This window comes from Macadamia integrifolia, chromosome 3 (genome assembly GCF_013358625.1).
Source record: "Macadamia integrifolia cultivar HAES 741 chromosome 3, SCU_Mint_v3, whole genome shotgun sequence".
Taxonomy (NCBI): Eukaryota; Viridiplantae; Streptophyta; class Magnoliopsida; order Proteales; family Proteaceae; genus Macadamia; species Macadamia integrifolia.
Genome location: NC_056559.1, coordinates 36,957,538 through 37,009,794, shown reverse-complemented (window position 1 = coordinate 37,009,794; position 52,257 = coordinate 36,957,538). Strand labels below are relative to the sequence as shown.

General features: G+C 36.2%; 3 protein-coding genes across 6 annotated transcripts; 1 reads left to right on the top strand and 2 right to left on the bottom strand.

Annotated features, from left to right (window-relative positions):
- Positions 1-10,937: 10,937 nt before the first annotated feature.
- LOC122072812 (WD repeat-containing protein 44-like) lies at positions 10,938-16,369 on the bottom strand. 2 transcript variants are annotated; one of them, XM_042637225.1, is made up of 9 exons: positions 16,117-16,369; positions 14,712-14,832; positions 13,370-14,500; positions 13,103-13,193; positions 12,818-12,975; positions 12,648-12,699; positions 12,442-12,521; positions 12,238-12,331; positions 10,938-11,710 (listed from the first exon to the last, which is right to left on the bottom strand). In XM_042637225.1, exons 3-9 carry the CDS (start codon positions 14,318-14,320, stop codon positions 11,157-11,159), a joined length of 1,980 nt encoding a protein of 659 aa, XP_042493159.1. In that variant the 5' UTR covers positions 14,321-14,500; positions 14,712-14,832; positions 16,117-16,369; the 3' UTR covers positions 10,938-11,156. The 2 variants fall into 2 exon arrangements, with proteins under 2 accessions (XP_042493159.1, XP_042493158.1); XM_042637224.1 differs by lacking the exon at positions 16,117-16,369 and having other exon boundaries at positions 14,712-16,073.
- Positions 16,370-25,838: 9,469 nt separating this feature from the next.
- Positions 25,839-33,291, top strand: LOC122074022 (glycine-rich RNA-binding protein RZ1A-like). 3 transcript variants are annotated; one of them, XM_042638806.1, is made up of 4 exons: positions 25,839-26,010; positions 31,410-31,539; positions 32,356-32,906; positions 32,979-33,291. In XM_042638806.1, the coding sequence occupies exons 2-3, from the start codon at positions 31,429-31,431 to the stop codon at positions 32,878-32,880; spliced, it is 636 nt and encodes a 211-aa protein (XP_042494740.1). In that variant the 5' UTR covers positions 25,839-26,010; positions 31,410-31,428; the 3' UTR covers positions 32,881-32,906; positions 32,979-33,291. The 3 variants fall into 3 exon arrangements, with proteins under 3 accessions (XP_042494740.1, XP_042494741.1, XP_042494739.1); XM_042638807.1 differs by having other exon boundaries at positions 25,839-26,014; positions 31,413-31,539; positions 32,356-32,887; XM_042638805.1 differs by having other exon boundaries at positions 25,842-26,014; positions 31,413-31,539.
- A 17,101-nt stretch (positions 33,292-50,392) lies between these two features.
- Positions 50,393-51,106, bottom strand: LOC122074437. The gene has a single exon (XM_042639245.1). The coding sequence runs from the start codon at positions 51,104-51,106 to the stop codon at positions 50,393-50,395; it is 714 nt and encodes a 237-aa protein (XP_042495179.1).
- Between the last annotated feature and the right edge of the window lie 1,151 nt (positions 51,107-52,257).

Sequence of the window (52,257 nt, the reverse complement as noted above, 5' to 3'; positions counted from 1 at the left end):
AGGGATTCTTTAATCACCATGGCCATTGGTACTATTGGATTGCATTAGAGAAGGATAGTTTCGACTTTGTTAAGAGGAGTAGGAGAATGGTTTGAAAAATTGAATTGAATCAGTGATAGTGATCCGAATTCTCGCCAATCTGAAGTAGACTAATCCTATACTAAAACAAGGGGTTGGGTTTTTTTTTGTGATTTTCAATTATTCTGGATGATCGGGGGTTGTTTCAGATTCAGATTTTTATTTTTAAACCCTAAATAAGAATATAATGATGACATAAGAATCCAATCAAATGGTCACTTCACCCATGATTCTATTTTATTTCTCTACCCATGAGGAAAAACTTTGGCTTAAGAAGACATGGCCAAAAATGTGTTCTTCTTTCTCCTTTTGTTAAAAGTTTAAAAATATATTTTTATGTGTCCCATTATGTTTTAATAAGATAAAATAGTAGCTTTACAAGTTTTAATTCTTGGAGCAACATAATAAGATAAAGTCATAATTACACAATGAGTCTTTTTTTTTTCTATCTCTCTATAATTTTTTTTTTTCCCTTTTCTTTTCTTGATTGCCAAAACATTTTCATTTTTGTAGCATGCTTCATAAAAATACACCGCACTATGATTTTTTTTTTTTATGTGTCTATCTTTCTCCAAATTCAAAACTTTAAAATTTTTTTTATTCTTTATTTTCTTTTCCTTTCTTGGTTGCCAAACATTTTCATTTTTTGTAGTATCTGTCCTAAAAAAAGTATATTTTTGTGGATCCCACATGTTGGTGGCCAGCTCACCAATTTTAACATTTCTCTGTTTCAAATTTTGAATCTCCAACATCTAAACATTGAGATCTGTTTTCAAGATAAAGTCGTTATGAGTCTTATTACACATTTGACTTTTGAGCAGGATGCCAATAGGGTGACGTGATGAGATCTATAACGTTTAATTAAACGGCCGGTATGTCTCCTACGAAAAATAACGGCCGTTTGGAAAGCAACTACATAAGTGCGACGGTTAGACGGTGCGATTGCGACAAACAAAATGAAACTGTGTATGAAAAAGTAAATAAGTCAAATTTTTTACAGGCAAGTGGGACCACATAGGTACGATTAACGGTTAAACTTTTTTCCTTTTGATAAACAATTCAGGGTTAAACAACTCTATAATTCTCTATGTAGAGAGAGATCACAGAGAATAGTTTATAGAGATTTAATATTTTTGCTCTCTTATTATTTAGTTGTTACTTTGTATTTGAGTTTGAATAACACCATTTGCTTAATTTACACTCTAAAGTGAATTCTTGATCTTGTCTTTGCCTATTGATGTAGGCCAAAATCAGTATTATGTAAATTTTTATCTTGTTCTTGTGTGTTTTTCTGTTCATACCTTTTATAATATTCTCTCTTAATCTCGGAACCTTAAGTATTTATCTTGTCATAAGAAATTAGTATGATCAAATATGAATTCGATCAAAACTTGGGGTGAAGCTTTTTTGAAGAAATGAACAATACCTATAATAATAATAATAATAAAAAAAAAAAGATACCAACAAAAAACAAATTGGAGAAATTTTATAATAAAATCACTACGTTTCAATTTATGGTGTGTTTAGCTGCATGTTTTGTTGATTCAATTGGATTAACATAAGACACTTACAGGAAAGGACAAGTTGCCTACAACAAAATCTATAAAGGACAAAGACTACATTGACAAAAAGACATAATATGATTCACCATAATCTAAGTGACGAGGTGTTGTGCGAAGTTGTAGAGAAAGACACGAAGCCAAAACTATGGTTGAGACTCAAAAACTTGTACGTTACAAAGTCTCTTACCAACAAACTATTCCTGAAACAAAGTCTTTACACCGTCGAGATGAAAGAAGGTATGCATATTAAAGAAAATATTGATGAATTCAATAAAATTATTATGTATACAAAGAATATTGATATTACAATTAAAGGGGAGGACCATGCCCTTATTCTACTGTGTTATATTTGTTTTGTAAACTTTAAAGAATTAAGTAAAAGAGTATCTAAGAATAACAGAGATGAATAGACAGAAGGCCTAGTTCAGAGAGAGAGAGAGAGGAGTCCATGTGTCCAAATCAGGAGTGTATGAGAACCCGATCCTAACCCGTGTGAGTGGGAGGGGTTAATTTCAATAGCTAAGAATTGGGGAGGTCCTCTCGGATATGGGGTGTAATGGGGTGAGTGTATTTCTATTGCAACAACAAATGGGTGGGGAATTCTTTAGGGTGTGGGGTGTTATACATATATATATATATATATATTGTAGGGAAATTATGTGTCAGATTATTGAGAGAGTAAACCTCAGTGTCACTTTCTTATAGGAGAACTTTCAATATATCACCTGCATGGAATTATTATAGACCTGTAATAAAAATTGTTAGAAAATTGGTGTGCTGAATCGTGTCACTTGACAATATCCTTAAGACCGTAGATGCCCCCTATGGTGCAAGCGGGAATAATGCTAATCGGCCTCCAAGATAAAATAGCCAATGGCTCCCCCAGTAATCGTGCACTTTACTACTGAACCCCTTTGAATACTATAGGGCTGTGCTCAGACTAGAAAACAAAACCCTCACACAATAGACATGTTAAAATCCAATAAAACCTAAGAGAAGCAAAATTAAGAACACATTTGAATAACTCAAATGACTTGTTCCGTGTTACAAATGCTAAAGGCTCCCTCTATTTATAAGACAAATGAGATAAAGAATTAAGGGACTTCAAGAGGATGAATTAAGAAGATACTTTATTGTAAGAAGACTTTAAAATTAAAAGAAAATTGAAACTACGTAAATCTTTAGCAACTGAAGAGATAATAAGCCTCAAAGAAGATAATAAAATGTCTCCAAAACTGAATTGACAAATAAATTGTAGGGTATAAAACTTGTAAAAGTTATTTTGTATTTAAACAACTATCTAAAGCTATTTTGAATCTTCATTTGTTTTAAATACTTGTTTTAAAACCAACAATTCTCCCACAATATTCAAAATACTGGTAAAAATAATTAAGTACAAAAAGAAAAATATAGTCTGAGCACATTAGAATGGTAGGACACATCGTTGCAGATATCTTTAGCACTTGAATCTACACTAAGTCTGATAAGTCATGCTACAGAGTACGGGTGAAGTCAGACTTCTTGAACCTTTTCTCATTGGTGTAGCCGACTAATTTACCATCCAAATCCTACCACTCAACGCCATAGTCACTCTTTTTTTTTTTTATTGTGGATAATTTTGGCCTTTGTCACCATCTTGGAATCATAAATGTTTAGAGAATTTGCCCGTAAAATTCTCATCGGAAGTGGCCGCACCCCTTACATCCACTTAGGTCAGCCTATAGTATGCATCACAGTTAATATACCCCCATCTGACATGAGTATTAGTCAATTAATAGTTTTATAACTCATCCTCCTTGTCATTGTGATGAGTACTATCTTTCACATCTAAGCTGGAATAGGCACATGATAGTACTAATCAAGTCATCAAATGATTTTATTTTTACCATTTGAACCTAATTCCAGGAATCTCCTATCACATAGGTTGGGTGTCCATCACTTTGACTTATGACATAGGCCTTTAAGCCTATTCCTTTAGATGTCTTTTGAATAACTTTGATGAGCTGAGGCTTTGTAAGCACGTCTGCTTCATTCTTCATTGACTTTGAAAAGTCGATCTCAATGGTATGTACCATTATTTCATATTACCTCACCAAGTTATGTTTAAAAATATATGCCTTTACTTACCATTACAAATCTTACTTTTAGCCTTTTGTAATAACCGTCTGACTGTAGCAATGTAAATACATTGGAGGCACCAACATAGGTCATAATGGTATATCTGCTACTAGGTTCTTTAGCCATTTGGCTTAAGATCCAACTTTTTCAAGTTTCAAATTCAGCTTCTATGGTGGAACACATATCATAGGTTTATTTAACCGATTTTTAAGAAATCACCCACCATCTAAGATGAATATATATCCATTAGTAGTTAAAGTTTTCTGTGAATCAAACATCTAGTTAGTGTCACAAAATATTTCAAGACTAATTAAGTTACCAAAATAATATACACTATAATCTACAATACCTTTTAATTACCTTAACAAACTTGATTGAATGCATTCCAGTATCTCATTTCTGGATTCATAGTATGTTGGCTTAACTTTCTAATAGCATGAGCTATATCATGTGTTATACAATTCATTTAAAGGAATCAACACTAGCAATATGATAACATTTCTTTTATGAAACTTGTTCACCATTTTTCTTTCTTTATAAATAACCACCAATAACAAAAGTTGTCAACACGATGTATAGTCAAAATGACAATACATTTTTCATCATCACAATGGACTTGAAATTATCTCATATTATCTTCTAATGATTTTAATTTTTAAAATCATATCAACATCTCCCATGTTCTTAAACTATAGGAGGTTCTCTATTGTTTTTCACAACATATTATCTAGTTCCCATTATCAACATATAAAAAAACATTGTCATTGTAATACTCACTACAATCACATCTATCGACATCATTCAGATAAAACCATAGCACATTATCAAGTTTTATCTCACTGTGCAGATGTTAAATTTAAACCACAGAAAAAACTTCATAAATCTTCAAACATTGTGATTTTTATTCAAGAATAAATTAGCCTTCAGGTTGATATGTTTCCTTTTGTTTGAAGCTCTTGACTACTAGTCTGGCCTTAAATTTATCAAGTGATCTATCAAATTTTAATTTTAACTTAGATATCCATTAAGCATATTAACATTCACACTGGAAGATAGATCAACTAATTTCAATAATTATTGAGTTTAATTCTTCTAATTATTTTCTTCCATAGTATTAGGAGATGTTACATTATCTTAACAAATCAGAGGAACCTTATCAATAAAGATAAGTAACTAAGTCATCTCTCAAATTTCTTTCATTTATATTTATTTTCCTTCCTTGATCTTCATTTTTTAGAAACATCACCATTTGATATTATCAATTGTACTATGCTAGTATAACAATGCATATACCATGACAATTGAAGTCCCCCACAATTTCATGGTAACTCAAATGCTTAAAAAATATAGGATAAATCATATATGATAGATTCAAGAAATCCATATCATATATATCATGCATTTTTTTCATATACATATTAATTATTCTTAACACTACTTGTAACCCAATAGGCATTATATCATACAAATGTCCTTAGCTCAAATGGTCAATAAATTTAGTCACCTAACTTAATCCGGCAATACATTAGACTAAATAATTTTTTTTCAAATCTTATGGATTTAAAATCCAACTAGAAAGTAGACAAATAAAATAGAAAACCCCAAACACCTCATTGAACAAATCAATGAACATAATGCAACATGTATCAAACAAATTTCTAAAATGAGTTTGACTACAAAACTGTTGCATCACAAAAATAATGTTAAAAAAACTAAGGTTATCTTGCCTTACAATTGGTCTATTTGGGAAAAATAAAATACCGTTTGATTTGAAGTGTCATATGGTCCAATTTAGTCTTAACTAGGTCACTTGATCCAATGTTTAAATCAGATAATACAAATTAATCTGAACAACCAACTGAGACGACTCAATTTGGGTCTCCACTAGCATACTAATTTGAACTATTCAAATGAGCCATGGTGTGGTCTAAATGGACCGAGCGAAGCTTTAATCTTAATTATCTAATTAGATAATATTACTTAGATGTTAACATCAAATGTCGACTTTACACTATAGTGTTGGTAAATTCAAAATCATGACCTATAATGGACAATATTCAATATATATATATATATATATATATATAATTTTCACTTTGAAAATCAACTTGGTCATAAACTTTTACACCACAAATATTGACGAACAGGGTCATGTGAGTAATATTATTATCCATAAAATGGGCTGCAAATAAATTTACTGTCATAACACTTTTACTTATAAGATATATTCAATCATATGTCCTTGGTGTTACCCAAGTCTAGACAAGTTTTTCTTAAACATCCAAGGAGATTTGTCACATATGAATTTAAGAATAAATCAAACGGATAGAACATGAATTATATATAAAACTTGCAATGATGTTTGTCCAAGTTTTAATCAATATAACTAACACAATCATTTGAGTATCCTTGTCAAATTGATCACCGGTTATGATTCAAAGTAACCCCTCAGTCAGTCATATAAATTATTCAATTTTACTTCAAACTATGATGGGAAGCTTAAAAGAATATATGTTTAATTTTTCATCTAACGAATTCAATATAATTGAATCCACATTATTAGATCAGAAAATCTATTGGAAAACCTTTCAATAGGAACAAGGTATATGGGATAATAGTAAACCTGTTAAGTTTGTCTCAAATTCTTGACCCGTTTTGAATATTGACCCGATCCGACATATTTTGGTGGTGACCCGAATGAAAAATTTTATGAGATCTGTGATGGAAGTAGAGGGGTTGGGCCCGATTGACCGCGACCTGATGGGTTGACCCATGATTTAGAGTATATATAATGTACTGTTGCTTGTTGAGAAAGTCATTGTATTTTGGGGTTTTTGGAGCTAGGGTTTCAGGGTGAGTTTTTTCTCGTCGCTGTTAGGGTGTAATTTCTCTTATGCATAGTGAATCATCTTCTTCTTCGCCCGAGGAAGTAGCACACCACCCTGGTGTGTGAACCTCGTTAAATCTCTGTGTCGTATGGATCTATTGTCTTTTTATTATTCATGTTTCTTGGTGTTTGATCTTACAAACCCTTCCTCAAACAATAAATTTTCCATGCTCGACAACATAAAGATAATAAATATTTATATTATCTTGGACTGCTGAAAAATCTCAATCTATGGTCTATAGATATTAACTTTAAAACAAATACATAAAAATATTAATTTTCAATCTCAAATATTAATTTTCAATCTCATAATCATTTAAAACATTTGGACTTGAAAATCACACTTCCTACCCCTTTGTTTTAATACTTACACTTCTTAGGAAAAACATCTCTGGAATCATATAATTCAAATTCCATTGAATGAACTTATTGATAAGCAAGACAAATCTAAGAGAATTACGAGAAATGACTATCTCCTTAGAGATGGATGGATCCATCAAAACCCAAAATATTGGACAATTGTTATACGATAAATCATTTAAATATAAAATCCTAATATCAAAATATTATGATTTTGAAATCCATAATAAAATACTTTCCAACAAGTTAATGCATTAATGAATGGATATTAATTTTTAACCATGAACCATTAAATTAATTAATGGCAAGGTTAGGGATAATCCTTTAGATTCCCCATGGATCACGTATTTTATCAACCTTTTAATTTAAACTATCAAATGATTTTACTTTATCAAGGTTAGGGATAATCCTTTAGATTCTCCATCACCGACACAATCCTACTACTTATGTTAAAGATTTTGATCTCTCAATAAACTGACTATTTACAGTCTTAAGAATTGTAGAAAAATTATGTGTCAGATTATTGAGAGAGTAAACCTCAGTGTCACTTTCTTATAGGAGAACTTTCAATATATCATCTCCATGGAATTATTAAAGACTTGTAATAGAAATTGTTAGAAAATTGGTGGGCTAAGTCGTGTCACTTGACATTGTCCTTAAGATCGTAGATACCCCCTATGGTGCAATCTGGAATAATACAAATCGTCCTCCAAGATAAAACAGCCCAATGGCTCCCCCAGTAATTGTGCACTTGACTATTGGACACCTTCGAATACTATAGGGTTGTGCTCAGACTAGAAAACAAAACCCTCACACAATGGACATGTTAAAATCCAACAAAACCTAAGAGAAGCAAAATTAAGAACACACTTGAATAACTCAAAGGGCTTGTTCTGTGTTACAAATGCTAAAGGCTCCCTCTATTTACAAGACAAATGAGATAAATAATTAAGAGACTTTAAGAGGATGAATTAAGAAGATACTTTATTGTAAGGAGACTTTAAAATTAAAGGAAAACTGAGACTACGTAAATCTTTAGCGACTGAAGAGATAATAAAATGTCTCCAAAACTGAATTGACAAATAAATTGTGGGGTATAAAACTTATAAAAGTTATTTTGTATTTAAAAAAATATCTAAAGCTATTTTGAATCTTCATTTGTTTTAAATACTTGTTTTAAAACCAACATATATATATATATATATATAGAGAGAGAGAGAGAGAGAGAGAGAGAGAGAGAGAGAGAGAGAGATGATTGGGTTGGTTGGGTTTTGTGGGCTTTTATCTAGGACTTGGTCAAACAGTTTGGTTCAATGTCTATTGGTTTTTTTTTTTTGACAATTATCCAAGTGGTTACAAATAAAAGTCAAAGTGGAGGTTGTTGGGTTGATTCAGTGGTCTAGATGTGCTAATGAAGAAAGTGGTGAATTTTATTGGGTGATTGGGCCAAGTTAGGTTCAAACCTATGTGAAGTCTAGTGTTAGTGAGTTGACATCCACTACTTCTTCTTTAGTGGATTTTCTCTATGGAGAAAGAATTAATGGGTTTCTTTGAAAAGAGAGAGAGAGAGATAGTATGTTTTCTCTATCATAAACAAGGATTTAGTTATTGGTATCGATATCAGCATATTGATATGGATCGGTGCGAATTTATCACTTTTGCCCTCATTTTTCACAAAAAAAAATAGATTTTCTTTATGATTTTAGCCCTGAAACGATATAGATAATTGATCCGGATCGATCTAGTATCAATATTGGTCTCAATCAATATTGATGTGCAATGATCTATCTGATACTAATACTTGAAACCATGAGCTTGAAAAAAAGAATCAAAGTGAATGGAGGAAGTTAGAATCTTCCCAAAAGTAGTGTATCTTAAGCAAGTGGAAAATTAGAATGGCCAATTAAGAAGTGGCTTGTTGTTGAAACCTTTAAACTAGATAGAGTGGTCAACAAGGAAAAAAAATAGGAGAGAGAATTAGTGGGATTTCTCTAGAGAGAGAGAGAGAGAGAGAGAGAATTAATGGGTTTTCTCTATAATGGAGAGAAAAAACAAAGTGGATGAGTCTATGAAAAAAAGAGGTGTATACCATAAAAATAGTGATGACCAAATAAATAATCAAAGCGAAGAACCAAGATATAAGGATCATTGTGTTTAACCAAAAAAAAGAAGAAAAAAAGGATCATTGTGAGAGTCTCAAGAGGTACAATGTGGGTATGAACATGTGTGTAAGAAATAGGTAAATAGTCAAGGTGGGATGTAGAGTGATTGAGAGATGAAAGAAGGGTGTACATGAAGGTTCGGGTTTGGGCATCAAATGTCAAGAGCTATATTTCTTTTTTCATTCTATTGATTCTTAGTGGAACATGGATTTCACTCCGTAGACATAGACAATTTGATCGAACCATATAAATCTCTTACCTCTCATATATATGTAAGACCAACATCCTCTCCAATAAAGAGATCGCCCAATGAGCCCTGTTGGGGTAGTTTAGAGTGAGGGGAAGGACTTTTTTAACGCTAAAAAGGAGGGAAGACATGTGGCAGCTTTCGATAAGTTGTGCTTAAAAGGGTGGGTTTTTATTAGGTAAAAATAAAGCAAAAGCAATGGTTGTGATTGGTCACCAAAAAGGGCAGGCTATTTGGGTTATTTTATTATTATTATTAAATTTTTTTTTTATGGGAAAAGAAAATAACTTCATTACTTAAAGCATTTCAATGCATCAATGTCAGAACCTTCAACAGAAAACTAGTCTTCCGATGTATAACAGAGTAAGCAATTTGCTTGAACAGAAGCATCACCCCGTTGGGAGGAGTACAACAAAACTTGAATAAGGCTGGGTGAGGTGTATGAGCAAGGCAAGGCTGGGGTGAGGGGCATGGGGGCTTGGCTGTTTGCGGGTCTGTAGCCTGGCCATGGGCTTGAGTTTGGCCTGGGTTGTTTGCGGGTCTTTCAAAAATGGGAATTGCTAGAGAAGTCTTCGTCACAATTCACATTCTGATTGAAAATAATTTCACTTTTAATGGGAAATGGCCTAACCCCTTGTAGGATTAAGTTTTTTCCTTCACCAGTGGAGAAGGAATAACCCAAAATCTGTTGGTACTTTAGTGCTCCTTCATGAAGTTTCTTCCTGTGCTAGCAAAGTCCTTGTCACAATCACATTCTGGTTGGCAATAATTTACTTAATGGCAAATGGCCTAACCCTTTATAGGATTAAGTTTTCCTTTTCCCCCTTTGTGATATAATTTCCAGTTTGCTCTTTGTATAGAAAGTCCCTTTACACAAATAATAAGTAAGCTTTCTGATATTATAAGTTAGCCTATGACATTCCCAAATGGCCCAAGGTAACCATAGGCTAAGCCATATGACTTGATGGAGGCTCGGGCAGAGTTGACAATCAAATAAGTATTTTGTGCTCCTTTCCTTCAATTGGAAGAAAAATTGAAGTTCAGAAGATCTAGAACAAGTTTTTATGAATCTCTATGAAATCAATGCCTATCAAAGATTATCAAGAACAAGTTCCCTCAATCTTAAAACAACTCTCATTGGGTTATCCCTGTGTAGTCATAGAAGACTATTCACCATCTCAAAGATTCAACCTTCTCTTCTAGAGATATAAAAGGCCCTTCCCCTTCAACTTTCCTTGGGGTTGAATCTTTCAAATTTTGGTTTCTTGCCTCATCTTTTGCATAGTTCATTTCTTGCTTAATGCCATCCTCAGCAAGAGAAGGGCCGTTTGAAGTAGGTTAAGAAAAAGGAATGCCATTTCTAAATTCTCATGTAAGTAATGAATGACAAGAGAAAAGTTTACCGATTTGGAGTTTTCAACCTAATGATTTTTACTTGGGAAGGGAGTGAACACTGCTGGATGAAACTTGAGCTTATCAATCCCAAACTAGAGGATCCAAATTGAATAGAACATAGGAAGCAATGAATCAAACAGAGGTTCGCTCTGTAATTTTTGTATTCCTTTCATGTATCGAATAAATCAGCTCAAGTTTTTACTCACAAATATTTGCAAAAGGGGGAAAATTTTGCAGAACCAACTTCTCAAAGCTGGATTGTGTAAAGCTCGGTGGCATAAATAAAACAACCAAGCAATAGAGCCTACTTAATGAATTTACATTGGTTTTGCTAATAAAATGTTCGCTCATTGCCTGACTGGCAATCCGTAGTTATGGAAAGTCCTTATAACTCCATCCCAACCTGCCGTCACAATCACCTGACCCCATGTAGCTGACAAAGCTGTATGATTACCGAGATTATGATGCTGGCGCTGGTGCTGGTGCTGGTGCTGGTGATGATCATGGTCTACAACAGGTATATCCCAGGAAGGAAGTTTCTCCTCGGGCCATGTTGCTGAGCCCCTTGATAAACTATCCACGGAAAACCAACTGCCAAGAGAAAACCGATCAGAATTTCTGACCCGTGAGGTAGCTTCTGAGCGTTCTTGTGTTTGCAAGGAGCAACAGGGGCTAGCTAACTCCACATGCTCCATTTCCCCACCGGACCATGGTATTGCTACAGATACTCCCTGCGCAAAGAAATGCTCACATGAACGGACAGATTTTGGCTGCCTGGATGATGGAACAGAAGGGATATCGTAGTTCCAGACGTAAACACGAGAATCTTCCCCTACTGAGATGATATGTCTGCCATCTGAAGTGAATGAGGCGGACATCTGGCTCCCAGACTTACGGAGACCTGCTCAAAAGCAATAAAATAGATAAATATGGATGACATTTTACATTAGCAAAATAAAGGCATCCCAGCTTTGGAGGAAAAACGAAATCACTTGTCGAGCAACAAAACCCAAATCAACATTAAGCCCTTCTGTACTACTGAAATACCCAGATGAGTTGGATACAACAGGAATCAGGCTACTGAGACCTGGATAACCTCTATAATATCTGTAACATCTTTTAATGTAATTGGATTTGCAAATACAAGAAACTGAATACACTGCAAAAAAGTATTCAGATACAGGGTGGTACTCGAGTCTGTAGGAGCCTCTGGCTACTAACAGCCAGAACCTATTTATGATGCAACTAAGTTATCAGGTTCGGGTTAATGTGGGACATTTATACATTAGTATAAAGGTAATATTTAAGATATACACATTCACTGTAAACCCAGAGGAATTTGGAAAGCAACAGAGTCGGATTGGAAAACAACATTGCAAACCCAGAAACATATATGGGGAAAATCAATAGTTAAGTATGCTGCTATACCTCTGTATTTATGAATGACTTCAACTCCATAAAATATGCGAACTTTCGAGTCAGCTGATGTTATCATAACCCTTTGAAAATCATTGGCGGAAAACTGTTAAGGAGAAGAACAACGACGAGAATCAGATCAGAACTGAAAATGACATAATTGAAATAACTATATGAATATAAGATAGCAATAGAAAAATCTTAAAAAAGATTAACCTGAATGCCAGTAATCCTGTTCCCAGAGCACTTTTTTCTTCCCTGAACACAAATTTGTGCATCCAGCTGGAGTCGATTGCCTATAAAACAACATAAACAATTTCAATTTAGTAAGCATTTGAGGGTAATGAATGATAATTAAAAGTTTGATGCCACCAAATAAAACAAAACCATTAGCCGGCCTCCAACACGGCACAAGTACGTACCTGATGCATTATAGAAGCAGCAACTGCCTGTGATGGAACCAACAATGCATCCCTGCTTGGATAAAAGAGAAACAATAAGTTAGCCTTGATAGATGAATTTGCAACATTGAAATCTTAATAAAACCATTAAGGACACTTCAAGGTGAGACCAAATAGAGGAAGAAAAATACCTGTCCATCAGGTTGATAACATAAGGCAGTTATAATATCCCGAGAATCAGCCCAATCAACCACTCGTCCTTCTGAGACACCCCAAAGTCGAGCTTTGCCATCTATGGATCCACTGATGAAGTGTCCATCATCAACAGGATTGAATTGAATGCAGGTCACTGAAACAATACAAAGAGAGAATAAACACAATTATTTTTTATAAGTACAAGCATTTTCTAGAGATCAAAACAAGAAATAAAACAAGCATGACATGCTTTTAAGATTTTTGACTCTGCTCATACTAACCATAATTGTTGTGGCGGAAAACATTGAGACATTCATCCGAACCCACTTTCCATAGACGAACAGTTTTGTCTTTGGATGATGATAATAAAAACTGCAAACAGAACATATATTTTAGCTCAAGTTAGACAAGGGGACATGTATTTGGTCAACAATCTAAACTGAAACAGAGACACATAAGAAAACAAGACATAAATTAGCAGTGGGCACTTTTTTTTTTGCTGACTAGACTACTCATTTAGATTCAAACAAAATGTAAACACTACTCACATTAGATTTGGACCAGGAAAGATCCAGGACATCACTGACATGGCCATGAAACTCTTGAACTGGTGACTCTTCAATCTTGAAGACCTTCTTAGGAATGACAACAGAGGCAGGATTTGAATTTTTTCTCCCCATGGTGATCTTTCCACCATTCACTATGTCAAGAAATTTGGAAGACCAAGCATATGCTGATGTGACACGCCAAATGCGAACAATCCCATCTTCTCCACCACTTGCCAAGTAGCGGCCATCCGGACTGAATTTCATTGTCCAGATGAAGCCCTTGTGAGCTTGCATTTCTTGTCCCATGAAAAGCCCAGTGAACTCCATTAACCTCTTCCTGTTGCTTTGCACATGCAGTCTAATTGTCTTAGCGGTTCCCAAGCTTGATCCAGGTTTATCCGATTTTTCCATAGTCTCCCCTCCTTTTCTCTTAAATGTGAGGCTTTTCCACAAGCTCCTAATTTTGTTCACGCTTGTATCCTGCTGACGACCATTTTCTTCTATAGAAGATGTAACTTCTTTTGGGGCTGAGGAATCCAACTCATGAGAAGAGGTCAGAACAGATGACTTCCCTTCCGCCACTTCACGATCCACAGGCTCATTTCCGGCATCTGTCTCTCTTCCATCACAAACCAAATCTTCCGTCCTACCATCACCACAAGAAGCCCACGACCTTGAAACAGCCCCACTGCATTCTGTGATCCTTTCCAAGCCCCCAGACTCTGGTGAGCTACCACAAGAAGCACCCCCCGCAATCTCCTGTGAGCAACAACTTATAGAAGGAGCGAATTCATTGAAACCCATGCTGCCAAGAAATCTTTCCCGGCGTTCACGAACACTACTTGGCTGGTTCCTCCAAATTTCGTAGTCCGAAGATGCAGAGTCAAAAGATCGAATGCAATCCACCGAATCAAAGAATACGTCTTCCGTCTCCTTATTACAACTCGGCATGTCTTCTACTGAAACAGAGACCAAAATTCCACATCTAAAAACAGCTACTCCTTGCTTCACCAGCTTCGATTGACATCAAAAGCAATAACCTTTTAAATACCCCAAAACTTTGTAGAACCCTAATTCACGGAGCGAGTCTCCCGGTTGATGACGCCGCCCAATGGTGTCCACCGATTTAAACTGAAACAGATAAACAGATACAGAAATTCAAAACACAATGGCCGAGTACTAAGTACTGACCCCAATTGACTCCCTTAATCTTTCATTTTCATATTCTAAAGCTCCAATGGACAAACCCCACATACCCAATGCAAAATGAGGAACCGTAGACCCGGGAATCACGATTATTATCAAAATAATAAAAAGAACACGAGACGTGAAAAGTTCAAACCTCGATTTCGCTGCAACGCGACGCCACCATTCATAATCATCGCCGACCTCTGGATGCCCCCAGTGATCACTTTAAATGTTAAATTCACACGTTCATTGAAACAAAAACAAACCCAAATGCTCTGCACCATCAGGGGAAAAGAAAAACTCAAAACGAAGAAGGGGCATCCAGCTCTCGTTCGCAGAATGCAGCGAACGGGAGGGATTTGGGCGGGAGAAATCAGAAATGGCAATAGAGTGAGAGAGAAAGGAAGGTGCACACGAATTAAGCCGGCGCACACAACCCTTATAAATAGAATCATTTAACGCAGACCTCGAGATCTGGTTACAAAGATTGTAGGGCACGAGCGACAAACACGAGCGGCGCGGCCTGGCCCGGGAAACAAGACGCTATTTTCTGCAACTCTTACTCTGCCAAATCCCACCCACCGGTCTCTGCAAAGCTCGTTTTCCTTCGATCCATAAAAAGGAAAATGAAAGCTTTTTACTTTTTCCTTTTTTTTCCTCTCTCCCTCTCTCTCATTTAAAATTTCTAGAACAAACAAACAAACCCAATTAAGACCCTCAAACGTCAACTAATATAATAACACAAGTACTCAATCACTACCTAGAACGAAAAAGAACTCTTTTTCCCCCCCTCCGAAAATAAGATGGGAAGAGAGTGTATATCCATATAATTAGAAATTTTCCTTCAATAACAATATCCGCTATTCCGACTTTTCTGTGATACGCTTTTTAAGAGATTAAAGAGCTCTCCTCCCAACTTTCCAAGCTGCATTAATGGTCCCAATTTCGAAATGCAGAGGAGAACGAAGAAGACAGGCTGTGAACAAAGGAAGGGAGTGCGTAGGCTTAGCTGCTAAAGGCCTACCTATTGAAAGCGATCGCTCGTTATAGCCTGAGATCCGATTGATTTGGGCCATCGAAAACCGACAAATGTCTAGAAGGACTTCTCGACCTAGGCTTGTTCTCTTTTCTCAGATACACTCTGCTAATGGTCTCTGCCTCTCTTGGTAGTATAGAGCGAGCCTATGTTGTTCTCCAGCTAAAAAAATCTAGGGTTTCGCGTTCCTGTCGATTTCTGCAATTAAAGTTTAAACCCCGACCCCTGGCTTTCACTGCAGGCGTCCCGTTCCTTCCGGGATCTTGTTCCGGTCATTCCAAAACAGGAAAAAAGACAGAAAGCTCGAAGAAGCAAAATTTCATTTCAATTCTCAACTGTCCTTTCGCCATTTAGAGCTTGTTCCAGCTCCAGCAGCTCAAGAAGATTCACGCTTTGAAACAATTGAAGCTTAAACCACTTATCTCTGATAATGGATCACTGAAGAAACTAACTAAACTAACAAGAAATTCAAATTAAAATTCAAAATATGGGTATTAACCAGTTCTTCAGGTCCAAGTCTCACCAATAAGATAAAAGAATAAGTCAATAGTCAAATCCTTGATCGTTATCTTCAACACATCTTTGCGACTTCTCCATGATTGCTTCAACCTCAACCAACTCTCTTGTCCTTGAAAGTCCTACCTCAGACGCCTCCGTTTGACCCTAATCCTTCCTTTTGGTTTCTAGGGTTTGGGTTTCTAGCACAGTTATTTGTATGGGGAGGAGGAAACAAGGAAGTGTCTCCGCCGCCTGACCTTGCAGTTGCAGTGTGTCTTGGGCCGTGTGGTTTGGGTCGGAGATAACAGAGCCGGTCGGTCGAAGCTTATACAGTGTCAACTCACACATGTGTGATAACCATTTCATTCGTTAGATTGGTATCGCAAATGGGAAAAGCATCTAAGTCAAAGTCAAATGTTTTGTAAAGAAAGAGCTGAATTGGATCAGAAAGTGACAGTTGGCATTTTCTTAGGTCGCCATGTGGAAGTGATACAAAGAGAGGCCTTTCCCACCGACTGTTTGGTCAGAGTGATTGGTTCGTTAAACCAAACCGGACACGTAGAACCGGAATCTATGCCAGTGATGCCACGTGCACTTCATTATTCTTATTATTTTTAATAAGAGTACTAAATGAAGTATAGTTGTATTCTCTTATCTAATCAGGCATTGGTGGACAGATAATGTCTGAATCGTACAGACATGAAAGAAATAAAAAAAAGTATAAAATTAATTAAATTAATACACCCCGCAACTCCTGGAAGAGGGGCCCACCCATGGGACAAAATTGAACTTCTATGATTCTTTTAAATTTTTTTGGGTATCCCTTTGATTTGATGGATCGTTTCTCTATTTAACATTAAATTTATGAAAAAATGATTTCAATATTAAGATCTCGACATTTTATTCTTATTCTCTCTCTTTCTTGATATTCTTTTTCTTTCTTTTACATGTTCTCGTTGATTTGAGATGAGATTTCTTCCCCTAATATATGAAAGTGACTACCAGTGTGAAAGCCATGTGTGATGAGTCCAAATAATTTAAGTCTAAATCATTTAAGTGTGCTAATTCCATTTGTTCTTCCTACACCTCCTTGTTTGGGGCCGGGAGACTAGGAGTTGGAACTGACCTAATATTTTTTAGTCTTTCCTAATTTTTTTTTAATGTTATTTAACTTATGTATAATAAGCAGTGGGCTCAAAGCACAGGTATAATTAAAAAATAAAAAAATAAAAAAAATGAGAGAAAATCTAAGATGGGGGATCACTATATCATTGAGTAAGAAGACAATTAAATAGATAATGTGCTTGCCAGATATGTAAATGGAAAACCAGTTCCTAAGAAATCTCTATTTTTTCTAATCCAACTCTCATAAATGCCTAAGAGTAGAATAAGTACTCCAATTAATGGGTCTCTGCTTGTTAAATTGCTAAAGTCTTTGTGTGTTACCTTAATGGTCAATAAGATTAACATTAGAAAACACTAAACCTTTTGTCATCCAACCAGAGAAGAAGAAAACACTAAAATGATGGCTAACTATCTAAACTTAGGCTTTATTTGGTATATATTATCGGAATAAATTCTAAGCCTAGCCAAATGGTATCCTGAAAACCTAGTTCTTTTCTATTTTCTCTTTTTTAAATGCGTTCTTGACCCAGAACATATTTCAAGAATTGAGTTGAAATTAATTTGATTTTTGATTAACACTTGAGAAAGAAAATCTAATCTTATGAGATAAGAAAAGAAATCATCACCATTCACCAGGAAGAGTTTGATTTCATTGCTACACCCAAACACTACTGGAACCCCCCACTTCTACTCTACTCTATTCTATTCTATTCTTCATATTATGAAACCATAATCATGCATGTACAACTATGAGTAGAAGAAGGAAGACAAAGAACATAACAGAGAAGTATCAGGTAGCTAATAACTCACCTCAAGCACCAAGAAGCTCTGGAGTTTTGAACTTCAAAGAAGCCAATACAGTTCTCTGTCGTTAAGTTATGATGACTATCCAGGAATAGAAAGGAATGGAGGTCTTCTCTTGGATAGAAGGACAAGCTGTAAAGCAAATGTGAGTTCACTTGTATTTGTATATATATAACAAGAGAGAGAGAGAGAGAGAGAGGGTTAGTTTGGTGGCCCAAAAATGGAGAAGCTCATCAGATGTTTATTATCCATGTTCATGCAGGAGAGATGACTATATTAAAGGACTAAGGTGGTCCTTGGATCAACTTGTTCTGTCTTCTGTGTTTATAAGTATTGTACGTATAAATTAGAAAGCATATCTGTAGAGAGAGAGAGAGAGAGAGAGAAGTAGTTGAGGCATGGGCACACAAACACGTTAGACATCAAAGCATGCACGATCAAGTTGGTTCATAGTTGGAAGGGGAGCATATCTCCGCTGGATCTTCTCTCGAATTCCTCCCATTGAACGCCAAAAGGTGCATCTCCTTCTCTTTATAATTAATACAGAGAATGATACTTTTAAAAACTTATATATATATATATATATATATTTATAGTAGGGCATATGTCCCTTATACTGAAGGATAGATGTTAATTATTAGGTGACTTAAGATTTTAACCCTCTTCTCCAGGGGAGCTTTATACGTTCCCAATACCCCATAGCTTCCAGATTTAAGGCACCTGCGTCGGGCATGGAGTGATGGGTGTTAGCCCACCGGCCATTTCCCAAGGGCATATAGCCACCAATGTCTGTTTAAAAAGAAAAAAAAAAGAAGGTGATGATTCATCAAAACCTGTGATGCAGTGCATGACATGAATGCCGATTCCAAATCCAAATTTAAGAGTAGTACAAACTCAAGCTTCTTTGATACGAATTAGAAGTAAAGCTAGTTTTTTCCTTTGACCTTGCAGAGTAAATACATATATTTATATTTCTTTGTGTGTGTCAAAAACTTGACCAATGAAGTCAATGGGAACCCGGTAGACTAACTTGTCCAATCATGGTTTTAGTTTAATTCGTATAGGCAGGTCTCAGCTGATACAAATATTGTATCCAGATCTAGCAACACCGATATGTAGGTGTGTCAAATGGTTAGTTCAGTCTGGTTCACTCGGGTTAAATCGATTTGTGGGTTGAGTTGGGCCAAATTGAAGCAAATCGATAGGGAAAGGGTCTCCTCTAGTTTCTATTTATTTCGATATTTTCGTATTGAGCTTTTATCAATTGGATATTGGGTTTGGTCTGGTTTGATTTTGTTAGAACAAACACCAACAAATACAAAAAAAGAAACACAGATTCACACAAGAAACAAATATTTAACAGGGCTCACACACCGATCGATGTAGTGTGCTACGTCCACAGGCAAAGAAGAAGATCTCTCTCAATGGAGATCGGTGTGTGAGCCCAAATCGTGGCAAGAAAACTCACTCAGAAACCTTAAAATGAAAAACTCCAAATTTCACAACAACTTGCTCAACAAGACGATAATACATATATATACTCCTTCAAGTCAGATCGATCCATCTGATCACGGTCGATCAGGTTCAATCCTGTGTGGTCCAGTTTTCAACTGGTGTCATAAATACCCCAAAACAAAGCCGACCCAATTGCTCATAGGTTTGATTTTTTAAGTGGGGGTTCATTTGGTTTAACCGGTTTGATTTAGGGTTTGACACCCCAACTAGATACTTACACTTGGAAGTTGGAACAGTGAGACCAATTAGTGGATGAAAGTAAGAGGACAATAATAGCCTCTAAAACATTATTACTATAATACTACGGAGGGTTTAAGGCAATCACTGTAGAAACAGATTCATAATAATGGATTAGTCACATGGGCGGTTAACATAAACACTTTTAGAGGCATATCCCTTCTAGAGCCACACAATATGGTTCATGGGTTGCATTTGTTTAGTATAGTAAACATTGAGATTTGAGACCTAGAAGGTCTTCCATTGAACTAGCTTAGTCACTTGGTTTGGGTACACTCATTGTGTCTTTGACTGTCTTTCCTTGCATCTCCAACCATTCAAACATAAGAGTTCCTCTGCTCCTTTTTTATTTGGTTAAGTTACCAACCCATGCACATGGAATTCAGATTTTGGGTTGTCTTGTTAAGAGACTTAAACGATTTTCTCGGTCTTTTGACTTTGGAAAGCACCATTTCCCAACCCAATCAATGGTCTAGCTTATCTCATTCTCTGTGGTCCTCTTTTCACCATATGCTGTTCCTCCTTGCTTTGAAAGCCATATCCTTAAACTACTAATCAAATCCATTTTGGTTGAGATTCTTCTCTGCCATAAGATAACAAAATCTCTAATTAATCCTTATTAGAGGGTTTCAACTTGAAAGATGCTCCTAGTTAACCCATGATTAGACACTGTTTACCAAATTTTGCTAGTTGCAGGGATGCCCATGTCTTGTAAGATGGTAAAGATACTGTGGGCCTACAAACTAAGCATCATCCATGGAAAGTCTCATGCCAACATAAGGGTTTTGGTGCAGATGAGGATTCCATGCTAAATCTTTGGTGCTAAACCCTAGAGATTTTGCTACCTACACTTGGAGGGCATCTTCCTCACGTCGACTTAAAATGTTTTTAAGTGATTTCTTGTCAATAGGCACATGATCTTTTAGTTTGATAGGCCTTGTGGGGGAGGTTATGATAGCTTTAGTAAAGCCAAGTCTAGGATATATGTACCTTATAATAGGCATTATCAAAGGACCACGTAGGTCAAGGTGCAAGGTTTTTTAATATCTAGGTCTCAACCCATAAAATGAGGCATGCATTATCAACTAAACGAGTATATATATCAAGTGGTGTGTATTTTAATCTTCCATCATTTTAAGAATTGTGTGAGCCTTGGATGTCATTGCTTACGCATGCATGACGCATGCATTACATCAGAGAAGCTGATAGGTAATCCCTTCCTATGAGTGTTCCCTCCCCCTTTCAATCCCATTTCATTGAAGGCTACACATTATTGAGTATTGGGTGGTTGTTTCATTTATCTATCCCTAATAGTTAGGGTTCCTTTAATAATTAATATAGCTAAAGTCCGTAATTTCTTAGGACCTAGAGTGGTAAGGCTCGTGTAAGAGGGCATGTGTTGGTGTAAAATTTAAAGACAAAAATTTTAAATAGAAAGTTTTCCCCAACGTGAGAGAAGGAAAACCCACGATCTAATGGCTATGCTCACTGCCCTACTAGTAGAAGGTCGAAATTACCCTTCTTTCATTTATGATCCTCATCTCAGCCCCATTAATGCCCTTAATGAAAGAATTATAGGATTTTCTAAAAATATTTTTGGTAAAATTCAATAAAAATGAAAATTATTTTCATTTTTTGTTCTAGTTGAAATCGAAGACAAGTTGGTGGTGATTATGGTGGAAATTTATCGACATTTAATTCCATTAATTTAATATTAACTACAACATTAGAATGTTGTGAAGTGAGAGGTAGAAATATTTCAAAACCAGCCAACAACAACCCAAATTGCTATATTGAGGAAATAGATCAGGACATGAACAAGATCAGGAGATGTACATTTCTAATGAAAGTTCTAAGAAGTAAGAACACTATTAAAAGAAAACAAAAGAAATGTGAGTGTGTCATGTTCACTACACCTTAAATCTTCATAGCTGGTTTTTTTTTTGTATTTATATAGGAAGAGGTCATGAGGTGGTTAGCACTAATATATAGTAACTGGTGAGCCTCATGTTCCTCCATATTTTTTATCCCTCATGGGTTGCTAGCCAGTTTGCCAGCAAAGGAATGTAAGTATATATTGAACTGATATATTCAAAGATTTAATTAAAAAAATATCTCTCTTGTACTTCTTCTGTAGCCCATTTAATTGGAGATTGCCTCACATTATTAATGAGAAGTGCTACTAGCTCTAGCATTAAGGAATAATATCCCTCACAAGCACAAATATGTACTTTCATGTGGATGAAAGGGAGAAATAAGATCAATGTAATCAGACTGGGTGAGTCATAATACCCTTTCTCTAAGTAGCCAGGACTAGTGTCCCAACCACCTATGTGTAAGCCATAATACCCTCTCTTTTAGGAGTAAGGACAAGTGTCCCAATCACCTACTTATATGGCGGAGGGATTATTTATCAAATGATAAGAGACCAAAAAGGATCAGAAGGTTGTTTAAATAAAGTAAACAAATATTATGCATGATGAGGAACCCTCTCTCACTGATGAGTAATGAGTACTTGGAACATAGGATCCCTTTTCTCAACTCCATTAATGGGATATTGTTTGATATTTTAAATCACTCCTGTCTAGCAAAAAAAAAATATATTTTAAATCAGTCCTTACTTCAGTTCATATATAATGGTCACGAGCACTTTGATGCAGGTCGCAAAGGTAGTTTAGTTTATTTAAAATTTTTTTTTCTTTAAGTTTAATCAATCTACATGGTTGTCTTTAATTGTAGGAGAAAGTTTTTTGTCACCTGGGTGAAGAGAGATTCTTTTCATCTAAGATGATTTGCCCCCTATGATTGAACTTAAAAATGAAATAGTGAATGCTATTATTAATTTTTTTCTTAATTCATTCAATGTTGAGATCCTGCAGATTAGGACGTTCTCTCTTCATTGTTGGTGAACAGAAACTCAATCCTCTTTATTGTGTTGAATATTGTAATAAGCTCTAGGACCTCTTGCTTTGATAGAGCAATCAAATGTATTGAAGAATTGGCCCATTGTATTGTGCTGAATGAGCTGAATGGTCTACTCAAGAGTCTTAGCTGATCGAAAGCATTAAGTCCATTAAGCCTAGACAATAACACAACTCAATTTGGCCTTATCTCTACTAAATGAGATTGATTATATGGAACATTTTTTTCTCTAATCAAATTTATTCAAAGCCATACTTGTTACTAATTCAAACTATGCATGGATTTTCTCACCATTTCTCATAGAGTCATCTTAGACCTATCCAAGGCTCTTTTAGCTCCTCCGTATGAGAAAAATTAACCTTTGCATGCTAGAGTATTTGAATATCTTTATTACATATGACCATGCCATCTCAAACGACTTTTTTATAACTTATCATGTATCAAAGTTACTTATAAAATAAATCTAACAGTGATGCTGATATTCAATCTTAAAAGATCTTCAAAAAAGTAAAGAGGCAAAGAGCTCTCTTTGTTGATGCTTGGACACTTGAGAGTAGTTCACATTGAGAGGCTTAAGAATGAGGAGAACGGTTTCTTAAATTAGGGTTTTTGGTAGCATTGACTTTAGGGAAAGAAATTAATCTCGGGGGATTGAAATATTTCACCTTTTTTTTTTTTTCTTTTATTTTACAGTTTAAATTATTTATGATAGAGAATATGTTTGAAACCATAACGTGGACTCATTAGGACCCAACATTAATGTTTATTGTTAGGTATGAAGTGGATGAAGGATAGGGGAGGTCGGCAAGGCACAGAGAGGGAGTAGCAGTAACAGCTTACCACAATTATGTTTTGAAAACAATTTATCAGATAAAGCTGTTCGTTTGCTTTTAGTATCTCTTTACTTCTTCATCCTTCCATTATATAACATTAACAATACAAATTTAAGCTAGGAAAAAAAAAATTAAGAGAGACTCCTCCAATTGGACACGTGTCAAAACCTATAGTACATGTCAAATCTGCCAAATATGGTCCATTTAGGTTTACAAATTCAATTTAGTCTTATCCCAATTAAATTAGGGTTTAAAAAAGCGGAATCATGATCGATATCTTGTGTCTAATTCTGATATGTAATGGTGTAGAATTGGTCAAAATTTGGTCAGGGTGGGCTAGATTCTTCCCTAACATTAGAGACCCAAAAATATCGACTGCTCTGGATCAACTTGAATAGGGATCAGTCTCGACCAATCTGATCTCTGATTTTAAAATACTGAACTAAATTGGGTCAGTTGGATTCTTTTTCTCCAATTAGTGATATATATTCAAAGGCAAACTAATAGTCCAAAATTGTGCAAGTTTTTCCTCCCTACTTTTCCAAGTTTCGATTTATGTAAACCTTTGCACCTTTTAGTTGTTTTAATCTAAATTAAATCATCACCCTTTCATATTGGAGTGTTCAAAAGCCTTTATTACCCATATCTATGCCACTTCAAACCATTTTTTTTCTCAAATTCTCGTGTTTCAAAGGAACTCTATTCTTCATTTTATCACTCATCCATTTCAACATCTTCACTTCTCTCTCATTTTTTTCTTTTGTGTGTGTGTGCGTGATAAAATCAAGGTCTTCACTTTAGTTATACTTAGTTAATTTATGTTGTTGGTAGTATAATGTCTTGTACTCCATCGATTGCATTTGTGATGCTGATTTTGAAGAGCAGTTAAAAGGTCATAGGGCCCAAGGCCCATTTCAATAATGTGTGCCTATGTAGGTTTTTACTATAAATTTATAGTGATGGTTCATTCTCGATAATTTGAGAAGGCATGGGGATGGACTACTGTAATCCCCATCAATAGTAATAGATATACCTTCTCATCGTGGATGTAATCAACCTTGACAAATCACATAAATTCTTACACGATGTGATTGTTTGTTTATGATTTTCATTCTTTTTGCATCCATTTAGTTTTTCATTTTACATATGACCGTTTCATATTAGTGTGGCATATTTAAGGCCGGCCCCATCCCCTTCTCCTTTCACCGTCCTTTCCTTAACTCTTCCCCATACTTTCCTCAACCTCTACAGTTCCACTTGGTCACAATAAATGAATCTTATTAATTCTTCCTACTAATAGGCTATACTATACTTTTAACGTCATGGGCATGGATGCAAAAGAACAGCAATAACGTAGGTTATTTCTGTGGAGATTGTATCTTCGTCTTCCCTTTGGCTGCAACTTTAGGATTAGGGAAGTTGTCATCTTCAATGTCTTTAAAATTACAAATGGTATATGGGAAAGGTTTCTACATGCCAATCTGTACGCCAATCACTGTCTAGATATAATCCAACTATAAGTATAATGTACTTATTTACCCCAAAAAAAAAAGTGAGTATATCGTACTCACGCAAGTGATAAGGGTATAACAAACTTGGATTGGTGGTTTAGGCATGTCTTGCCGAAGCATGCTCTAGGCTTTGGTTAGTTGATCGAGTCCTCTGAATCATACTCCCCCTGAGGCACTTTCCACCTTTAATAGTTCTAGTGTTGAGAAGGATAAGGTTGAATACGAGTATTACTCCTTATCCTTTAGGGCAATGTCTCTTCTCTAGTCACTTGAATGTACTGGCGAAACATAACAGCGAAGGGGAAGGGCTCCTCTACTGTGTAATAGAGGCGACAACTCATATTCAACACCCTGGAGAGCCTTGAGGCGTGCACCCATCTGTTGGGTTTCGTATCAGGACACTCCAGGATATTGGATCTAAGTTGCCACCTCTATTGTGCGGTAGAAGAACTGGAGCTATGAACAGGACAGTCCAATTGGGCTTCAATTTGTAAGCGACTCCAACTGAAGCCTAAATACAACATGGATCTTAGTCCATTCCGGCCCAGCCTAAAGTGTATGCCACGGTTCATAATGGGCTGCCCATTACCCTATCTTCTAAAGGACCAATGGGCTGCAATCCAAAGTCCTAACGGTAGAGCTTCACTTCACTATATCATGGTCCACGATTGGTTCCAATCTGGCGGTTGTAAACTTAGAGTAAGTGTAAGCACGATAGTACTGGCAGTATCTAAAATTTTATCCGTTTGATTCCCATCCGGATTCGGAAGGAGATGCGCAATTGCCCAACTGTACAAAAGAGATGCTTTGCGTCGTCTTCAATTCTTCACTTTTAACCTAGAGATCAGAGAGTGAGGGTGCGAGAGAGCGAGAGAGGTTTCGCAAAACCATTCGCTCTTCTGGTTTGCGATTTCTTCCGAAGGAAGGGTAAGGAAGGGGAAATCTATTCTTCGGTGTACGTTACTTACTTTGGCAGGTACAGTGTTACCTCCTTTTCGGTTAATTTCTTAGATCTGTTTAGAACTTCTCTCCGTTGGTTGCTGTTTTTCTTCTCGATCGATTCTCTGTTTATTTGTTTTGTTTTCTCTTTTTTTTTCCTTTTTATTTATAGTTTGTTGTGCGTTTCTTTGATCATCTCATCGTCATTAAATATTTATAGTCTTCTTCTCCTTTAAATCAAGATTTTAGGTTATTATGGCTGTGTACAAGTTCCTGCTCCAACAATTAGGAATAATCGGTTGTCAATGATGAATGGTTTATTTATTCATTGCATCGGTTAAAATAGAGACCATATTCACTTCTTTTACCGTAGTTGGTGGGGTATGGGGAGGCAGGGGAAGACTTTCATAAATCATAACTATCCGTGTAAGGATGAAAACATTTGAGGATAGCCTGATTCAGTTTTCCACAAGCATTGGATGATGAGGTTGCTGGGTAGGTCGCAGACTTGCAGTAGGATTGGATTCAATTTGATATGTGAAACAAAAGAATCATGTGACAACCCTCCCCCAAACAAAAAATAAAGTTAAAGAACTTCGTGACAAGAGCACAAACGGTAAGAATTTCATATGGGTTTACGCTATGATGAAACTTATTCTTTTTTGATGGGCAAGAATGTCAGGGATTAGTTGTTTGCTGTTGCTTTTGAAGGTGAGTCTCTATATGTGGCATGGGTCATTAAAGATGTTACCAACATAGCAATATGAGGAATTAATTTCATTTGGTCAAATGACAAAGTAAGGGGAACAAATTTAGAAGATAGGGTATTAAGGTGATGGGGTGAGTTCGGGGATACCTTTTGTAATTGGAATTTGGAAAGAACTAATGAGAATTGTGAATAATGGTGTGGTCTATGTTGAGAAATCCCTGCAGCTTGTATTATAGTGGACTTTGTAGTGGTCAACATCTATTAACTATTGAGAGGTTGACCAATACAATATCAACTTGGGGATTTTAGTTCATGAACAAGAAGATAGTTTCCGGATTTAGCTAAACATAAGAAACACGAAATTCAACTGAGCAAGATTGTTTGTGGATTTTTTCTGAAAATAAATAAATTTTTACTTCCTGACGTCGACTTGGTGGATTATTCCTTCAGGTTTTTCTTATTCTTCTCTGGATCTAAAGGGTAGTTTGACTTCTTTTTATATGCTTAATTTTCTGTCTTGAATAATGATGTTGAAAAAGAAGAGAATGATGATTGAAAAATAGGTTTATTCATTACTTTTGAACTGTAGTGAGTTGTAGATAATGCAATAAATTGTATCGTTGGCGATGGGAGAGCCTGAAAAAGAGGTTCATCGATGGCTTTGTAAGGGTAGATTGATTTAAGAATATCCTAGTTGAATTGGTCCAAAAATAGATTGATAGGGTTGTGAGATTTGATTTAAGGATATCCTGGTTGAATTTGTCCAAAATAGATTGATTGGGCTTATGGGCTGTGAGATTGATTGCAGTTAGGTGGAACTCAATGTGATTTGCAAAACAAAAGATAAAATTTTTAAAATGCTTCCATGCAAGAATATTATATTTGGTTGATTCAGTAGTAAGACCCTTCCTTCTTCTTTCCCGCTGCTGAAAGGTGAGAAGGTTGGTGGTTTGGTTTGAGTACTTGAAGTTGGATGTTCATATGTGTTGTGGATCCTCGTAGATGTTGCTAATGTAGTGAGATGAAACCCAATTTCATTTGAGAAGGAAAGAAAGGTGAATAGAAGCTTAGAAAAAACCATACTTGGCGACGCCTAGGCGTCCAGGTGGTTTGCCTAGGGCATAGGCGACAGCCGCCTTGTTGCACTGCATGTTGCCTTCTGTTTCGGTACTTATTTATGCTAGATATCATTCAAGTAAATGTTTTTAATATTTTTTATTTCATTTACTTAAGATATTATTCATAAATAAGCAAATACCCCCTATTTGAATCCAATAAAAATAGTTTAAAAATCAAATTCCAAAAGGATAACAAGTCAACCCCCCAGTCCAAGAACAAAAACTGGATTTTGGTTATATGGACGATTTTCAACTTTTAAATGCTAGGGTTTTTCTTAATTATGAAAATTTTATAAATTCTATCATGTTAAAATATTGCTAAAAACCAAAAGTCCGGTAAAAAAATATTTTGTTTTGATATTCATAAAATTATTTTCATTCAGGCGATTTTAACAGTATTCGCGCACTTAAAAATAAGTTTGACTGAAGTTACTTTGTCATTGCAACTCAGATTTAAGTAATCTTAGACTTGTTAGAAAGCTGGTTTTATATTATAACTAATACAAAAAGTCTCATGTAAAAATAAAATCATTTGACCAGTCAAACTTATTATAGAATTAGAGCATTTTTCTAAATGTTGATTTTTTATAACTTAATATGACTTAATGTTAATTTTTTATGATTTGATGTGGCTAAATGTTAATTTTTAATGACTTGATGTGGCTTAATCTTGATTTTTTATGATACAAGGTATATATAACTTACTAAATAATGTTAGAAAATTGAAAAAATAAAAAATAACACTTGTTCGCCTAGTTCACCTTAAGGCTGGCGCCTTCTCGCTTAAGCGCTTAGACAACCCTCCACCGCCTTGGTTCGCCTTGGCACCGTGACAACTATGAAAAAAACACACCAGAATGAGAGAGATATCGATTTGTTTAGAAGATGGAAGACTGAAAAGTGAAGTTTGTGCTGGAGGCTTGAAAGGCTTAACAGATCAATGTGGTTTCAATTATGTTTGGATACAACTTGTACTGTCTTAAGTTGTTATGAAGCCCAGGAGTATTTTGAAAATGATATGAACTCATCACTATAATATTTAATTTTTCCATTGTTTTCAGGGTGCTTCATTTTTTTTTTTAGTATAAAAAATTTCATGACCTTAAATTTGAAAATGCAAAAGAAAATAAACATGTCAAATTTACACTGCATAAAATACTCCCATCAATCATCTGTAAAGAGTCGTTATCTTAGTGGCTGGAAATGAAAGATGTAGGTCATGTCCCTTGTATGTCAGAATTGTGTGCATGAACTAGGTTTCAAGTTCAATGTGAGTCTGCAGGTTGGAGAATGTGGGTTCCAGGGTGTTCTCAAATTGACAACTTCTTCAACCTCTTTTTCATGAAATTGATAGATACACATGGTAATTTTGATGATGTCTACGAACCTGGGCTGGATGTTGTCCAGTTTGGTTGGGCTGGGTCGTCGAATGAGATGTGATCAGATCAATATGCTTTCATGTGCTAATCCGTTTACATATGGTTTGCAATGAAGTAAGTATAGATCTGATTTGTTGAATTGCACGTGTGGAATGAGCTGAAGGTTTTGCTGACTGCTGACTATTGGGGCATTCTTATCTGGTTATGGTGTATATTTGGTCTCTATAAAGTTTAGAATTTGGTTAGAGTCGATCGTAGCATTTTGAAGATCGCTGAGGTTTGAGGGTTAGGGCTAGATTGAGGTGCACAGGTCAGAAGAGCAATTATATTATTGAAGATGAGAGAAATTTTCGAGAGAGAAGTTAACTCGTTTATCTTCACATCAGCAATCAATGGAATTTTGTCCAACTTCCAGATATCATGAGAAAGGTGGTTATTTAGCATAATTTGATTGTTGGAATGTATTATTTCTTTGATTGACCTCTATTTCTAGTGTGATTTTGGAAGTCAAACGGAAGACAACCTAATTAGACCAAACCTCGTTGACGGTAACTTGGACTGACCCAGCAACTAATAGAACCAAATTAAACACTCAAGAAACCAACTGGGACATTGATTTGGATCCCTAGATGGATTCAAGTGGGCTCATGACGGTTCAGCAAATGCTGGTTACTCCCTTCTTTAGTAACCATCGTGGTAAAGACTATAGCCCTTCTGTAGAGCTAGAAAAAATTCTTCTTGATGCAGATAAATGACAAACATAGCCTTTTGGTAGTTTGGTCAAATGTTGGTCAGATTCTGTGGAACAGCTCTATAAAGTATCTCAGAAAACAAAGCTAGAATCTATCCTACGCAGGAAAATACAGCAAGGCAACAAATCAGGGGGATGAACCAAAATTGGGACAAAGTTTATAACTTAAAATAGAAAATTCAGAACTTAAAATAGAATCAGCCCTCAGAATTGGGCGAGATTTGATAACAGAATAGGGAGATCCTGCAGGCTTCTAGAGCTACTAGGAATGTAAGTAGAAGTTCCAAAACAATATTAATCGACCAATAGAATTCAGATCTGAGAACAGGATTTCAGAGAGCAACAGGACAAACTGATCTACCAATTCAGAAGTAAATCAGACCAGCAACTAGAGTGATATAGGATTAAAACAAGAACATAAGCAGATCAAAATGGTAAAACAGAGGTATCACAGGTACTAGAAGAATGGGGAGAATTGACCTGTTTTAATAATATAAGTATATCAGAAAGATAGAAAGGATAGATCGGCCAGGAATCCACAACAATTTTCAGAAAAATTCAAACTGTATTACTTCTCAGTTTGATATCGCGGCCATAGGTCCTTACATGTATTTATAGTGTGTGCTAGTTCAAAGTAGTATAGCATAGGGGCTATTTGCAGATAACCTTATCCAAAGGAAAATAATAAAAAACAGCAACCATTCTACTATAAGGCTGCCATTCAGTATTTGAGATGAGTTGGAATCCAACATCTCACCTAATCCAGCTAATATAATGTAAAAAATAGAAAAAACAATTCGTAAAAGAACCCGGACACCAAGACCTCAACTTAATTAGCTAATAAATTAGGTATTTCTTAACTTCTACGCATAACTTTGGCCCATTTAAATGCCCTATTAAAATGAAAACCCATCGGACCAAGGGCCCAACATGCATAGAACCCAACCCACTTTTGTCATTTATCTGCATCATTTCTTCTTGGTTCTCTTCCCCCTCCCCCCTTAATGTTCTTTCCTGGAGAATTCTTCATCAATGATACACTTTTCTGATTTTAAGACTCAAATCAAATCCCTACAATCATGCATCTCATATCTTGATTAATGATATAAATATATAGTAATCTAGAAAAGCCCACTGGATCAGGCCTCAGGCCCCATACTTGGCAGCCTTGGGCCTGATATCTCAATTCTGGGCCAGAACCACAAATTGGCACCCATAATTGTGGGGTTTATCCAATATTGCAGTTCAACATCTGTTCTGATTCTGAGATTTTGAGATCTGGATCGCTGCAAGTTTCTTTCCTTTATAACGGTGCCCATAGCATATCAAAGCTTGTATTGTTCTGATTCTGAGATTTTGAGATCCGTATCGCTGCAACTTTCTTCGCTAAAGTGTTAATTTGTAATTCACTTTATATTTGTCCGAGAATTGAGTTACTTTCTAATACTGTTGCCCTCTTCGTTGCTATGAAATCTCAGCTGCAGCAGTGAACAGATGTCTGATGCAGTGGAATACCGTTGTTTTATTGGGGGCCTTTCATGGTCAACATCTGACAGAGGTCTTAAAAATGCATTTGAGAAGTATGGCAATCTTGTTGAAGCAAAGGTAATGAATCTTTGTGATACTTTTATCTGCTCTGTTTCCTCCTTAATACCAGTACTCCAGTGGACTGTGGTCCAACACCTCTCTCTGTTAGGTGTGAATTATTTTCTTTCTCAGAGGTTTTAGTTATGGAGAAGATTCATCAGGGATTTTTTTTTTCTATACTTGCATGCTGTTTAAATCTTGTCTCTTGACTGGCAGGATTAGAAACTCCAAAACTTTGATGTAGTGAGATCACTGTTCTCTCCTTGATCTTACTCCCTCCGTATCCAGTCGTCTCTGCAACTCCTGTGTCTTCTTCTTGTACTCTCTATCTGTCTCTTTGCAACTCTGTGATGACCATTTGGTGTGTGGCTTCATTTTGGAAAGCCTTCACGAAGGGTTTAAGCTTTCATGGAGTTTCCCGGCAATTTGTCTACTCAGAGATTAACCCTGCATGTTGAGAGAGAAAACCTCTTGTTATGCCTGTGTAGTATTGCCATTCAATTCATGCAACTCTTTTCAAGAGTCAAAAAATGGTTTATAGTCCTATTATCAGCAGTCTCTTTTTGGCTGCGAACAAGCAAGTTGTGGTTAAATGGAGAAAACATGGTTTGTATCCCTTTCATGTTTTAAGGCTGATGTGTTTCGTGCTGTCAACAAGCGTACGAAATTCTTCAAATATCATCTTTAATGAGTGAGTAGCTGAAGTTCTTAGAATTAAGCCGAGAAATAGTTCTTGATTCGTATGGATGGGATGTAACTTGAGATCCAAATTCGATGGAATTTCGCTCGTTAAAGGTTGTCCTTGACATAATTTGCTTTTATGGTTTTATGCAGGTAGTTCTGGATAGGTTTTCTGGTCGTTCTCGTGGATTTGGGTTTGTCACTTTTGATGACAAGAAAGCAATGGAAGAGGCTATTGAGGAAATGAATGGTATGGATCTTGATGGGAGGGCTATTACTGTTGATAAAGCTCAGCCTCATCAAGGCTCAGGTAGAGACCGTGATGGGGACCGTGACTACGACCGTGACCGTGACCGTGGGAGAGACCGTGGGCGAGATCGTGACTATGGTGGTGGTCGGGGGGGATCCAATTCTGGGGACTGCTTTAAGTGTGGCAAGCCTGGTCATTTTGCTAGGGAGTGTCCATCTGGTGATGGGGCAAGAGGGGGTGGCGGCAAGTATGGTGGAAGGGATGATAGACATGGTGGTGGTGGTGGTAGTCGTTATGGTTCTGATCGTAATGGGGATCGTTATGGTGGACGCAGCAGGGATGGTGGCAGTCGTGGGGGTTCGGGAAGTGACCGATATAATCGTGATCGTTCTGGCCCATATGAGCGTCCTGGAGGTTTCCGGTCCTGAGAAATGAGTAAATTATCCTTTTTGAGGTGTGAAACATTTGCTATCAATTATTGATGATCTCTGTGTGGTACTAATGGAAACATTTTTGTTATTTTCAGCTGAGCCGCTGGTGGAAATGCTGCTAGTGGAAGCAAAAGGTTTAAAGTATACACTCTTGAAGGCCACGACAGGATGCCTTTTCTTCATGTATCTGCTCAGACAATCTAGCTAATCTCAGACTGAAACTTTGCAGGAATGTGTGGTTCAACTGTTTTGAGTTCTGTCAGATCCTCAGTACAATGTTTTGGTCCGATGGGGTCTTATGCTTGCTTGACATATCAAATTTGGTCTTATAGTCTTTGAATGGCATTATTGCTGCTGGATTCTGGATGGTTTACGTGCATAGTTTATTGCAATTCTGGATTCTCAGTCTGGTCTTTGTTTGGATGTCTGGAGATGGATGGTGATAACAGCTCGGTCTCTATCATCTATGGTTCTACTTGAGTAATTTTTTGAGGCTGTCCACTGGAGAATGTGCTTCTCATCTGAGGATAGAGGTGATGCTAGAATAAGTAGAGTTCACTTTTCTATTGGCTTACTTTTCTCGTAGAGTCGGAATCTTTTTTTTTTTTCCTAACAAAAAATGACAGGATAATCAGGGTAAATTTTAATCTTCACACTGCTATCCAATTCAAAACCATCTTTAATCATGTTGACCTTTTGGCAGGCTACAATTTGACCTTTATGGTCTTTTTGGATGCATGCTTGGGTTCCTGTTGCAATCATGCGCTGCTGAGACACGTTTTTACATATTTTGATGGAAGGAGTCCTATCATAAACATGTTCCAGGATACAGGACTTGCCTTTTTGTGCCTGTTTTGAGTGTTTGTTAAGTGCTGCTACTTGTGTCGAGGTGGTGCCTTTTTGTGCCTGTTTCGATTCTTTGTTAAGTGCTGCTCCTTGTGTTGAGGTGGTCCGTTAAGTGCCTGCTTAAATTTCCTGGATTCAGTTGCAAAGTTCTAGACCATTGGCTAAGTTTCTTCTGGGTAAACTATGGGTCCTAGTGCTTGTCCTTCCATTCACCACGAGTTTTGGATCTCTTGTGATTCTCATGAAGAGTACTACCTTTTTCATGCCTTATGAAATGGCAAGGATCTCTTCTGGTAGAAGGCAAATAATCAGTTACAGTTGCTTGGCCGTCCAGCGATTTACTGATTTGCTTTGGGAGGGAAACTTTAGAAACTGTGATAATCTTCTGCGTGGCTAAATTCTTTTTTATTACCCATTTTAATGCTTTTTCTGTTAGGACCGTAGTCTGTATATTTGTAGTTTTATTCATATATTTGCTGCTAACCCCCTGTCTATCTGGGCGATTCTATCAATGATGTTAACATCTTGGATGGTAGATTTTTGTTTGATATAATTCTGCCGCCACCATAAAATGCATCTCTCAAAATTTTTGCCAAGAAAACATCACAATATGGTGTAAAATTGTAAGGGTCAAGAGGATTAAAAGGGGGAGGGGGTTAGGAGTTGACTAGTGTGATAATAGGTGAGTGCTTATTAGTTGTGATTAGGCTTGGTAGTGGCGTTTTCTTACCAACAATTCTTCCTTGGTTTGCATTTTTTTTTTTTTGGGTTTAACTGTTTTAATTGTGAATGATCAACGGGTGCTTGTGAGCAATGTGTGTTGATTACAATGGTCTGGATTTCTCATTAAAGGCTACATATTATATACTTTGGACTTCGAATGAATTAGTAGAGGGGTGTGGAAAGTAGCTGAAGATTTTGAAGGTGTAACCACGTATTGGTGGGGTTCTTAATGTAACCTTTCAGGTAAATGGCATGAGAACCCACTTCCTGAGAAGCCCATTTTTAAAAAAACCAAGGAAAATTTTGTTGACATGTCAAGTTTCGGCCGTACCGCCGTAGTGAAGTCATCTTAAAGTTTCAGCTCTAGAGATGCCATCTGAAAGTTTCAACCTTTTTGAAGTTTGCCACTTGGCAAAAGAATTTTGAAAATTCAGGGCTATAGGAGAGTGGACGGTGGTGGTTGAAGTATGGGAGGTGTGCATAGCCATATGGGGATGCATACCAATAAACAAGGGGGTGTTTAATTGAGTTGGGACTCTAAAATTTGACTACTAATTTAGGCAATGATGCCTCTGTTCTTTTGGCAATGGTTAAAGTGTGTGTCAAAACCATTTTTCGCAATAGGTTTCTTTCTGTCGACAGGTTTCGTAGTTGGTACATTTAAGGGGAGATTTCCTAAGAGGGCACCCTTGGAAGTATAATGTGGCAGTCTAGTAGTTGGATGTCTAGGGAATGTCATGGATTGACCATGTTTCAAATTTTTGAATCAAATAAATCAAAAGCCTCCCGGTTATGATTTATTCTCCCATGTATGTAATTAGTTATCAACTTGTTCCCTTGTTGAAGCTGACTTTTCAATGATTTATTTTGTTGCTAGTCAAACCCCAATCTTCTTCCCCATTTCTTTTGGGTTTTTCAATATATTTCTGGTCTGTGTTTTCAATTGAAGTTGGACGCCATCGTTCTGGGTATATTTATATGTATAAGTCTTTTGCCAGTGGATATAAAAGTGAGGATTAAACCTGTGTGTCAATGAAGAACTTGTGTGTCGCAGAACCATCCGATAACTTGAAAGCTCAACTTTATAGCTTTCTGAATTGTTGTGTTCCTGGGATTTCAATCTTGCAAGAACACTAGTTGTAGTTTTGGTTGTGATTGCATCGCCTTGTTGTAGGTCCTAACCAGGCATTGCATGAAGGCAGCCCATTCTTTGGGATTTTCAACTTGTGGCCTAAGGGCAGTAAATGATTAAAAATCTATGGACTCCATGGCGCTTCCAACTCCGCCCCCCACCCCTACCCAAATAAAAGAAAAAGAAAAAATTTGATGGAGGTTTTCGTTAGAAGTATACTTGATGTATGCTAATAATATTGAAAAGGAAAACGGAAGCATGTGAGTCAATTGTAAGACATACTCTCCTATGCATTCATTAACTTGGCATGAGAAGTGCCATTATATGCCCATCAGAGTGTAGATCCCCTCACCATTATTGTGGAGTCAGGCAATGCCTTCCTTTTCTCTTGAGATGATTCCCCCTTTCATACTCTTGGGTATCTTGGATGACATCTTGGGGTGTCGTTCAATTCACTAGCTCCTTTTTGTTTCTATTTCTAGGGAAAATTGTGAGGTTTATAGGGTACGATGTCAAAAGTTTGTGAAATACTTCTGTTGGTGTGGGCTGAAAATCCTGGCCCTGGCCCCATCCGGGCTCTGGTTCACGAATTCAAACTTAGACCCTTAATTATATAATTGTGTGACCAGTTCAAGGGAAAGCATTCTCTAACCAAGCAGCATAGATGAGTGCTCATTCATATACATAGGACCATACACATGAATTTTTCCGAAATACTTATATAGCATTAGAAAATTTTTTCTCATGAACTACTGCCCTGAACCCCACAATAGACCCTTGGCTTCGTCGATGGCTTGCCTGCTTGTAACAATGATTAATGCACAGGGTGGGTCCATACCTATGGGCTGTAAAGCCTTTGATTCCTTGACGGCTTTTAGGAATAAGCCCACTTTTGCAGGTGATATAATACTTGATATTATACCCAAAATTTAATGACATACTATCATTTCTTACCAATGCTAAATAATCTATAAAAAATTTCATTTCTATGCTAATCTTCTAGTCATAAAAATAATCACAATAAAGCCTCATAACCAACAATATTTACACATTGCATCCATTTCTACTAATGTACCCCAGATGCGTACTCTTACGAAGAGAAATTAAAAGCTGCCTACAAGGTCCAAAAACCAAGGAATGGATCACACTAACAGAAAGAATCTCTCCGAGCAAAAGCAGAATCGGCAACGTATGATCTACCGAAAAAAAAAAAAAAGAGAGCCTATTACTCCAAGAAATAGAAGTTGAAACAAGGTAAGACAAAAGATCTCGAAAGTCCAAAACTAAGGCTGTATTATTATGTATTGTCAGAATAAATTCTGGGTCTAAAATGCATTCTCTAAAAATGAGTTCCTCCAATGAAGAAGCTGTGTAGAAATGACTTATTAAGTAATTGGATTATTTATTGGTGACAAGGTTACTGCTCTTGAGATAAAATACAAAGAGAACAGCCATAGTCACACAGGTTTTAAAAAAGGGGGCCTAATGGTTATTATTTTGCATACTTTCCAAAGTTATAATTATTTATTTTCAACAAATAGATTGTCAATTATTTTCTAAAATTTCATAATTTAATGATACCCAATCAATGCATTTGCTTTTTGGAATGAATTAGGACGGCAGGACCTTCATTTTGATGATCGATAATGATGGTGATTTGGGCTGTAGGAGTCATTTAATGTGATCCCTCAAAGAGTCAAAGGATACCAAATCCTACAGTAACACTCAAAAAATTTCTAATACATCATCATTAGCCTTAATTGAATTGAAAAGTTGAGGCCAACAAGAGAGTGACTTAACTTTTAATTGTCATGATTAAATTGATTTTTGGTGGATTAATACCTTTGATTCCTTTCTAGTCTTCCACTCATCTATCACAACACAGTATAAAATACATCTCAACCTGATCCCTAATTGATTGATTATGAAAGTTTGATAGACTCACACTCCATGGTGACTTTATTGACATGGTTTGAGGAACCAGGAAAAATGGATTTCAACCGTTTCGAATTGGCCGATTCATACTTAATTTTTAGGGTTTAGTTCAATTCTTAACGGGTTCAGACCGATTCTGTTGCCGATTCCACTAACTTAAAAAACCATGTTTATTATTGATGATATGACATCCATCAGAGCATTTTGACTTCCAAATCCTTACCCCACATTAGGTGGTGATAAGAGTGGTTAAGTTGATTAACTTGAAATGAACAAAATTTCAAATTATTAGAATACAGAGAAGAGGATTTTTGTCCAAGTCAATAAAGTTGCAGGAAATTTTCAATGAAAGAGGCTGTTTGGAATTCTAGAAAAGAATGAAAGAAGTTGAGTATTTAAGAGTCAGGATCACATGGGACCAAAAACTGAAATTCATATAAAGTCTCTATTGTTTCATTAAATATAAAATCTTTATACTGTCACCGACCGACAACCAAATGGGTACCTTTCAGATGTCAGACCAAGAAAATTGAATACAGAGATCCTCGAATTTCCATGGAAGTTTCTTACTTGAGAAGCTTGGTTGGACAGTCTTGGATAGTAATAGGTATCAGTCATTCAATATTACAAAACCCATAACTGTTCATACCCATCTCCACCCTTTTCACTAGATTATTTTCTGACACATTTCTTCCAACTTGACTAATAATTTAGAAAGAAAGGTCTTCATTCAAGTTGCTTGAGATTAATTTTGTATGGCATGCTTAGAGAAAGCTTCATTGGTAATGAAAATCTCAATTACATTATTTTCACTACCTTGTTTATCTCTTTAGAATGCTTGAACTGAGACTATGCTACTTATTTGCATTCATTTGTCATCATAAAACAATATTAACTGTTCCTTGAAAGATTCTGCATACTCTACAATAATTATAACCATGACACCCTCTTATAAGGTTGTCTTCTATGTGATAAATTAAAGATAAATTTTATCTTCTATTAATCTTACAAAGATTGTGAGCGGGAATAAATGTAAACACCCTCTTATAAGGTTGTCTTCTGAGACTAAGATCTATAGAATTAGGTTCCTCTCCCCTATATGAAACCACCACACCCTATATCACACCATCCATGTGGTGCAGTTTTCACATCCTATGGAGAGTGTAAGATGGGGTGTAGTGGTTACCTGTAGGAGAGGGGATCCGGACTAGATTTCATTGTATTATAGTAGGTTATGTCCTACCTTCTTTATGATTATGTCCGAATTTGTCCTCTCTTTTCTATTTTTGTCCACATGTATTGTAAGTCTAACCCATCTACACGTGAGGGGAGTGTGAAAAATCCTTTTCCTCATATGTAGATATGAACCCCTTTCCGCTTTAAAGCATCACAATAGATTTCTCTTCACCCAAAGTGAATAAGGAATCCTTCACAATGGATCATACTTCCGGGGGAGAAATTATGACCCTCGATGCTCATCACTATAGGTGAAGAGAAACTTTCTCCATCAAATAATCTCCTTCAAAGATTTTTTTTTTTGGCAATTCCTTCTAAGAATTACTTGCATTTCTTTTGGCTTGGAGAATTACTTCCAAAATTTCTAGTAAGCATAATTATTTGAATTTGAATTTGAATATAGTTGGTAGCACGACCATGCGTTTCTTTTTCATTTTTTCTTTGATTTAGACAGAAACACTATTCATCTCACCCAAAAAGAAATCAATCAAACAAGACACCAAAATATCAGATTACCTAAATCAGTGGGACTGTTTGGATCTCTCATAAAAGGTTCTCTGGCTTTTTTCTCTTTCTCTTACCATTCATTGTTTCTAAATCACGAAAAAAAAGTAGAGAAATTATATGGAAAGCAGTAGGGACTTGAGTTGCCACATTACCATCATCAAAGAGAGAGAGAGAGAGAGAAAAAAAATAGTGAACTCAATGTAACTAAAACCATAATTAAAGGGAGATAGAATTGAAGAAAAGAAAAATAAAGGAAATCGATCCACTAATCAAATTAAGTCCTCATGGTAGGAGCTTTGAAAGAAGAAGAAATATATTCAGAAACAAGTAGTTTTGTTCAACCAAAATTTTCCATTGTATCATCTCTTCTCTATACAAAAGGTTCAAAAATCTTAGAATCTGTGTCAAGCTGGAGAGACTGTCCCCCACATTGTTGTACTCTCACAAAAATAAGATCAAAATATCAGTTGAAACCCCAAAGAATAAACCACTGATCTCTTGTAGGCAAGAGCAGTACACCCACATACCCAATATCAACTTTCTAAACACAATCTTTCTCATCAAAGCTCAACCTCCATAAACATTACCCATCAATTCTTCATGTCCTAGGAACAAGGAAAGAGGGAGAAACCAAAAGATGATCCTTCATTCCTTCATGGTGACTGCTGACTCTGTAAGCCTAAGTCGTTGTGTTGCTTTGAAGGACCAGAAGGTGGGATTGGCATAGATCTCGGCAAGAACCCAAAGAAGTATCCTGAAATTTGAGACCTGGGTTTAACTTCAAACACATGAGTGCTTCTTGAGCCATGGCATTGTCCAAAGAAAAAGATGGAGAAGAAGAACAACCAGAGAAGTAGAATTACAAGTCTATTACAAAGACCCATTAACCCAAAAGTGAGGAAAAAAGATGGGAAACCAATAGAAAAGAGCCGGAAGTACAGAGGGAAGGGGATAACAAAGAGAAGCACTGAAAGAGAGGATAAGAGATTAAGAGAGAAGGTGTCAATGAAGGGTAGTAGAGATTAATATAGTTAGTAATATAAAAAATGGATGATGCGTGAGGAATGCTTGTTGGTGAAGGATGTAAGGAGAAAACGACGGGGAAGGATGGAAACATGGAGAAGTAAATGACGGGTCATGTGTGTAATAGACTAAACTATGAGGCCGGGGTGTGGGGAGCTGCGTGCGCGTGTCCCCTAGTGGTAGGAGGGAGTGAGGTGTTTCAGTGTTTGTTTAGATAGAAGGAATGAACTTATTTAGGAGGAGTAAAAGATTGAGGCCTTTTGGGAAGATGGAGCAGACTTTGAAGGGGTATATAAGAAGAAAAGTTGGATTTGCATATCGTAGAAGGTTAAGGGGTATGTGGGGGATGATAAAAGGATAATGAAATGACATGAAATGAAAAGGGGGTTACTATACCGAGAAAAAGGAAGAAAAAGGGGAAAGTGAGGGTGTGAGAGATGAGAAAAGCGGGAGGAATAGGAGGCTTGTGTCCCTTATATTAGGTGAGTGTCTGGACCCACTTGTTGTTAATGGCCGACTAGGGAAATTTCCATCTCTTCTCTTAAGACCCACCACAGAGAAGAGAGAACCCACCCGCCCCTCCCTCTCTCTCTCTCTCTCTCTCAAACAAATACACACAAACAGACACATTTGGAGCATGGAGAGAGCAGTTATCCTAGTAGACCTTTTGAGTTAAAGAGTAATAAAGGACAAAATCGATTTGCAGAGGGAGAGATAGTTTGCTGGGTAAGTAAACAGGGAAGGTGGGAAGAGATGAAATATTGGATAAGCTTTAAGCCTCCATGCACCCAACCACTGTTCAGTTCAATAGCCAAAAGCCAAAAGATTGAATCTTTAGAACTGTAGAAGACCTTCATGTGCTTGATTGCACGACTCTGATAAATTCATATTGCTTATAATTCAGTAGGCCCTTAGAAAAGAATCTCTGAGGTTTGTTACTAAAGTTATAAAGAAAGAAATGGTATATATGAAAGTTCATGGCATGTCTAATCGAGCAATTGTGTTGATTCATATTCACTTGATGTAGCCCAGAGAAGGAAGAGCTGTCTCTCACTAATCGATACTTGCTTCCTATAACCAACAGAGAGAGAGAGAGAGAGAGAGAGAGAGAGAGAGAGAGAGAGAGAGAGATGGGTGGTGGGCTTCTACGTACCATAACTCTATAAGAAAGTAGGGGACCCTATAGATTGGGTCTTGGATAAGGAAGCTGTGATCTGTCAATGGTGCTCTTTAAAGGTAAGCAATGCACGTCCAGTGTTTGTCTAATTCTCTTTCCCATACTCTTGTAACTTCGGGAGAAGGGGTGTCTCCTCACAAAGGGGCCGCAGTGACCAAGCCCAGGTGACTATTTACCAAAAACATAGTCTTGCAAAGTCGTAAGACCATGTATGGGGGTTACGCCTGCCAGTGCGAAGGTCAAGGAATTGGTGACCTGATGACAGGGGAGCGCGGTGACCGAAGCCCGGTGAACGGCAGCTCTAACCATAACGTGCTAATGGTAGCGGAAATTCCTGTCGGGTAAGTTTCGACTCACACGAAAGGCAAATTCCTTGTCGGGTAAGTTTCGACCGCATGAAAGGATAACAATCTGGGCACTGTCTCGGAGAGAGGCTCGGTGAAAATATATATTTTTTTGGTGGGAATTGGGGTTTTAAAATTTTGGGTCTCTTACTACTCTATCCACTTTTCCCAATGGGTTAGTAGCACAATTCGAAAAAATGCAACGGAGAAAGATTGAAGCAGCGGCGCCACTGCTCCCGGCCTGGGTCCCTGCTCGCTCCGGTTTGAATGCGGGAATGAGCTGGGTGGACCGGGGTGAGTTTTGGTTGATTCTAGTGTAAAGTGGTCTGCTTTCTGTTCGGTTAATTTGAGAAAAAAAGTAATGAATATACATTGAAACCAAATCAATATGGGAGAAGTTTTCCTTCACCGTGAACATCACCATGTGATCAAAGGGACACCCCCTCTCCCCTCCCCCCCCTACCTTCAAGTAGGTTAGATGAACCACAATGAACAGATTCCCATTTACCATGGCATTAGAGAAATTGGATCCAATCATTATTAATTCGTTTCAATTTCTTAGATTTGAACTGATTAATACTCAGTCCGGCATAATTGGTTCCAAATCGGTTCCCTTTATAACCTCTTCTCACTGGAATTCAGCAGAACAACCCCTTCTAACACACATACACATATGGGGATCGATGCTTCAAAATCTGTTAATTTCGACCTAGAAAGAGTGTGAAAGACCATCAAATTCAATATAAACAAAATGATGACAAGAGATGAGAGAGTAAGAGAGCGAGAGAGAGAGAGAGAGAGAGAGAAGAAGAAGAAGAATAAGAAAGAGGGTCAAAACTCTGTCTCTCTCATCTCAATCACTCCTCACTCTCTCCCCTTGCATTGGAGCTTCTTTCTTGGTAAGGAATGTATTAAAGTATCTAATCGATTTCCCGGATTAATTGGTTTAATGATTTGGAACCAACCATTTCTATATTAAAATCAAAATTAAACAAATTATATACGATTTGATTCAATTTGATTTTAAACGACCAATTTCAATTCAATTTATCTGATTCTAGTTCATAATTGACACCCTCAAGTTGATTAATCAATCCTAACCAGACCTAAATTGCCAAAGATGGATGGAAGCCCCCCAATGATACTAGGTTGGCCCCACCAAAATTGACCCTCAAATTATTTACTTGAATCCCATACACTAATCAATGGGGATGTCAAGTTGTCATGGAAATGATGCTTTTGATGATTGCCATGATAAATAGTATGAGTACCATAATATAGTATACATATAAAAAAATTTTTTTTGGGTAGAAGTAGAACTTCAAAGACCATGGTATGAGGATTATAGATATTCAAAGACCATGGATTGGATAAGGATTAAATCATCGTAAATGTCATCAACAAGGCTCTCATTGTGAAGGAGTCAATCAAATTATTAATCTCTCTTGAGATAAAAATAAAAATACATTATTCAAAATTAGAAAACGAGAAAATAGTATCCTAAAAAATTAATCAAATATATAGAGGGTGAAATGTTATTATTGCGGAGAAGATAGGCAACAGTATCCTTATTGTTGGATTCAACAATAATCCTTTCATGTCCTTTAGACGACAGATGACTTGAGGAGGAGCAAGGAATACGGATGATCATCATCAATTCATGTCCTATCCTTACATTTATAATGGAATGACATGATAAAATGGCTAGATATTTACAGACATAAATAAAGCATTTACTAAGCAACAGATTCAAATACTACAGATCAAAAACGATCTCCTTATTCCTTACCACAACAGTTATATATGTTTATGCTCGTGTATTTTAGTGTCCTTATTATTATAATTTTTTTTCCCTTCCAATTTTCATAAATAATACCCAAAAAAATTAGGGAAAATTTTTCCTTAACAAATCCTTGAATTGATTCATTATTAACAAGTCATCCTTGTAATTACCTGCTTCCCTATATATTGGAGGTTCGAAATACTGGTTACTATTTCCAATCACTATCTAAATGTAGTGATGACCATCAGTGTGAATAATCCTTTTAGGTGAAGAAAAACTCCATAAAAAAAAAAAATTAAGTAATTAAAAAATAGAAGCAGGGAAAAAGTATCCCATTTAAAGTTAGGTTTCATAACCACCTTGTCCAAGAGAAGGAAAACTTATTGTAAAAATATTAATTGAAGCATGGATGGTGCATAGAATATACTAGTGACTCTTCGTGTTTATTTTTCTCCTCTCATGATAGGGGCAAATATGTTATTTCATAGGAGGAAGGAGAGAGATAGACACAAGGAAACGTTAGCGTACATTATGTAACCTATAATGTTCGTCATTTCTTATTATTATTACTTATTAGGCAAGAGATCATGACCTGGTCACATGGTCCCTGCATCAGCACAAGGCCAATGAAAATGTGCACAAGGGCACTAATATGAATGAGATTTTTAATTTCACAGGTTAATTGAAGTTAAGGTTGGGCGATTCCTCTGATTCCAATTCAATTTCTGAAATCTTGCTCTGAAGTCAATAAATGCTTGAGTTGATTCCTTCTAATCCAAGGTGATTGATTATGCTAATGTCAATTTGCAAACAAAATATCCCTAAGGCCTATCAATTATTTAAATTTTTAAACGTAAATGCCTAAACAACTTATGTGAGAGGATTCCTTACTAAACTAACATTAAATGGCAAGATTACAAATTGGTTCTTAGGTTGAGAACTGAAATCAACGAATATAAGTTTAAGGCAAAAGTTTCTTTGGCTTGCACATGGGTATCTCTGAGCTGCTCACCTAGGTGTGCTATGTGGAAGAGAGATGTAGCAAACTTGAAAAACTGAATATTGTTTCAAGTTTATAATCAAATTGAATAATACACCATCGCATGTATGGATTACTATATCTTCTCTTTATTTTTCAGTTATCAATGTATAAGCATTTATTTAATTTATTTTATTTTATTAATTAGGAACCTCTCGAACTTACTCGGTTTTTTCGGTTCAAACTTAAGGGTAAACTCCAATTATACATAGTCACACCTGACCTATGTATCAAATCAATCACTACAAAAGTTGAGCAGGAGACCTCTGTTAACAGACAATGTCTTTGGACCATAAGAACTAGCTAGACCTGAGGTGTTCATCAATGTATGAGTATGCCCTTCACTAGTGTTGTATTATTCAATGTTTTATTTGCCACTAGGGCCAATTCCTTATTGCATCGGAGCTTGACATGTGAGTAGAGGTCTCTCAGAGTCTATCTATTCACAAAATTTTAACTTTATTTATCCAATCTATCAGGTAACAAATTAATATACAAATATTTGTGCACTATAGAGGGTAGAAAGCAATCCATAGATAGCATTCCCATGTTTTTTTTTCTTCCTTTTTCAAAAGAAGGATACATGGCTGACATAGTTTAATCAACTTTTGGTCCTACGAAGAGAGGTCTAACTCAAGTTGGTAACCTATAAGACACATGACCTAACAAGCTAGCACACAAAGACGCTGAGTGAGAAAGAGCCCAGAACTTGAACTTAATTTCTTTTTTTTTTTGGGTGAAGAAACATAATTTCTTTTTAAATCTTGTATTCAGGTACCCTCCTTAACCAGGTGGTAGTTAGGTCTACCATGTTATACCCCAAGAAAAAGTCTCCATTGTTGATTGAGACTGGAGAACCTAGGATTGAATCCCCTTCATATGTATGTGTGTGGGCCGGTTGGGGTTGGGGTTGGGGTGTGGTTAGGTTTGAGGGATTTTGGGTTGGGTGGAAACTATCATTGTACCAGAAAACTCGAATTGAAGGAGCCCCCCTATTAAAGCTGGTAGTGTCATTTAAAAACCAAAGCTTGAACACTAGGATTGGGATTAGGAGTGATGGTGCGCTCGAATCAATTCCCCTCTCTCAAGATGGGGATCCCATATTAATCTCTTATATATGATCTTTTTTTATTAAATTTCATTCCATAACATGGGAACTTATTTATTCAGATATTTTGAAAAAATCATTTTCTTTAGGAAAAGGAATGACACAAACAAATACAATGAAACGCCTGGGAGAGATCATTTTGAAAAGCTGTAATGATTTGATTTTCCCCCTTCACCACTGTTATTCACTACCAAAATATGATCTCTCTCTCTCTCTCTCTCTCTCTCTCTCTCCCCTCTAATTGGTGTCCATATTACATTTCAGCTGGCATGCTATTAGTACTTTTCTGATTTTATTCACTGAAGAGAGAGAGAGAAAAAGAGAGGGGAAATTGAATAAAATTCTATTTTGAATGGTCAAACGCATTTCTCAATCAGTAATGAATTGAAATTTATATACGAACTCCAGATCATTGAAAAGATAACAGTAGTGGCAGTATGATCACGATCTGAAATTGAATATTATCTCCATGCATCATTAGTATTATATACAGCAGAAGATGAGATTGCGTAACCCATAACCTTAAACGTTGGACCAATTGGAACTCGGTCATAACCAAGAGATGACCAAGAGATCCTTTAATTTTCAGTTGTGTGGTCTACCATGGTAGATTACTACCAAGAATTCCAAGAATTCTCCATACTAGATATCACAGTTGATGGAGGACATGCACCATCAAACTTTTATTTTGATTGATCTATGCAATGCGGTTTTATAGAATTTGTGTTATCGAAACAAAATAATAATGATAAGATAGTCTATTCATAGTGTAAGATGAGAGTAGATTTACTAGCAATAGAGAATAAGGTTATAAGTTCTTTTCTTCATATCTCCTTGATTACAAAAAATTCCTCATAACCCTAATGACCCTCCATTGCTAATAATTTAAAAGAAAGACAAAAAGATATAATTTTCAAAACCACATGATAGAAGACACCAATCCTTGACAATATGATACATTTTGATGATGCTCTCAGTTTCAAGTAAATTTAATTTGATAAGTTTGCTGTCACAATGTGATTTAGGCACTTACTATTAATCCCATAGTCATTTAGCACATGTCTCAAAATGGTAAGGCTTCTTTGGTTTCTATTGTAAGGAATTTTTTTTTTTTTTTCTAATTTGGGTTTTTTTTTTTTTGGGGGAGGGGGGTGGGGTTTAGAAGTTAGGGCAGTATTCTGGTTGTTGGGGAATCATGTAATCAGGATATATAATCTAAGTCTTTTCCTAAAGATAGAAGAAAAAAGAGGAGATACTTCAAAGTGGGTCCTAATTAATCGCTTGTATAGAAGAAAATAACATGGACTCCACATCACATGTTGTACTATAGATGCCTATGACAACCTAACGTGCGGCCATGGCTTGTTGAGATTTATCTCATTAATTAAAAAGTCTATTAGAGTGATTGAGGATGGAGCATAGTTTGATCCTATTCTCAATTGGTGGGTTCACATTTGACTGAGACTTGGTCTAAAGAACTGCACCTTTGAGAAAGATCTACATATCATCTATTATTGCCTTAGAGGAAAGGCCAAAAGATCTATTAAAAAACCTAAAAATTGTCCTTAAATTCTGCTTCTCCTTATAATGCTGTGACCAGTGTCAGCATTGCAGATTTTATTAAACCCTTAGAGGGTTGTTCAGTTAGCATAGACCCAACCCCTCACAATTAATTTAAAAGTCATTGGTTGAACCTTTCTTTGGGCCTACCTGTAATAAAAATAAAAAAAAAGATTTTATCAACAAAAAAAATGTTAACATAAATATTAGGGGACATGGCTCCGGATGTTTTGGCACCCTGAAAAAAACAGAAAAGACCTCATATGATTGGACTGCAATTGATAATAAATGAAATTAAGGGGGTGAAAAAAACAGAAAGGAGCTCATATGATTTGACTGAAATTGATGATAAATGAAATTACGGGGGTCCAACCCAAAAGTGTCCAATATCATGAAATAAGAATTATTCATGAAGAGAAATAATAATTAACTTTTGCAGTATCAAAAGAAAATTTAATCCTCTCTAAACTTTTGAATGCAAAAAATCGAAAAATTATATTTTTTTAAGAGTACCCAAAAATTGCCATATTTTAAAGAATATAAAGAAACCTATGAGATAAAAAAAAAAGGAGTGTTGATTTCTATCTCAACAAGGGCGTCATATTTGTCATTTGTTATACTTCAAGACTATTTTTTGGGATCAAATTTCTATCAGACAAGTGCCACTACGTATCTTGTTAGTTTGAATCCAAATATAAAATGCTAAAACATAAATTTTTTTGAAATATTTTAACTAATAAAGTTAGAAAAAAAATTTATATACATAGTGGGCTATATGTTTGAAATAAAGTATGAATTCAAAATGTGACAAATACATGGTACCATATGCCAATTTAATAAGTTGAATACCTACTTAACATGATAGATAGTAAAATTTAGGACACCAAATTTGTTTTCCTTTTCTTCTATCCATGTAAATGCGTAATTCTTATTTTTTTTGCCCCAAAAAAAATTGGTAAAGAGCTTAAAACTACTAATATTTTATGGGTCGTTTTAAAGTAATAATTGTGATAACATAATGATTTGTTTGTGATTTGATATCAAATTACCATATTTAATTTTTAGAAGGAAAGGAAAGGGAAAGAAATAAAAATCCTGCCTATATGTAATCTCTATAGATTATATTATACAGTTGAAAAACTAAACATATTTAGTCCTATAAATTATATTTCCTTTGAACTATATGATTTAACATTTCGAACAAATCTCAGATTCTGTTTTGGATTTTATAAAATAGACAATAGAAAGTAGAATGTCATAATGATTGGTTGATTAAGAAGATTGACTTAGAAGCATTCATTTTTTCAATAATTGATTTGGAAATAAAAAAATTCCGGGTAATCACCCACACTGCTTACAATCTATGGAGATCATATCATGATCTTGAATTAATGGATTTCCTAGTCAATCTTGTTATTAACTGTCTTTTGGATTTTCATCCATGATCCAACAGTGTGATCGTTTGGTCTAACATCAAGTTTGAAGGATGAAGGATCAATTGGCTGATCAACAAATGCTTGTTGAGGCTGGCATAGAGAGGGAGAGTTTATTTTTTCGGGTGAAAGTAATAAAAGGTTCTCTCAAACACTATAGTAGGGTAACCTAGCACCTGGGATCTATTATTCTCTTCCTCGCATGAAATGATTTTGTTGTTCTCCAATTTATGATATTATTTATTAACATCTTATTAGCACAATACTCCTCTATGCCTTTCTTAGAGAACCCTCGCTCTAGTTTTATTGTTGCAATTAGTCAGTCATTTTCTTAGAAGAGAAAAAGATTTATCCAAGATCAAAGAGCGAACTAACTTATTTCACAAGCTAAATTTAATTGTAACCAAATAAAGTCATAAAGGGAGGTCTTACCCTGATCCTAACTTACATATAGTCATAAAGGGAGATCCTACCGTGATCCTGACTTGTACTAATGTGAACCCTACCTAATTCTAGGAAAGAGTCCCCTTTGTGATCTGTCTTCATGCTTTATATTACTTCTTGTTGTCCTTGTAGGAGGGTATTGATCTCTTTCTCCTTAAGGTCCAAGCTTTTTGAGTGATCCATATAGGCAACCAAATTTTTTTTTTCCTATGAATGGAAATTAGAGTTAGTTACTTTGCTAATAACTTTATTGCATTCTTACTTACTTATTTGTTTATACATTTATTAGACGCATCGAATTCATATAAAGGTCTTCATGCATTAATTGTTTGAGTTCTCTAAGACTTTTAAATAGGAGAGGCCGAGGGGTGGGGGGGAGGGTTCTGAATTTCAGAATAAATAAAGTTTACAATTCTTTCACAACCAACCACATGGTAATACATAGGTGTAGGGGTCATAATCCTATACTGGTTAACTTAGAACCATGGACGAGTAAATATATCAATTGAACTTTTTTTTTTTTTTTTGAGTAAAAATTGAATATTTCCATCTAATAACTTAAGATTTTGAATTGAATATTATTTCAACATAGTGTGAGAGGAAGTGTCGAAAACAATCTTACATCGGCAATCTCTGAGACCTTAGGAGACTTCATATAATAGTAAGTCCTTCATTTAATAGTTTAAGCTTTGAGATTGAATAATTCAATTAAAAATCATAAAACATAAGTTGATATTAAATTTCTCTAAGTCATGTAATTCAAATAATATCAGATAATAAATCATGAGAGCACATACCATATAGTCGGATTACACGAACACCATTATAGGGTATAAGTGACCATAATACATTTCAGATTTGGATGATATCAAATGATTATGCATGATGGGATGAAGTAATTATAAAGCATCAATACAACCCAAATAGTACACAATTGATGACACTTGATGAAAGAATCAATTGGGTGCACTTTTATCTTCCTTAGTCTACAGTCTTCCAAACTATACGAAATGGGTAATGGCTGATAAGGACACACCATGGTTGGTAAGTGCTACACTCCTCAGCCAAAACCTTAATAATTGTGTGGAAATTATTAAAAGAATCGGCATAATTAAGCAACTCAGCATGTATTTGAAAATCAGAATCAGATGGGTCGAATCAGTCAAGCCCGTTCCTGATTCTTTTTGTTTCCTTTTTTTTTTGGTAATGTACAATTTTATTAAAAAAAGGACCGGTTACAAGCCAAGACATCAGCTTCGCAAAGCTGATTCAGCCAAGGAGTGGATTGAGGCCATACTGTCTTACACCGGAAGGACAGGCCTCTCCTTGCAAGGGTGTCGGCAATACCGTTAATAGCCATTGGAACATAAGAAAATGAGCACTTTATAGGGTTGGCACATATGAACCTGATATCCTCAATGATAGGCCGGATTTGAAAAGCAATAAAGTTGTAATCGTTTGAAAGGGCAGTAATCACCTCTAGGTTGTTTGATTCTACCCAAAGGCGAAAATATCCTAAACCAATTGCTTCCAAAATACCTTCCTTAATTGCTTTAGCTTCTCCGCTAATGATTGAGTGCATTGGTGTTGGATTCAATGCAGCCAACAGTGGAGATCCATTGTGATTATGAATGATAAAGCCTAAGGCACCAAAAGACTTATCTTTAACAAATGATGCATCGGCATTAATTTTCACCACATCAAGAGGGGGAGGAATCCAAACTAGATGTTGATCTTGCCTTGGTGGAGTAGCAGTAGGATGATCCACAACCTCTTCATGAGACTTAGCTCGATTGAAGTCGTTAAAGAAAGCTTCAGCTTTGCATATTACATCAGAAGGGGTCCAATTATCTCTTTCGAAGATGAGCTCGTTCCTAGCAAGCCAAAGCGTCCAAACCACAAAGGAACATAGGCTAAAGTTCTTCTTGGTCATTACTTTATCTTGTGAACTGAGGTCACACCATTGTTGGATCCAAAAGTGAATGAGAAAGGAGGGGTCATCAGGGATCCGATGGGAGAGAGAGGACCTGAACCAAACGGCCTTAGCAAATGGGCAATGAAGAATGATATGGTTAATGGATTCAGATTATGCTCCACATCTTGGACAAGAAGGATCAATTGGGATTTGTCTTCTGTTGAGGCCTTCAGCTAAAGCAACACTATTAGCAGTCATACGCAATAGGAAAGAGCGTATCTTAGGCAGTGTGTTGCAACTCCATATGAAATTCCAAACCGTACTTGGAATATTAGCCCTGATTGATTGATTGATGAGATGAAGAACCCCAACCTTTTATTTCCTCCTCTTTTTTATTCGAAAGTAAGTGATTGAATATTAGCCCTGATTGATTGATTGATTGATGATCCATTCCAAGATGCACCCTATACTTGAAAATCCTCTCTGATGTGTAAACCCAATCGAATTTTCCTTATCTCACTCGCATCAAATGGGGAAAACCAGGAGGTTAAAAGGTCATTTCTTCAACATCTATTAATAGGGTGAATAAGGTCTGAAACCCAAACCAGAGTGCATCTAGGGAGAGGGGGATGTTGGAGCTTGAAATGCTTAAGTGAGTGGACCCATTTGTCTTCCAAAATTCTAACCTTGTTTCCTGTGCCAATTCCAGATAAGACCCTCTTCTAAAATGGATCTACCCAATAGCAAGCTATGCCAAGCCTAGGAAGGGCAATTACCCACTCTAGCGGAGAGAAAGTTAGAGTGGGGGAAATAAATTGCCTTCAGGTGCCTTGCTCACCAAGATTCTGGATTCTTCCATAAATTCCAAATTGCTTTAGCAAGAAGAGCATGAGATTCTTTTTGTTTCAAAGCGGGCAATCCATTAAGGAATTATAACATTCTTAGATTACGTGATCTTGCCAATAAACTATAGGGATGGATTGCATACCGTTCACCGATGAGATATGGATATCAGCGGAATTTGAAGAAGCCATTAATGCCTTTCTAATTGGGATGACAACCTTAGCTTTGAGCCTTTGATGGAGATAGGTTTCTCCCTCCTTACCTTCTTAGTTATACTCACACATCAATGGGAATGTATGAATTACGTATGATGGAGGGAGGGCCTA

Coding starts and splice junctions, on each gene's coding strand:
- LOC122072812 (XM_042637225.1), bottom strand. CDS start 14,320: ATGCCGAGTTGTAATAAGGAGACGGAAGACGTATTCTTTGATTCGGTG. Junction 12,700..12,817: donor GTTATCAACCTGATGGACAG/GTATTTTTCTTC, acceptor TTATCCAAGCAG/GGATGCATTGTTGGTTCCAT. Junction 12,332..12,441: donor ACAGGATTACTGGCATTCAG/GTTAATCTTTTT, acceptor TCTCCTTAACAG/TTTTCCGCCAATGATTTTCA.
- LOC122074022 (XM_042638806.1), top strand. CDS start 31,429: ATGTCTGATGCAGTGGAATACCGTTGTTTTATTGGGGGCCTTTCATGG. Junction 31,540..32,355: donor GCAATCTTGTTGAAGCAAAG/GTAATGAATCTT, acceptor GGTTTTATGCAG/GTAGTTCTGGATAGGTTTTC.
- LOC122074437 (XM_042639245.1), bottom strand. CDS start 51,106: ATGACCAAGAAGAACTTTAGCCTATGTTCCTTTGTGGTTTGGACGCTT.